This window comes from Pseudophryne corroboree (assembly GCF_028390025.1).
Source record: "Pseudophryne corroboree isolate aPseCor3 chromosome 3 unlocalized genomic scaffold, aPseCor3.hap2 SUPER_3_unloc_16, whole genome shotgun sequence".
Classification (NCBI taxonomy): domain Eukaryota; kingdom Metazoa; phylum Chordata; class Amphibia; order Anura; family Myobatrachidae; genus Pseudophryne; species Pseudophryne corroboree.
Genome location: NW_026967504.1, coordinates 92,000 through 164,088, shown reverse-complemented (window position 1 = coordinate 164,088; position 72,089 = coordinate 92,000). Strand labels below are relative to the sequence as shown.

Sequence of the window (72,089 nt, the reverse complement as noted above, 5' to 3'; positions counted from 1 at the left end):
TGTGTGTGTGTCAGGTGCTGCCTGCGTGTGTGTGTGTGTGTCAAGTGCTGCATATTTGTGTGTGTGTGTGTCAAGTGCTGCATATTTGTGTGTGTGTGTGTCAAGTGCTGCATATTTGTGTGTGTGTGTGTGTGTCAGGTGCTGCATGTCTGCGTGTGTGTGTCAAGCGCTGCATGTCTGCGTGTGTGTTTCAGGCGCTGCATGTCTGAATGTCAGGTGCTGTGTGTGTGTGTGTGTCAGGTGCTGCGTATGTGTCAGGTGCTGGCGTGTCAAGTGCTGCGTGTCTGCGTGTCAAATGCTGCGTGTCTGTGTGTGTCAGGTGCTGCATGTGTGTGTGTGTGTGTGTGTGTCAGGTGCTGCGTGTCTGCGTCAGGTGCTGTGTGTCTGCGTGTGTGTCAGGTGCTGCGTGTGAGTGCGTCAGGCGCTGCGCGTCTGTGTGCGTCAGGCGCTGCGCGTCTGTGTGTGCGTGTGTGTCAGGTCCGTGTGAGTGTCAGGTGCTGCGTCTGGGGACGGCGGGGAGGGATGGACGGACACACGGCGGGGAGGGCGGGGGGGATGGACGGACACACGGCGGGGAGGGGTGGATGGAGACAGGGCGGGGGGATGGACGGACACACGGCGGGGAGGGCGAGGGGGGATGGATGGACACACGGCGGGGAGGGCGGGGGGGGATGGATGGACACACGGCGGGGAGGGATGGACGGACACACGGCGGGGAGGGGATGGACGGACACACGCAGGGAGGGCGGGAGGGGGGGATGGACGACACAGCAGGGAGGGCGGGGGGATGGACGGACACAGCAGGGAGGGCGTTGGGGATGGACGGACACAGCAGGGAGGGCGGGGGGGGATGGACGGACACAGCAGGGAGGGCGGGGGGGGGGATGGACGGACACAGCAGGGAGGGCGGGGGGGGGATGGACGGACACAGCAGGGAGGGCAGGGGGGGATGGACGGACACAGCAGGGAGGGCGGGGGGATGGACGGACACAGCAGGGAGGGCGGGAATGGACGGACACAGCAGGGAGGGCGGGGGGGGATGGACGGACAAAGCAGGAAGGGCGGGGGGGGATGGACGGACACAGCAGGGAGGGCGGGATGGACGGACACAGCAGGGAGGGCGGGGGGGACGGACGGACGGACACAGCAGGGAGGGCGGGGGGACACAGCAGGGAGGGCGGGGGGGGACGGACACATCAGGGAGGCGGGGGGGGGGCGGACACAGCAGGGACGGCGGGGGGGACACAGCAGGGAGGGCGGGGGGGGGGGGGGATGGACGGACACAGCAGGGAGGGCGGGGGGGGATGGACGGGACACAGCCGGGAGGCGGGGGGGATGGACGGACACAGCCGGGAGGGCGGGGGGGGGATGGACGGACACAGCAGGGAGGGCGGGGGGGGATGGACGGACACAGCAGGGAGGGCGGGGGGGATGGACGGACACAGCAGGGAGGGCGGGGGGATGACGGACACAGCAGGGAGGGCGGGGGGGGGATGGACGGACACAGCAGGGAGGGCGGGGGGATGGACGGACACAGCAGGGAGGGCGGGGGGGATGGACGGACACAGCAGGGAGGGCGGGGGGGATGGACGGACACAGCAGGGAGGGCGGGGGGGATGGACGGACACAGCAGGGAGGGCGGGATGGACGGACACAGCAGGAGGGCGGGGGGGGGGGGACGACACAGCAGGGAGGGCGGGGGGACACAGCAGGGAGGGCGGGGGGGGGACGGACACAGCAGGGAGGGCAGGGGGGGGACGGACACAGCAGGGAGGGCAGGGGGGGACGGACACAGCAGGGAGGGCGGGGGGGGGGGGGACACATGCAGGGAGGGCGGGGGGGATGGACGGACACAGCAGGGAGGGCGGGGGGATGGACGGACACAGCAGGAGGGCGGGGGGGATGGACGGACACAGCAGGGAGGGCGGGGGGGGGATGGACGGACACAGCAGGGAGGGCGGGGGGGATGGACGGACACAGCAGGGAGGGCGGGGGGGATGGACGGACACAGCAGGGAGGGCGGGGGGGATGGACGGACACAGCAGGGAGGGCGGGGGGGATGGACGGACACAGCAGGGAGGGCGGGATGGACGGACACAGCAGGGAGGGCGGGGGGGGGGGGGACGACACAGCAGGGAGGGCGGGGGGACACAGCAGGGAGGGCGGGGGGGGGACGACACAGCAGGGAGGCAGGGGGGGGACGGACACAGCAGGGAGGGCAGGGGGGGGACGGACACAGCAGGGAGGGCGGGGGGGGGGGGGACACAGCAGGGAGGGCGGGGGGGATGGACGGACACAGCAGGGAGGGCGGGGGGGATGGACGGACACAGCAGGAGGGCGGGAGGGGGGATGGACGGACACAGCAGGGAGGGCGGGAGGGGGGATGGACGGACACAGCAGGGAGGGCGGGGGGATGGTCGGACACAGCATGGAGGGCGGGGGGAGATGGACGGACACAGCAGGGAGGACGGGGGGGATGGACGGACACAGCAGGGAGGGCGGGGGGGATGGACGGACACAGCAGGGAGGGCGAGGGGGATGGACGGACACAGCAGGGAGGGCGGGGGGGATGGACGAACACAGCAGGGAGGGCGGGGGGGATGGACGGACACAGCAGGGAGGGCGGGATGGACGGACACAGCAGGGAGGGCGGGGGGGGGGGGGGACACAGCAGGGAGGGCGGGGGGGGGACGGACACAGCAGGGAGGGCGGGGGGACACAGCAGGGAGGGCGGGGGGGGATGGACGGACACAGCAGGGAGGGCGGGGGGGATGGACGGACACAGCAGGGAGGGCGGGGGGGGATGGACGACACAGCAGGGAGGGCGGGAGGGGGGGATGGACGGACACAGCAGGGAGGGCGGGAGGGGGGGATGGACGGACACAGCAGGGAGGGCGGGAGGGGGGATGGACGGAGACAGCAGAGAGGGCGGGGGGGATGGACGGACACAGCAGGGAGGGCGTGGGGGGATGGACGGACACAGCAGGGAGGGCGGGGGGGGATGGACGGACACAGCAGGGAGGGCGGGGGGGATGGACGGACACAGCAGGGAGGGCGGGGGGGGGATGGACGGACACAGCAGGGAGGGCGGGGGGGGATGGACGGACACAGCAGGGAGGGCAGGGGGGGGGATGGACGGACACAGCAGGGAGGGCGGGGGGGATGGACGGACACAGCAGGGAGGGCGGGGATGGACGGACACAGCAGGGAGGGCGGGGGGGGATGGACGGACACAGCAGGGAGGGCGGGGGGGGATGGACGGACACAGCAGGGAGGGCGGGATGGACGGACACAGCAGGGAGGGCGGGGGGACGGACGGACGGACACAGCAGGGAGGGCGGGGGGACACAGCAGGGAGGGCGGGGGGGACGGGACACATCAGGGAGGGCGGGGGGGGGGGGGGGACACAGCAGGGAGGGCGGGGGGGGACACAGCAGGGAGGGCGGGGGGGGATGGACGGACACAGCCGGGAGGGCGGGGGGGGATGGACGGACACAGCCGGGAGGGCGGGGGGGGGGATGGACGGACACAGCAGGGAGGGCGGGGGGGGGATGGACGGACACAGCAGGGAGGGCGGGGGGGGATGGACGGACACAGCAGGGAGGGCGGGGGGGATGGACGGACACAGCAGGGAGGGCGGGGGGGGGATGGACGGACACAGCAGGGAGGGCGGGGGGGGATGGACGGACACAGCAGGGAGGGCGGGGGGGATGGACGGACACAGCAGGGAGTGCGGGGGGGGATGGACGGACACAGCAGGGAGGGCGGGGGGGATGGACGGACACAGCAGGGAGGGCGGGATGGACGGACACAGCAGGGAGGGCGGGGGGGGGACGGACACAGCAGGGAGGGCGGGGGGGGGGACGGACACAGCAGGGAGGGCGGGGGGGGACGGACACAGAAGGGAGGGCGGGGGGGGGACACAGCAGGGAGGGCGGGGGGGGGATGGACGGACACAGCAGGGAGGGCGGGGGGGGATGGACGGACACAGCAGGGAGGGCGGGGGAGGATGGACGGACACAGCAGGGAGGGCGGGGGGGATGGACGGACACAGCAGGAAGGGCGGGGGGGGATGGACGGACACAGCAGGGAGGGCGGGAGGGGGGGATGGACGGACACAGCAGGGAGGGCGGGAGGGGGGGGATGGACGGACACAGCAGGGAGGGCGGGAGGGGGGGATGGACGGAGACAGCAGGGAGGGCGGGGGGGATGGACGGACACAGCAGGGAGGGCGTGGGGGGATGGACGGACACAGGGGGATGGACGGACACAGCAGGGAGGGCGGGGGGGGGTGGACGGACACAGCAGGGAGGGCGGGGGGGGATGGACGGACACAGCAGGGAGGGCGGGGGGGGATGGACGGACACAGCAGGGAGGGCGGGGGGGATGGACGGACACAGCAGGGAGGGCGGGAGGGGGGGATGGACGGACACAGCAGGGAGGGCGGGAGGGGGGATGGACGGAGACAGCAGGGAGGGCGGGGGGGGATGGACGGACACAGCAGGGAGGGCGGGGGGGGATGGACGGACACAGCAGGGAGGGCGGGATGGACGGACACAGCAGGGAGGGCGGGGGGGACGGACGGACGGACACAGCAGGGAGGGCGGGGGGACACAGCAGGGAGGGCGGGGGGGGGGGGGACACATCAGGGAGGGCGGGGGGGGGGGACGGACACAGCAGGGAGGGCGGGGGGGACACAGCAGGGAGGGCGGGGGGGGATGGACGGACACAGCAGGGAGGGCGGGGGGGGATGGACGGACACAGCCGGGAGGGCGGGGGGGGATGGACGGACACAGCCGGGAGGGCGGGGGGGGGATGGACGGACACAGCCGGGAGGGCGGGGGGGGGGATGGACGGACACAGCAGGGAGGGCGGGGGGGGATGGACGGACACAGCAGGGAGGGCGGGGGGGGATGGACGGACACAGCAGGGAGGGCGGGGGGGATGGACGGACACAGCAGGGAGGGCGGGGGGGGGATGGACGGACACAGCAGGGAGGGCGGGGGGGGGGGATGGACGGACACAGCAGGGAGGGCGGGGGATGGACGGACACAGCAGGGAGGGCGGGGGGGGGACGGACACAGCAGGGAGGGCGGGGGGGACACAGCAGGGAGGGCGGGGGGGGGGACGGACACAGCAGGGAGGGCGGGGGGGGGACGGACACAGCAGGGAGGGCGGGGGGGGACACAGCAGGGAGGGCGGGGGGGGGATGGATGGACACAGCAGGGAGGGCGGGGGGGATGGACGGACACAGCAGGGAGGGCGGGGGGGGGATGGACGGACACAGCAGGGAGGGCGGGGGGGGATGGACGGAAACAGCAGGGAGGGCGGGGGGGATGGACGGACACAGCAGGGAGGGCGGGGGGGGGGATGGACGGACACAGCAGGGAGGGCGGGAGGGGGGGATGGACGGACACAGCAGGGAGGGCGGGAGGGGGGGATGGACGGACACAGCAGGGAGGGCGGGATGGACGGAGACAGCAGGGAGGGCGGGGGGGATGGACGGACACAGCAGGGAGGGCGTGGGGGGATGGACGGACACAGCAGGGAGGGCGGGGGGGGATGGACGGACACAGCAGGGAGGGCGGGGGGGGATGGACGGACACAGCAGGGAGGGCGGGGGGGGGATGGACGGACACAGCAGGGAGGGCAGGGGGGGGATGGACGGACACAGCAGGGAGGGCGGGGGGGATGGACGGACACAGCAGGGAGGGCGGGGGATGGACGGACACAGCAGGGAGGGCGGGGGGGATGGACGGACACAGCAGGGAGGGCGGGGGGGGATGGACGGACACAGCAGGGAGGGCGGGATGGACGGACACAGCAGGGAGGGCGGGGGGGACGGACGGACGGACACAGCAGGGAGGGCGGGGGGGACACAGCAGGGAGGGCGGGGGGGGGGGACACATCAGGGAGGGCGGGGGGGGGACGGACACAGCAGGGAGGGCGGGGGGGACACAGCAGGGAGGGCGGGGGGGGATGGACGGACACAGCAGGGAGGGCGGGGGGGGATGGACGGACACAGCCGGGAGGGCGGGGGGGGATGGACGGACACAGCAGGGAGGGCGGGGATGGACGGACACAGCAGGGAGGGCGGGGGGATGGACGGACACAGCAGGGAGTGCGGGGGGGGATGGACGGACACAGCAGGGAGGGCGGGGGGGATGGACGGACACAGCAGGGAGGGCGGGATGGACGGACACAGCAGGGAGGGCGGGGGGGGGACGGACACAGCAGGGAGGGCGGGGGGACACAGCAGGGAGGGCGGGGGGGGGACGGACACAGCAGGGAGGGCGGGGGGGACGGACACAGCAGGGAGGGCGGGGGGGGACACAGCAGGGAGGGCGGGGGGGGGATGGACGGACACAGCAGGGAGGGCGGGGGGGATGGACGGACACAGCAGGGAGGGCGGGGGGGGGGATGGACGGACACAGCAGGGAGGGCGGGGGGGGATGGACGGACACAGCAGGGAGGGCGGGGGGGATGGACGGACACAGCAGGGAGGGCGGGGGTGGGGTGGACGGACACAGCAGGGAGGGCGGTGGGGGGATTGGACGGACACAGCAGGGAGGGCGGTGGGGGGATGGACGGACACAGCAGGGAGGGCGGGGGGGTGGACGGACACAGCAGGGAGGGCGGGGGGGGATGGACGGACACAGCAGGAAGGGCGGGATGGACGGACACAGCAGGGAGGGCGGGGGGACGGACGGACGGACACAGCAGGGAGGGCGGGGGGACACAGCAGGGAGGGCGGGGGGGGGGACACATCAGGGAGGGCGGGGGGGGGACGGACACAGCAGGGAGGGCGGGGGGGACACAGCAGGGAGGGCGGGGGGGATGGACGGACACAGCAGGGAGGGCGGGGGGGGGATGGACGGACACAGCCGGGAGGGCGGGGGGGGATGGACGGACACAGCCGGGAGGGCGGGGGGGGATGGACGGACACAGCAGGGAGGGCGGGGGGGGATGGACGGACACAGCAGGGAGGGCGGGGGGGGATGGACGGACACAGCAGGGAGGGCGGGGGGGGATGGACGGACACAGCAGGGAGGGCGGGGGGGGGATGGACGGACACAGCAGGGAGGGCGGGGGGGGGATGGACGGACACAGCAGGGAGGGCGGGGGGATGGACGGACACAGCAGGGAGTGCGGGGGGGGATGGACGGACACAGCAGGGAGGGCGGGGGGGATGGACGGACACAGCAGGGAGGGCGGGATGGACGGACACAGCAGGGAGGGCGGGGGGGGGGACGGACACAGCAGGGAGGGCGGGGGGACACAGCAGGGAGGGCGGGGGGGGGGGACGGACACAGCAGGGAGGGCGGGGGGGGGACGGACACAGCAGGGAGGGCGGGGGGGGGGACACAGCAGGGAGGGCGGGGGGGGGATGGACGGACACAGCAGGGAGGGCGGGGGGGATGGACGGACACAGCAGGGAGGGCGGGGGGGGATGGATGGACACAGCAGGGAGGGCGGGGGGGGATGGACGGACACAGCAGGGAGGGCGGGGGGGATGGACGGACACAGCAGGGAGGGCGGGGGGGGATGGACGGACACAGCAGGGAGGGCGGGAGGGGGGGATGGACGGACACAGCAGGGAGGGCGGGAGGGGAGGATGGACGGACACAGCAGGGAGGGCGGGAGGGGGGGATGGACGGAGACAGCAGGGAGGGCGGGGGGGATGGACGGACACAGCAGGGAGTGCGTGGGGGGATGGACGGACACAGCAGGGAGGGCGGGGGGGATGGACGGACACAGCAGGGAGGGCGGGGGGGGATGGACGGACACAGCAGGGAGGGCGGGGGGGGATGGACGAACACAGCAGGGAGGGCAGGGGGGGGATGGACGGACACAGCAGGGAGGGCGGGGGGGATGGACGGACACAGCAGGGAGGGCGGGGATGGACGGACACAGCAGGGAGGGCGGGGGGGGATGGACGGACACAGCAGGGAGGGCGGGGGGGGGATGGACGGACACAGCAGGGAGGGCGGGATGGACGGACACAGCAGGGAGGGCGGGGGGACGGACGGACGGACACAGCAGGGAGGGCGGGGGGACACAGCAGGGAGGGCGGGGGGGGGGACACATCAGGGAGGGCGGGGGGGGGGACGGACACAGCAGGGAGGGCGGGGGGGGGGGACAGCAGGGAGGGCGGGGGGGGATGGACGGACACAGCAGGGAGGGCGGGGGGGATGGACGGACACAGCCGGGCGGGCGGGGGGGGGATGGACGGACACAGCCGGGAGGGCGGGGGGGGATGGACGGACACAGCAGGGAGGGCGGGGGGGGGATGGACGGACACAGCAGGGAGGGCGGGGGGGGATGGACGGACACAGCAGGGAGGGCGGGGGGGATGGACGGACACAGCAGGGAGGGCGGGGGTGGGATGGACGGACAGCAGGGAGGGCGGGGATGGACGGACACAGCAGGGAGGGCGGGGGGGATGGACGGACACAGCAGGGAGTGCGGGGGGGGATGGACGGACACAGCAGGGAGGGCGGGGGGGATGGACGGACACAGCAGGGAGGGCGGGATGGACGGACACAGCAGGGAGGGCGGGGGGGGGACGGACACAGCAGGGAGGGCGGGGGGACACAGCAGGGAGGGCGGGGGGGGGGACGGACACAGCAGGGAGGGCGGGGGGGGACAGACACAGCAGGGAGGGCGGGGGGGGACACAGCAGGGAGTGCGGGGGGGGATGGACGGACACAGCAGGGAGGGCGGGGGGGATGGACGGACACAGCAGGGAGGGCGGGGGGGGGATGGACGGACACAGCAGGGAGGGCAGGGGGGGATGGACGGACACAGCAGGGAGGGCGGGGGGGATGGACGGACACAGCAGGGAGGGCGGGGGTGGGGTGGACGGACACAGCAGGGAGGGCGGTGGGGGGATTGGACGGACACAGCAGGGAGGGCGGTGGGGGGATGGACGGACACAGCAGGGAGGGCGGGGGGGGTGGACGGACACAGCAGGGAGGGCGGGGGGGTGGACGGACACAGCAGGGAGGGCGGGGGGGACACAGCAGGGAGGGCGGGGGGGACACAGCAGGGAGGGCCACAGCAGGGGGGGCCACATCAGGGGGGGCCACAGCAGGGGGGGGCCACAGCAGGGAGGGCCACAGCAGGGGGGGCCACAGCAGGGAGGGCCACAGCAGGGAGGGCCACAGCAGGGGGGGGGCCACAGCAGGGGGGGCCACAGCAGGGGGGGCCACAGCAGGGAGGGCGGCGGGGGCAGGGAGGGCGGCGGGCGCAGGACGGACTCAACAGGGCGGGCGGGGCGCAGGACGGACACAACAGGGCGGGGGACAGACACAGCAGTGCGGGCGGGCGGGGGACAGACACAGCAGGTCGGGCGGGCGGGGGACAGACACGGCAGTGCGGGCGGACGGGCGGGGGACAGACACAGCAGTGCGGGCGGGTGGGCGGGGGACAGACACAGCAGTGCGGGCGGGCGGACGGGCGACGGACACAGCAGTGCGGGCGGGCGGGCGGGGGGACGGACACGGGCGGGTGGGAGAAGTAGAAGATAAATAAATTATAGCTTACATCCTGCCGACGCTCCCGCTGAAGTAAATGGACCCGGCTTCCTCCGAGCTGCGGCTATCTCCTCCCGCTGACACTCCTGAAGGGGACCCGGCTTCCTCCGGTTCTCTCTGTGTGACTGTGTGACTGCTCCGTCGTTCTCCTCCCCCAGTAAGGCTCCCTCCGTCGCTCACGTCCCGCGATCTCCTCCGGGTCTTGTAGACGCTCCCTCCTTCTCGTCCTCCCGCCGCCTGCAGCTGTCCTCGTCATGCACGAGACACTGCTTCCCGCGCTCTCCTTGTGCACAACTGCCAGTACACAGCGCGTGAGGCTACTAGAGCCATTATGCCAATGACAAGCTCATCTATGTTCACCCCCTGCTGGCGGCCACTGCGCAGGCGCAACAAATTGAAAAGCCCTATCTTTAAAATGGGGCATATTTTACTTAATTAAAAAAAAACTATAACTTTCTGAAAAACCACAACCCCAAAAGGCACTACACTGGGACATACTCTGTCTAATTAAACAAACCCCAAGTCTTAATTCGTCCCCTATCCTGAGTTATGCCTTCCCAAAAAAATCCTCATTCACTCTATAGGAAAACGGTGTCAAAAAGCCACAGAGGGAGTGGCAGAAAAAAACTGTCAGTTGGAACTTTAGCTTACTCCCAATGCCTTATTTTTTATTATTTTGCCCTGAAATTTGGCATGCAGCAGCGGGTGACGATTCTACGCGTCCATGCCAAATTTCAGCTCGGTATGTCCAATCAGTTTTGAGGTGTAGCCCCTCAAACATCATGCCCCCATCTCAGAAGTTCCCTATGGGAGAATTCCGTTTGTTCGATTCAGCCTTAATATAAGGGCACGACCGTGCCCTTATAATCCTGCCATTCTTTGCAAGCATAATGGCGTATGCATGAAGAAATATCCAAAGGACAGCTCTTGCGGTGAGAGCTATTCTTTGCCATGATACAGTAGAACTTCCCGGTGTATGATCCGGAGTCCTATCTGTGCATGCGTGGGCTGATGCGCCCCACTAGGGGGTGCTGGGAGGGGTCCAATGGGAAATGTGATAGAAGCCCATCTAAAGATGGTGTTGCCCACCGCATCCAAGCCCTGGGGTCTAGGCTTGGTGGATAAGTAGTAAGCCGCCAAACCTCTGAAAACTGCATTTTTGGAGGTTTGGCTGCATTTTTAACCTTGTGCTAATGATACATCCCAGCAGACCAGTGCCAGTTTAGGGTCCACATGGGCCTGGAGCTGAAAGTGAGTCTATTATGTGACCGATACTGCGGGAGGGGAGGCAATCATTTTGCTGGCTGTCGGGATTCCTAGTGGTCAGGATACCGACACCAGAATACCGTCTCACAGGTCTTATTCCCATTCGTGGGTGTCCACAACACCAATAGAGTGGGATGGGAACCACCGAGACCACTGCGTTGCGAGCGCAACAAGCAAGGGCCTTCATTGCGCACGCCCCCTGCCAGAATTCTGACGGACGGGATGCTGCTGTCAGGATGCTGACAGACGGCATCCCGTCTGTCGGTAAAACATATGTATTCCCTGCGGGAGGACAATTAATTATGGGAGGAAGATGGGGAGGGATGGTCGCGGGCGGGCAGAAGGACTTGGCAAATGGGGGGGGGGGGGCAGATGGAGTAACAGTGCCAGGTATATGCCCCCCAGTGCCAGGTCTTCCCCCACAGTGCCAGGTATATGCCCCCCAGTGCCAGGTCTCTCCCCCCCCCCAGTGCCAGGTATATGCCCCCCAGTGCCAGGTCTTCCCCCTCCAGTGCCAGGTATATGCCCCACAGTGCCAGGTATATGCCCCCCAGTGCCAGGTCTCCCCCCCCAGTGCCATGTATATGCCCCCCAGTGCCAGGTATATGCCCCCAGTGACTGCTCCCCCCCTTGTGTTGGAGGGACACGGAGCGCATACAGCGTCTCTCCTGTGTCCCTCCCTGGCTCTCTCCCCCCGGCCGGTCTAATACAGGAAGTGCCGGTTCGTGAGCCAATCAAAGCTCACGAACGGCACTTCCTTAGACCGGCCGGGGGAGAGAGCCAGGGAGTGACACAGGAGAGACGCTCTATGCGCTCCGTGTCCCTCCAACACAGCAGGGAGGGAGACCGCAGATTGACATGCGGACGCTCGTCCGCATGTCAATCTGTGTAAAGTCAGAGGCGCCACTGCGAGGCGCCCTCTGCAGGTTAGGAGCCCGGCGGCAGCCGACTCCGCTGCCTCCCGGAGTTCCGCCCCTGGTCAGCGAGACGTTATGGAGCCAATGTATTATTTAATATTTGCTGCTAATTCCCCCAATACAACCGGACCTCCCAAATGTAAGTAGAAGGGACTGCAGCAGGTATCTCCCATACCTTCATACATGGACATTTCCAGGCCAGGGTCAGGTAAATTCATTTTAAATACAACAATCCTAATGCCCGTACAATTAAAAAAAACCAAAAAACTCAACCTTTCAACAGACATAAATAATAATAATTATATATATATATATATATATATATATATATATATATATATCTACATACTGATAATGTCGATATTATCTTAAACCATAAAGCTATACCTTTAAACACACCTTTACCATGGAGCTGCTGCGGTCGCTAGCTCACGCTACGTACTTCGTACGCTATTTTGCGTACAGAGTCCTGTACCGTGTACGCACTCAGCGTACAAACGCCGCACTGTGGGTACAAAGCACACACAGCGTGCGCACACAATTAATACACCTTAAAACCTTATACAGTTATACAATGCAATGATACAATTACACCTTAAACCTTATGCAGCAAAGCTCTGCAATGATGTTACACCTTAAACCTTGTGCAGCAAAGCTCTGCAATGATGTTACACCTTAAACCTTGTGCAGCAAAGCTCTGCAATGATGTTACACCTTAAACCTTATGCAGCAAAGCACTGCAATGATGTTACACCTTAAACCTTATGCAGCAAAGCTCTGCAATGATGTTACACCTTAAACCTTATGCAGCAAAGCTCTGCAATGATGTTACACCTTAAACCTTATGCAGCAAAGCTCTGCAATGATGTTACACCTTAAACCTTATGCAGCAAAGCTCTGCAATGATGTTACACCTTAAACCTCATGCAGCAAAGCACTGCAATGATGTTACACCTTAAACCTCATGCAGCAAAGCACTGCAATGATGTTACACCTTAAACCTCATGCAGCAAAGCACTGCAATGATGTTACACCTTAAACCTCATGCAGCAAAGCACTGCAATGATGTTACACCTTAAACCTTATGCAGCAAAGCACTGCAATGATGTTACACCTTAAACCTTATGCAGCAAAGCTCTGCAATGATGTTACACCTTAAACCTTATGCAGCAAAGCTCTGCAATGATGTTACACCTTAAACCTTATGCAGCAGAGCTTTGCAATGATGTTACACCTTAAACCTTATGCAGCAAAGCTCTGCAATGATGTTACACCTTAAACCTTATGCAGCAAAGCACTGCAATGATGTTACACCTTAAACCTTATGCAGCAAAGCACTGCAATGATGTTACACCTTAAACCCATACTTGCCTACTTTTGAAAAAGCATTTCAGGGAGATTGTGAAAGTAACACCTATCAGTGCAGGCGAGTACTACTACATCGGGGAGGCGTGTCATGAAAATGACTTACATCCAAATGTAAATGAGCCCCAAAGTTACAAAGATCTATTTGTTGAAGAAAAGACACGGATATTTTGCAGGATTTGTTTATGTATTGTGTCTTACAAGAGGTTCAATATACTGTAAGTGGCCATAGGGATCCATTGTGCCTTATAACCAATGCAGGGAAATGGCACTAAGGATCCTATTTGAATGTATGTATCTCTGATTTATTTTACCCCCAAGAATGAGGGAGATTGATGGACTTTTCAGGGAGTGAGGGAGATTGCTGCTATTTCAGGGAGTCTCCTGCAGAATGAGGGAGGGTAGGCAACTATGCTTAAACCTTATGCAGCAAAGCACTGTAATGATGTTACACCTTAAACCTTATGCAGCAAAGCTCTGCAATGATGTTACACCTTAAACCTTATGCAGCAAAGCTCTGCAATGATGTTACACCTTAAACCTTATGCAGCAAAGCTCTGCAATGATGTTACACCTTAAACCTTATGCAGCAAAGCACTGCAATGATGTTACACCTTAAACCTTATGCAGCAAAGCACTGCAATGATGTTACACCTTAAACCTCATGCAGCAAAGCACTGCAATGATGTTACACCTTAAACCTTATGCAGCAAAGCACTGCAATGATGTTACACCTTAAACCTCATGCAGCAAAGCACTGCAATGATGTTACACCTTAAACCTTATGCAGCAAAGCACTGCAATGATGTTACACCTTAAACCTTATGCAGCAAAGCACTGCAATGATGTTACACCTTAAACCTTATGCAGCAAAGCACTGCAATGATGTTACACCTTAAACCTTATGCAGCAAAGCACTGCAATGATGTTACACCTTAAACCTTATGCAGCAAAGCACTGCAATGATGTTACAACCTTAAACCTTATGCAGCAAAGCACTGCAATGATGTTACACCTTAAACCTTATGCAGCAAAGCACTGCAATGATGTTACACCTCAAACCTTATGCAGCAAAGCACTGCAATGATGTTACACCTTAAACCTTATGCAGCAAAGCACTGCAATGATGTTACACCTTAAACCTTATGCAGCAAAGCTCTGCAATGATGTTACACCTTAAACCTTATGCAGCAAAGCACTGCAATGATGTTACACCTTTAAACCTTAAGTAGCGCTGGCGATACAAAGTACCCGCAGTGCGTACACCTTATCAATGCCTATACACCTTATACAGATAAATACACTTTAAACTCCTTGCAGGAAATTGAAGACACCACACTGATTTGTAGTTGCAACCACAGGGTTCTAAGGCCTCAGTGGATTAAAACAATACAAATCATACACTACAGGCTAACAAGTAAATCTAAACAGAATAATGGCTACAGAGAATGTACATACGTGAGAATGTTCGCAAGCGCAACCCGAGCCGGTCCTCCGCTGGTCATACAGATAGCGTTCAGAGTCTTGTGTGTCCAAGCCTGCTGCAAGCTCTCTTTATTCACTTCATCCAAAACAATACAATAGTCACTGTAATCCCTTTGTCTATTGGACACAGAGATGTACCTTTTCATTACGGGAGAGGTCATAGGTTGATTTGAAAAGGTGGGCTATGTCTTTCTCAACTGCTCTTATGGGTGGCCTCCTCTGGATTCCCCCCGCATACATAATATACAGTAAATACAGTTTAAACCTATATTCTGCTTCTGCATCTAACTATCCTCAGGAACATGCGATTTTCCTCAAACCAACACCAGAATGTTTCCCTTAAAATACCCTACAGCTGGATACCAAACACCACCTTGTAACCTTGTTCTGTCCCCTCCTACCCTGTAAAGGTGAATCCCTTTGTTCTGTTATCATTTTAAACAGCTATTTCTTTCTGATGTGGTGCAGGGGGCTATGTGTACAATGAGCACTATTTGGGTTAAATATGTAATGTACTAATAACCCTCTACGCGCTCACAAACTCCGCCGTAAATACCCATATCACGCGCATGATCGCCGGAGCGATCCTACGCAAATTGCGGATATGTGCACGAACGGAGGACTGAGTGCACAAGCAGCGGGCATGTGCATGAGGTTAGTACAAGGCATATGTATTACAATATTTTTCGACTTTGACAATACATACATACATATACACACACAGCAGAAGGGAATTTGGAAACCAGAGGAAGTCACATGATGTAATTGCAGCTTCCTGCCAGGCCACTGCCCCCACTCCACATTAATGCACTGATATAAAATGTCTGCCACTATTAGTTACACAGAGAGACCCCCCCCCCCCCTGTAATGTCACCCACTATTCACATGAGCTGTCACAATCACACATAGCCACAATCACAAGTACATACAGTAACTATTGGTGGTTCTGGCCTCCGGACAGTTCAAGGGAAATCAAACAGTCACAATGGCAGCGTGTGTACCCACCTTTACACACCAGACAGGATATTTATACACAGCGACACTGATACTATGTGGACACAAAAGTAACAACACAAATGACACATTAACAGGAAATTGTTTCTGTCACCATAGCGACAATTATCCTGAAATTAGATAATACACAGACACATAAAAAGACTCAACGGAAATCTTTTGTTTTTAAACAGCTTTATTTCATATCTTTAATACGCAGATTTTTGTCTATAGTTTAAACTTCAAAAATACTTTACTCTGCACAACAGCCTATGGGGGTCATTCAGACCCAGCCGCAATAGCGGCACGCAGCAGTTTGCTGGTGTTGGAAAAATACACATGCACATCGGCCGCACAGACACACACATTGTGGCCGCATCTCTGAGGGGCGAACGCGGGTGGGCCGGTACAATTTTCTGGGGGGCTGCGTGATGTCACATCTGCGATCATCTCTGATTAACCCCCTATAAGCTTCCAGAGTGCACCTCCTATCTCATCTTTTCCAAGTTACTACAAATGATATGAGATCGGTAGCAGCACTACTTTCAGGATTATTACACAGAACACACATAAAGGCTGACACAGCAAACAACAGTAACACATACAAGGGATTAATTAGAAATAAGGAAGCATAATCATCATTAAGTCTGATTATCAACTGATTCTGTGCGGAACCCATACACCTCTTTACTGCCTCCGGCAGCCCCTGGTACTGCACTTTGACCATCCGCCCTGACCCCCCCCCCCCCCCCACTACTGCCACCCACCCGGTCTCTCCCCACTACTGCCACCCGCCCTGTCTCCCTCTACTACTGTCTCCCCCCCACTGCCACCCACCCTGTCTTCCCCACTACTGCCACCTGCCCTGTCTCCCCCCACCCAGTCTCCCCCCACTACTACCACCACCCTGCCTCCCACTCTGTCTCTGCCCTCTACTGCCACCTGCCCTGTCTCCCCCCTACTGCTACCCAGCCTGTCTTTCCCCACTACTGCCTCCGCCCTGTCTCCCACTACTGCCATCGCTCTGTCTCCTCCACTATGTCACAAACCGGTCTCTCACCTTTGCGGGTTCTGGGGTTCATCCGTTGCCAGTGCGGTTGCTCGTGGTGCTGTGCGCCCGTGTGGGGACACGGCGGGATCAATGGCACAGGTAATGCAGAGTCTGGGAACTGTGAGTGCGGGGACCAAATGGCCTAAGGCACTGCGGTGTGTCTGCTGTATAGGAGGTGGCCATGTTGGAGACCAAATAGCTAATACAGAGCACTTGTGAAAACACCTGTGGGCAGGTGTAAGCCAATCCCGTGCTTGTGCTGCCTTTAAGTAGGCTGGGATTATGTTACTCTGGGCCAGTGCTTTGTTGTATCAACGCTGTGCTCTAGCTCTGAGCTCTCTCCGTGCATTCCTGTGTGATTCCCGTGGTCCAGATATCGCCTTCGTTCCCAGAGGTCCGTCTGCAGCCTTCACTGCTGAAAGATCCACCGGCTCTCCGCTGTGCTGTCAGTTAATTGCTCACCTACTGGAAACAGTTGAATTCCCAGAGTCTTGCATGAGGTTACCTAGTCTGTCTGCCTATCCTACAAAGTCTGGAGGATCTCATTTCCCTCAGCTGTTCGTTTGTTCAACTCTGCATTTAACCCATTCATCACCTTGTCATCTACTACAGTTTCACAGTGATCTCCGGAACCCGCAAGTAACCCAATTCAGTACTTTTATTTGCTATGTTGTCATAACAAGGATAATTCTTCACAGTCTCTCAGTTAACTCTCAAAACTCCATTGCAAATCCTTACAGTTATCTCTTCATGTCTGCATTATCCAGTTAATCACATTCTGCAGTTCAGTATCAAAGCTTGTTTATATTTGGACAATCCAACATTTATTCATCAGCTTGTTTTGCATATGTTTCCATGAACATTTCTTTTATTTATTTTTGAGTTTTCTCTTGCATATTATCTTCAGTATAATATGATGATTAACAACTTGTCAGTTAACTCTTTACTGAATTGTTATTTTGAATAAATATATGAAGCGGAACTTTCTTCATCCTCCCTGCTTTCTTCATAGCCCAGCACCTACACCTGTGGTTGGTCCCGGGTTAACGGATTCACAAAACACCCGGACCTGACACACTACTGCTACCCACCATCTCCCCCACACTACTGCCAACTGCCCTGCATCCCTACACTACTGCCACCGCCCTGTCTCCCCCCACTAATGCCATTTGCCCTGCCTCCCCCACACTACTACTACCCACCCTCCCCCCAGTACTGCCACCACCGTCTTCCCCCACTACTGCTACCTGCCCTGTCTCCTTCCACTACTGCCACTCACCCTGTCTGCCCCCACTACTGCCACCACCGTCTCTCCCCACTACTGCCACCCTCCCTGTCTCAGCCCACTACTGCCACTGCCCTGTCTTCTTCCGCTTCTGCCACCACCTTGTCTCCTCCTCTGACACCTTAACTCTGCTTGAGGACAAGAGTCTCACAGACACTGCCTCCTGCAGTCCCCACTACTGCCAGCCACCCTGAGTACCCCCTCAGCTCTGCTTGGGGATATTACCCAGACAGTGCCACTGATACAGCAATAGTGCCACCCACCCTGTCTACCCCTGACATCTCAGCACTGCTTGGGGTTTCTTGGTACTGCTGGTAACAGACCTTCATCTGCAGATGGAAGTAAGAAAGCAGGGCAGTAAGGAGTTAGAAGCTGCTTCTGGTACCTGTGACCCTGGTCATGTAGGGCTGGGAGAGTCAGTAAGATTATGTAATAGTTACCATCTTACAGGCAGCCGGTGAAGGGAACAGAGAATGGGTGTTATGTGGCAAGTCTGATTGGTAGTAAAGCTGAGCTGTTGCCCTGCCCTTCTATCATAAGGACCTGTTTCACCAGGACTGAGTTACAGCCAACTGGCATCACCCACACCTGGAGCTCAGCTAGACAACCATTTAGGATTGGTACTGGGTTCTCAGTACCCGGAGCAAGAGACAGGTCATCTGCATAGCAGTGGTAGATGAGGGCATGACATATGATTATTTCACCCAGTGGTAACATGTATATTGCAAAAAGCATAGGAGATAGGATAAGAACCTTGAAGAACAACGTATGGCAATAATAAGTATACTCCAGAAAATGAAATGGTTCCTCACCTGATGAAGTCTAATATGTACAACAAGAGATGATTTATTTCTCAGAGCATGGAAATGGCCTCTCATCTGTGTGACTTCTCTGATATGTAACAAGTTGTGATTTCTGTGTAAAACATTTCCCACATTCAGAGCAAGAAAATGGCTTCTCACCTGTGTGACTTCTCTCATGGTTTCTAAGATCTGATTTGTGTGCAGAACATTTCCCACACTCAGAACATGGAAATGTATTCTCACCTGTGCGAGTTCTCCGATGTCTAACAAGTTGTGATTTCCGTGTAAAACATTTCCCACACTCAGAGCAAGAAAATGGCTTCTCACCTGTGTGACTTCGCTGATGTGTAACAAGTGGTGATTTCTGGGAAAAACATTTACCGCACTCAGAGCAAGAAAATGGCTTCTCACCTGTGTGACTTCTCTGATGTATAACAAGATGTGATTTATTTAAACAATGTTTTCCACACTCAGAGCAAGAAAATGGCTTCTCACCTGTGTGACTTCTGTGATGTGTAACAAGTTGTGTTTTCCATCTAAAACATTTCCCACACTCAGAGCAAGAAAATGGCTTCTCACCTGTGTGACTTCTCTGATGTGTAACAAGTTGTGATTTCTGGGAAAAACATTTCCCACACTCAGAACAAGAAAACGGCTTCTCACCTGTGTGACTTCGCTGATGTGTAACAAGTTGTGATTTCCATATAAAACATTTCCCACACTCAGAGCAAGAAAATGGCTTCTCACCTGTGTGACTTCTCTGATGTATAACAAGATTTGATTTCCGTGCAAAACATTTCCCACACTCAGAACATGGAAATGGCCTCTCACCTTCCTTAGCTGGCTGATGGGTAATACGTTTTGTGTTCTGTGTAAAACATTTGGCATCTATAGAACAGGGAAACACTGTATCTACTCTCAGAGCTGTAACAGATGCACCAATATCAGAGTTATCAGCAGAACATTTCCCAGGATCAGAGGGACCAGCTGATAGAGCTGGATGTATAATTGGGGTAATGGGATTAGCTCCTGGAGAATCCTGTCTACTGTCATTATCTTTTATGTCACAATCCGGGGATAACATTAGATGTCCTTCTGAGATGTTCCTGCTTGTGTGTCCATCTGCTGGAAATAAAATACATTATGGAAATGTGACATTTTCTGTAACAATATTAATCTTGTAAACAATAGGAGAAGACGACTCTCTGGGACACTTAATTGTAAATGTGTGTGTATAATAAAACATAATTTTTAATGAAGGCTTTATAATATTGTGTCTCAGACTATCATTATGTCCACCCTCCTGAGAACACTCACAATAACAAATGTAATATTATAATAAGACTTAGATATATCTCTCTCTTGTACTGGTAACTAACCATGAAGTATAAATGGAGATGTAGTCACTCGCCAAGTCCTATGTCAGCACCAATGTAAAACAATGGATGGGGAACATATCGTATGAATTGGAGATTCTAGATGAACAATAACATCAGTCATATGAGCTGATGGATCAGAGAAATGTCTCCTAACGTTACTCCTGGAAGCATTGGTAAGGAAGCATTCCTTTATGTGTGTGCTCATACGCTGGTAAGCCTGTACATGTGTTACTCCCCCTCATATAAGGTATATTGCTACAGCAGAGTAGGTGTGGAACAATGTATTTTACATGCAATACACCATATTATACACTGCAATCATCATCATCATCTGCTGGGTTATAATCCACTCTTACACCCCCATCATCAGTGTCTTACCTCTATATTCACAATAGTAATAAGGATGATGGTGTGCACAGTAAGTATGATATAGAGAATGACATATCAGAATCTATACAGCTGCCGCCATACTTCTGCTTCTCATACGTGTGCTACTGGCAGCAGTGAACATCTAAGAGTGCAGGGAAGACAGAGTCTGATGAGAAAGAGACTGGATCTGCCTTTGCAGGGAGGTACCACACCTGTCACCCCTGTTAGTATATAAAATAATAAATAAGAGGAGTGTGGTCCATGCAGACCTGCTTTCTGGAGCTCTCCTCAGTAAGTGGCTTCTTATTTACCCTACCTGATAGCTCTCAGCCCCCGCTGGGACCAAGACCCAATCTATTTTGTCCCCCACTACCCTAAAGCCGCTTGCTCTACTCACTCCGGGCACTGTTCACTGCCGCAGCCTAGTGACGCCGCTGAAGCCATGGGCTGTATTCTGGGGCTATGTGCGCCCAGTCTTTCCTGCACGCTCTAGACACCTGACTTGGAGGTGCTTTTGGCTGCAGGGGTGGGATGGTTAGGGTTAGGCTGTGGGTAGGTGGGGGGGTTAGAGTTAGGCATCCCCAGAGAGGGATAGGGTTAGGCTGCTAGGGTGGGAGGGCTAGGCTGTGGGGGACAGAGGGTTAGGCTGCAGGGAGAAGGGTTAGGCTTAGCACCACTGGGGAGGTTTAGGGAAAGACTGTGGGGGAGGGATGGTTAGGCTGTGGGTAGGGGGGGTTAGGCTGTGCGTAGGGGGGTTAGGAATCCCATGGCGAGGGTTAGGTTGTGTGGGATAGAGGGTTAGGCATCCCCCGGGAAAGGTTACGCTGTGGGGGATGGAGGGTTAGGCTGCTAGGGTGGGAGGGTTAGGCATCCACTGGGAAGGGTTAGGCTATGGGGGAGGGAGGATTAAGCTGTGGGGGAGGGAGGGTTAAGCTGTGGGGGAGGGAGGGTTAGGCTGCAGGTAGTGGGGCCTAAGGCATCCCCCGAGGAGGGTTAGGCTGCAGGTAGGGAGGGTTACGCATCCCCCAGGAACGGTTAGGCTGTGGGGGAGGAAAGGTTAGGCTGCTAGGGTGGGAGGATTAGGCTGCGGGTAGGGGGGGGTTAGGCATCCTCCTGGGAGGGTTAGGTTGTCGGTAGGGGGGTTATGCATCCCCCGAGGGGGTTAACACCACTAGGGTAGGAGGGTTAGGCTGTGGGTAGGGGGGGGCTAAGGCATCCCACGTGGAGTGTTAGGTTGTGGGGGAGGGGGGGTTAGGCTGTGTGTAGGGGGGGTTAGGCTGTGGGGGAGGGAGGGTTAGGCTGTGTATAGGGGGGGGGGGGGGTTAGGCATCTCCCGGGGGAATTAGCAGCACTGGGGAGGGATAGGGACAGGCTGTGGGAAAGGCTGGTTAGTGTGAGGGGAGAATCAGGTTTAGATTAGGTTTTGGGGGGACTGTGGGGATTTTCACCTCTGGAATGCTGCTGTCGGCATAATGACAGCGGGTAGCCTGGGCTTTGGGATATATGTATTCCGTTTTCACCATAGCGTTAGCAGCACAAATGAAAGGACCAGAGGCAGGAACAACAAAGTTCTAGAAATTGCAGCAACCATCACCATGACTGGATACATGAAGAGATGCAGCGTTACATAAGACACACACACACTACCTTATTAATAACATCCAGCTCACCCACATAAGTCACCCCACCAGGCAGCCATCACGGAGCTGAGGCTGAGCTCCTGCTTCTCTATCAGTGCACAGATGATAACAGTGGGCGGTCTGAGGCAGACACCGGCCGCACTTCATTCCCTGCGGACCACCCCTCCTTTCCTACAGCCAGCATGGCCAGACACGGAGCCCCTGCTGGCTGGTAAGCTGCGGGGCGGACGCTGCAGCCCGGACCAGGATACAATAGAAGCGGTGGGACTGGGGATATCCGGCCTGTGAGCAGAGAGGGAGGGGGTGGTGCATTGGTGCGCCACGCTGCACATCAGCTTATCATTGAGCACATGCGCAGAAGCTGTCACCTAGCACTGACTGATCTGAGCTCCAATCACTGCAGATGGCCCACTGTGTGAAGGAGACTGGACATCAAGGGGACAACTGGACCAGCCTAAGGGGCTCTGGCCCAGCGTCCTGGTGGACCAATCCGCCCCTGGCTGCGCAGCTCCCGCTACTGCTGGGGACAGAACGGGCTGCCCACAGTCACCGGAGCCCGGTGGTGATATTGGGAAGTGAGGTGGCTGCCATTTTGGATTGAAGCATTTGCCTGAAGGTGAAACTACCTTCTATTTATATGGTACCACTATAATCTACTTCCTCTCAGTCTACATGCAGAGCCCAGTATCAAGTATCGTCTGAGTACAGCTCATTACACTCTGATTACAACCTCACAGTATATTATTTTGTGGATTTAGCCACTGAATATATTTTGCCATTTGTGTCTCTCTGTGCTGAGTACTTCACGTCTGTGATCACGCTGACCTCTAGTGGAATTTCTCGGTCATTACTGTGTTATTTGAGTTGCATTACATCATGTTTACTTGAAATTTTGGCTCGGATTACCCCGTCACCCCGACTAAGAATGTCATTTTGAACGGAGTCATCTTGATGTAACCTCCTGACAGCGTACTACTGCTCCTTTTATTTATAGATCGTTTGTATTTTCCTATCTCTGAGAGGTCAGTCTCTTTGTAGCCGGCTTACCATGCCTCCAAAAAAGCTTAAAAAGGTACCAAATCGGCCCCACCTGTCCATCTCTTTGGTATCTCAAATTCAAGTGGTCCTTCTGAGACCGCTACAACATCATCTGCTTCTTCTTGTCAGATGCACAGCCCAGCTGTAATGGCTGAAGACGCCTTAAGACACTCTAGAGCAGGGCTGGCCAAACCAGTCCTCGAGATCTACCAACAGTACACATTTTCCAGACCACCTAGCTGGTGCACAGGTGTAGTCATTACTAATTAAGATGTGCTGCATTCATTCCTAACTGACAATTCTACAGATCTCCAGGAGGCCTGGAAAACATGAACTGTTGGTAGATCTCGAGGACCGGTTTGGCCAGCCCTGCTCTAGAGGATCCTGTTACTCTACGCTCTATACATTCTATGTTATTTACATTTAAGGACTGAACTAACTTCAGAACTTAACTCTAATATTCAAGCTTTGAGGTCTGATATCAGTGAGATTGGCACTCGTACAGACTGAGATGAAAGAGATTGTTGTGTCTCACAAAGATCTGATTTCAGCACATGACACCCTTCAGGAAGACATGGGGGTATATTTACTAACATTCGTAATTCTCCCGATTTGGTTGGAGATTAATTACGAATGACATCGAAAGTGTAAAACTGCAACTTTTTTAATTGATTACGACTAATTTACTAAGCTGTCGTATTCTGCATTTTCGTGTTTTCCGATGTCGATGTCATTCGTAATTTTTTACAGTGTATTACGGGAGTGATTAGCAAAACACTGCCGACTTTAACACAATGAATCACGGACGAATCTGTGAGATTCGTGCTGGGGTTCATTGTGCACCTTTTTATATTTTATAAAGTAGTTTAAAATGTGAAAAAAAATTGCGTGGGGTCCCCCTCCTAAGCCAAACCAGCCTCGGGCTCTTTGAGCCGATCCTGGTTGCAGAAATATGGGAAAAAAATGGACAGGGGTTCCCCCATATTTAAACAACCAGCATCGGGCTCTGCGCCTGGTCCTGGTTCCAAAAATATAGGTGACAAAAAGGAGTAGGGGTCCCCCGTATTTTTGCAACCAGCACCGGGCTCCACTAGCTGGACAGATAATGCCACAGCCGGGGGTCACTTTTATACAGTGCCCTGCGGCCGTGGCATTAAATATCCAACTAGTCACCCCTGGCCGGGGTACCCTGGGGGAGTGGGGACCCCTTGAATAAAGGGGTCCCCCCCCCAGCCACCCAAGGGCCAGGGGTGAAGCCCGAGGCTGTCCCCCCCATCCAAGGGCTGCGGATGGGGGGCTGATAGCCTTTGTTAAAAGTGTTTGATATTGTTTTTAGTAGCAGTACTACAAGGCCCAGCAAGCCTCCTCCGCAAGCTGTACTTGGAGAACCACAAGTACCAGCATGCGGCGGAAAAACGGGCCCGCTGGTACCTGTAGTACTAGTACTAAAAAAATACCCCAATAGAGACATCACACACACACCTTGAAAGTATAACTTTAATACATACATGCATACCACCATATACACATACTTACCTTATGTTCACACGAGGGTCGGTCCTCTTCTCCAGTAGAATCCATGGTGTACCTGTTGATAAAATTATACTCACCAAATCCAGTGTAGAAGGCTCCTCGGCTTGTAATCCTTTTGTAATCCACGTACTTGTAAAAATTAAAAAACGGATACCCGACCACGAACTGAAAGGGGCCCCATGTTTTCACATGGGACCCCTTTCCCCGAATGCCTGGAACCAACTCTGACTTAAGTCCAAGAAGGTTCCATCAGCCAATCAGGGAGCGCCACGTTTGGCACCCTCCTGATTGGCTGTGTGCTCCTGTACTGTATGACAGGCAGCACCCGGCAGTGTTACAATGTAGCGCCTATGCGCTCCATTGTAACCAATGGTGGGAACTTTGTGGTCAGCGGTGAGGTTACTCTCGGTTACTCTGGGCATGGATCTATTTTTGGCCCATATTTATTTGCTCTTGGGTATAAAACGTGTATTTTTATCTTTATTTCCTGTGCTATATAATTGCTATATGGTCTGATATTCTTTCCACTGTTACGTTTCATAATACCTTTCTAGAATGTTTGGGTGTTCAGGTAAAGCATTACTGATCCGTCTAACATCCTGTTGCCCTTATAACGGTGTTGGTAGAACCTACATTGGATATCAGGCCATGTTCTTGGCCTTTACCTCCTTTGGTTACATTGAGATTTGATATTTCTTTGTACAATTGTTACTATGATGACTAGATTTTGCACTTTCGTATGGCTATTTGGGGTAGTTCGCAGGTCCCCCTTTTAGGCCCGACCGCCACCTTTTTCTACCTTTCTGTCCCAGTACCCTAGTGACGGAATCTCTAGCTCCTTTATGGATGCTATTTCTGGCTCCCATTTTTTCTTTCCTTTTCTATCTGTTATTGGATAGATTGAAGTATGCACATGACCTACAGACTCTACTGGACTTTACACAGATGATCCTAGATGTTTCATACCATGATCTGATCTCTCTCTATCACGGTGAAGTTTTTAAGTCTTAATGTAAAAGGTCTTAATTCTCCTCATAAGAGACGTCTTGCAATAAAATATTTCGCTGACCAGAAGGCGGCGGTGGTAGCCATTCAGGAATCACATGATCCATTGCACTCTCCCCCTCAGTTTACCAATAACGACCCCAACATGCTATATCTCCTGTGGTGTAGCCATCCTTTCCCATAGATCCTGCCCCTTTCACCTGGACAGCAAGTGGGTGGATTGCAATGGTAGATATTGGATTCTAGTTGTGAAAATTCATTATAAATATGTCACCCTCACTTCTCTCTATGCCCCTCATGCCAGACAGACCCGATTTCTTAAATCGTTTTTTCAAACGCTACAAGAAATAGGATTTTAATACCTACCGGTAAATCCTTTTCTCTTAGTCCGTAGAGGATGCTGGGGTCACCATTAGAACCATGGGGCATAGACCGGATCCGCAGGAGACATGGGCACTTTAAGACTTTCAAAGGATGTGAACTGGCTCCTCCCTCTATGCCCCTCCTCCAGACTCCAGTTATAGGAACTGTGCCCAGGGAGATGGACATTTCGAGGAAAGGATTTATTGTTAAACTAAGGTGAGATACATACCAGCTCATACCTCAAACACGCCACGCAACATGTCATTCCATAGAACACAAGCCAACGGCATGAACAACGTCAGCAACATGCCGACTATAACTGTAACACAACATGTGTGTAACCACAATGAATAACTGCAGATACAGTACGCACTGGGATGGGCGCCCAGCATCCTCTACGGACTAAGAGAAAAGGATTTACCGGTAGGTATTAAAATCCTATTTTCTCATACGTCCTAGAGCAGGGGTGGGGAACCTGTGGCCCTCCAGCTGTTGTTGAAATACACATCCCAGCATGCCCTGCAACAGTTTTAGCATGGCCAAATAGCAAAATTGTAGCAAGGCATGCTTTTATGTGTAGTTCAACAACAGCTGGAGGGCCAAAGGTTCCCCACCCCTGTCCTAGAGGATGCTGGGGTCACCATTAGAACCATGGGGTTATACCAAAGCTCTAGTACCGGCGGGAGAGTGCGGATGTCTCTGCAGCACTGATTGACCAAACTGGAGGTCATCATCGGCCAAGGTATCAAACTTGTAAAACTTAGCAAAAGTGTTTGACCCTGATCAAGTAGCTGCTCGGCAAAGTTGTAATGCCAAGACTCCCCGGGCAGCCGCCCAGGATGAGCCCACCTTCCTAGTCAAATGGGCTTTTACCGATTTTGGTAACGGCAATCCCGCCGTAGAATGAGCCTGCTGAATCGTATTACAGATCCAGCCTGCAATAGTCTGCCTGGAAGTAGGACACCCAATCTTGTTGGGAGCATACAGGACAAACAGAGCCTCCGTTTTCCTGATTTGAGCCGTTCTGGCGACATAAATTTTCAAAGCTCTGACCACATCCAGATACTTTGACTCATAAGGCGTCAGTAGCCACTGGCACCACAATAGCTTGGTTCATGTGGAAAGATGAAACCACTTTCGGCAGAAATTGTTGACGAGTTCTCAACTCTGCTCTATCTTCATGAAAGATCAAATAAGGGCTCTTGTGAGACAAGGCCGCTCAGACACCCGCCTCGCGGATGCCAAGGCCAACAGGATGACCACTTTCCAAGTGAGGAATTTCAATTCCACCTTACGTAAAGGTTCAAAGCAATGTTATTGAAGGAACTGCAACACCACATTAAGATCCCACGGTGCCACTGGGGGCACAAATGGAGGTTGGATGTGCAACACACCCTTCACGAAGGTCTGAACTTCTGGAAGGGAGGCCAATTGTTTCTGAAAGAAAACCGATAAGGCTGAAATCGGTACCTTTACTGAGCCCAATTTTAGGCCCGCATCCACGCCTGCGTGTAGAAAATGGAGAAAACATACTAGCTGAAATCCCTCTGTAGGAGCTTTCTTGGATTCACACCAAGAAACATATTTTCTCCAAATACGGTGGTAATGTTTAGACGTTACTCCTTTTCTGGCCTGAATAAGTGTGGGAATGACTTCACTGGGAATATCCTTTCGGGCTAGGATTTTGCGTTCAACCACCATGCCGTCAAACGTAGCCGCAGTAAGTCTTGATACACGCATGGCCCTTGCCGTAACAGGTCCTCGCGGAGAGGAAGAGGCCAGGGATCTTCTACGAGTAATTCCTGAAGATCTGGATACCAAGCCCTCCTTGGCCAGCCTAGGACAATGAGGATCGCTTGAATCTTTGTACTTCTTATGATCTTTAGAACTTTTGGAATGAGAGGAAGTTGAGGGAATACATATTCCAACTGAAACACCCACGGTGTCACCAGTGCATCCACTGCCATTGCTTGAGGGTCCCTCGACCTGAAACAATATCTCTGTAGCTTCTTATTGCGACGAGACGCCATCATGTCTATTTGAGGAACTCCCCAAAGACTTGTCACTTCTGTGAAGACCTCCTGATGGAGGCTCCACTCTCCTGGATGGAGATCATGCCTGCTGAGGAAGTCTGTTTCCCAGTTGTCCACTCCTGGTATGAAGACTGCCAACCGAGCAACTGTATGTTTTTCCGCCTAGCGGAGAATCTTTGTAGCTTCTGCCATTGCCGCTCTGCTCTTTGTTCCGCCTTGGCAGTATACGTATGCTACTGCTGTTATATTGTCCGACTTGATCAGTACAGGCAGATTGTGACAAAGACGTTCCGTTTGTAGAAGGCCGTTGTAAATAGCCCTTAACTCCAGAACGTTTATGTGAAGACAAGTCTCCTGACTTGACTATCTTCCTTGGAAGTTTTCCCCCTGTGTCACTGCTCCCCAGCCTCGGAGGCTTGCATCTGTGGTTACTAGGATCCAGTCCTGGATCCCGAACCTGTGCCCCTCTAGGAGGTGAGAGCTGTGCAGCCACCACAGGAAAGAGATTCTGGTCTTGGAAGACAGGATTATCCTCCGGTGCATGTGTAGGTGGGATCCGAACCACTTGTCCAACAGGTCCCACTGGGACACTCTGGCATGGAATCTGCCAAACTGAATGGCCTTGTAAGCCGCAACCATCTTCCCCAGCAAGCGAGTGCATTGATGGATTGACACTCTGGCTGTTTTCAGAATTTGTTTGACCAGACCCTGAATTTCCTGAGCCTTCTCCACTGGAAGAAAAACTCTGTAGTTCTGTGTCCAGTATCATTCCCAAAAACGTCAGCCAGGTCGTCGGAATCAACTGTGATTTTGGCAACTTTAGGAGCCAACCATGTTGTTGAAGAACTGTCAGGGAGAGTGCAATGTTTTGCACCAACTGGTCCCTGGATCTCGCCTTTATCAGAAGATCATCCAAGTACGGGATAATCGTTACTCTTTGCTTGCGAAGGAGAACCATAATTTCCGCTATTACCTTGGTAAAAAAACTCGGAGCCATGGAAAGACCAAACGGCAACATCTGAAATTGGTAATGACAATCCTGAATTGCAAACCTCAGGTAAGCCTGATGCGGAGGATAAATGGGAACATGTAAGTAGGCATCCTTTATGTCCACCAACACCATAAAATCCCCTCCCTCCAGACTGGAACTCACTGCTCGGAGCGACTCCATCTTGAATTTGAACTTTTTTAGATAGAAATTGAGGGACTGCAGGTTTAGGATCGGTCTGACCGAGCCATCCGGCTTCGGGACCACGAAGTGGCTCGAATAAAAGCCTTCTCCCTGTTGTGACGGGGGGGCCGTGACAATGACCTGGTTGCGTTTTTGGAGGGTCTTTCTCTTTTTAGGAGGGATAGGGCTACCAAAAGGGGAGGAGGGATATGTCTCTTCGGTAAACCATCTCTTAAACCATGCGTAATAGATACTATCTGCAAGGGGATTGGAGATAATGTGGAGTCGCTATGGGTTGATATCACAAGTGAGGGCACTGAGGCAAAGAAACTAGTCATTGACACGTTGCAAGCAACCGGATATCAGCATACATGATGAGGAACAACTCCTACAGCAAATAGAAAAAGCAGCAGGAATGGGGGACATCCTAGTGTTAGGAGACTTTAACTATCCTGATATAAATTGGAGGAACGATTCATGTTTAAAAACTAGGAGCAACAGGTTTTTAAATACATTGAAGGATCAATTCCTGAATCAATTAGAGGTAAAACTATTCTGGACCTAGTTATTACCAATAACGTGGACATTATATCAAACATTAAAGTTGGGGAGACCTTGGGAAACAGCGATCATTATATGATCACTTTTGACATCAGTTTCAAGAAAAATAGCTATAAGGGAGCAACCAAAACATTAAACTTCAGAAAAGCTAACTTTAATATGCCGAGACGGGCACTAAACAGCATTGACTGGGATGAGTTGTTTCATGGCAAGGACACTTCGGAAATGTGGGATACTTTAAAAGGGTTGCTTGAAAGCAATAGTCACAAATTCATTCCAATGAGCAGTAAACGCAGGAGTATTAAGCACAAACCAATGTGGCTTAATAAGGAGGTCAAAGAAGCAATGGCTAATAAGAGGCGTGCTTTTAAAACATTTAAATCTAATGGTGGGGAGGAGTCATTCCAGTTTTACAAGGAATGCAATAAAATATGCAAAAAAGTAATAAGAGCAGCTAAAATTGCTAATGAAAAGCAAATCGCTATAGAGTCAAATCAATCCTAAAAAGTTTTATAAATATATAAACAGTAAAAGGTTGAAGAAGGAGAACGTGGGCCCATTAGAGGATGAATTGGGATCCTTGACAAACGATGACAAATTAAAAGCTGAAATATTGAACAATTTTTTTCGTCAGTATTCACCATGGAGGATGCACAGGTGACAGTATTGCTTAACGACAGTGAATGTAATGACTCTTGGCTAGATACCTGTTTAAGTGAGGAAGTAGTCCTGGAGAGAATAAGCAAAATAAAGATTAATAAATCACCAGGCCCAGACGGTTTGCATCCGAGGCTTATTATGGAGCTTAGGACACAGCTAGCTAAACCCCTATACCCGATTTTCAATAGTTCGATTAGATCAGGCATGGTACCAAAGGATTGGCGCATAGCTGAGGTAGTGCCTTTATTTAAAAAGGGAACTAAAAATAATCCTGGAAACTATAGACCAGTTAGTTTAACCTCTATAGTGGGTAAAATATTAGAAGGCATTTTGAGGGATAGCATAGAGGAGCACCTACATGCAACTAAGTTTATTACTAAAAGTCAACATGGGTTTGTAAGGAACAGGTCATGTCAAACCAACTTAATTAGCTTCTATGAGGAAGTGAGCGAGAATCTGGACCCTGGAAAAGCAGTGGACGTGGTTTACTTAGATTTTGCAAAAGCCTTCGATACAGTGCCACATAGGAGACTGGTCCACAAATTAAGGGAACTTGGCCTAGGAAATATTATTTGTACTTGAATAGGTAATTGGTTGGACAACAGGGAACAACAAGTAGTGGTCAATGGGATGTTCTCCAGCTGGGCATCAGTAGTCAGTGGAATACCACAAGGGTCTGTTCTTGGCCCACTGATGTTCATTATATTTATCAATGATCTAGGAATAGGCCTGGAAAACACAGTGTCAATCTTTGCAGACGACACGAAGCTGTGTAAGGTAATTAACTCAGAAACCAACACTTTTAGAAATCTCTCTCTCTCTGCACATGTTATATCTGACTCCCCTGCAGTGCACATGGTTTTGCCCAACTGCTAACAAAATTCCAGCTGCGATCAACTCAAAATTACCCCTAAGGTCTGAACTTCTGGCAACACTGTAAACTTCTTCTGAAAGAACATTGAGAGAGCTGAAATATGCACCTTAATGGAACCCAGACATAAGCCTTTATTCACTCCAGTCTGCAGGAAACACAAGAATTCTGCAGGTGGATACGTGCGTTCCTCATACCAAAAGATATCTCCTCCAGATATGATGATAGTGTTTTGACGTCACAGGCTTTCTGGCCTGAACCATGGTTGCAATAATCTTTTTGGAAAAGCCTTTGTGAGCTAGGATGTTCCGCTCAACCTCCATGCCGTCAAACAAAGTTGCCGTAAGATCGGGTAGATGAACGGTCCTTGTTGCAGAAGATCTCTTCTCATTGGCAGAGGCCAAGAGTCTGCGACGGACATGTTCAGAAGATCTGCTTACCATGTCCTCCGAGGCCAATCCAGGGCAATCAGAATTGCCTGGACTCCTTGATTTCTGAATCGCTTTAGCACCCTCGGGAGCAATGGAATCGAGGAAACAGGTAGACCAGCCAGTAAGGCCAAGGGGACGTCGGCGAATCTATTGCCCTCGCCTGAGGGTTCCTGGTTCTTGAGCAATACCAGCGAAGCTTCTTGTTGAGTCGAGAAGCCATTATGTCTATCTGTGGGCAGCCCCACAGGTCAATTATGTCACGTCTAGCAAAGTTTGAGGATCCGGCAGCTGAGATTTGCCCGAGAAGGTAGCAGGCTGTGAATGAACCAGATGAGGGGGCTGGATATAGTTTCTTCGCATGGGACACGGAGCAATGAAGAACGTAGGCGGGGTTTGAGAGTCAATGGAAAGTATTTATTATGTACAGGGCTGAGGTAAAGAACAGCGGCTGGTGCACAATGGTTAAAGACATGGCTGGGGGCGAAGAACTGTGGACTGTGATTTGAAAGACGAGACTGTAGATGATGAACTGTGGAACTGTGGATGGTGGTTGAAGCCGTGGCTGGAGACAAGGATTGTGGACTGTGGTTTGGAAAACGAGGCTGAAGGTAAATGTTATGCACACCAGTGCCTGCAGGAAAGTACTGGTGTCAGAACTGTTATGCACTCCAGTGCCTGCAGGAATGTACTGGTGTTTGAACTGTTATGCAAAACAAATGGACTCACAGACAGACTGGGGAATATGACATAACGTACACAGAAGGTGATAGGGTAACAAATACACACAAAGTGAACAGAGAAGCCCAGAGGCTAAGGAACTGGGTATCTCCCTTGTATTAGAACTGCTCAGATGGGAAAAGCAAGATGTTGTGTTTTAATACGTAGAGAACCCGAAATGCTGTTGCTAAGGGCAACAGTAAACCCTAAAGGGTTACCAACGGGTGTAGCAGTAAACTCCTTGGTCAGAGATGGAATGATAGACACAAGGAGAGTCTCCACAATCCTAATTCTCACTTGCAGTGCACAGGTTCAGCTTACTGCCACTAAACTGACCCCTGACACCTAGCACAGTGAGACAGGATTAGACAGGCAAGTCTTAGAATACAGCCGCAAACTTGCTAAGTTCACAGAGTAGTAACAGAACCCCAGCAAGCTAAACGACTGACTCCAGTCTTACTGCTAGGTCTGGATTGGCAGAGTGTAATACCAAATCCCCAGGCCTATTTGCAGTAAGCAACAAACAAATACAAAGCTACATAGTACTGGCTAACTTTCATGAACTGACTAACCAACAAAGATTCAGCAGCATCTGCTTACCCTGAGAAGAGGCCTTATAAAGCAGGTGCTGTCCACGCCCCACTCAGACCTCACAGACTGTGAGCACAAAAACCAGCACCGGATCCCCTGCCGTACACAGAGCCTATAACCACTGCACAGCAAAAGACCCGAACCGGAGTATCAGCTGCGCTCAGGTTACTCCGCTAGCACTTGTCTCCCGGTTGCCATGACGACGTGGCAGCACAGGGCAGGAGACCCTAACAGGTAATCTGCAGGCTATAGTCGGTGGTACAAAGGCGTGGCTGGTGAAAGAGATCTGTGGAGTGTGGCTTGAAAGATGAGGCAGAAGATCCGGGGCCGACTGTGCCCAAAGAGTCTTACTGGACCGGGTTTTCCAGGAGCGCTTCCACAGGCAGTAGCAGGCTAGAAACGGCAGGGCTGCAGCAGCAACAGAGAACCGACCAAGCAGGATCAGGAGTAACCAGAATACAGCAGGAATCCTGGGAGGACAGGCTAAAGCACCTACAACAGAGTTGTAACTTGAAGCACTGGCGTCCCTGTCCTAAATCAGCCCCCTTTTATAGGGAGAGCTTCCCCTGGATTGGCTGGAAGAAACAGGAAACAGGAACTATGCTTAAAACTTGGTCTCCAACATGGCAGCCCCCAGTAATGCACACCTTTTTGCAAAGCCACATTGCTCACTGCCCCTGGTCTCCTAGCAACGGCTCAGCAAGGGCATCCCGCCGCCACGAGCGGACCCCCTCACCGCCGCTACTGCTGCCCACGGATCCGGCGCAGCAGCCCACCTCCGCTGCTGCCCGCACAAGGCCAAGGAAGCCAGCCCCGCGGCCCCAGCGTACCGGTAAGATTCCGGACGCTGACAAATTATCTGTTAAAACACCTGTTGATGGAACCACCCTGGGAGGGGTGGAGATCATGACGACTCATGAAGTCCGCTTCCCTGTAGTCCACCCCCAGATTGAAGATGACGGACATTGCATTTCTTTCTTCCCAGAGGAGTATCTTTGACACTTCTCGCATGCAGGCTCTGCTTTTTGTCCCTCCATGGCGATTTATGTAAGCCACCGCCATGGCGTTGTCCGACTGAACCTGGATCGCTCGATTCCTAAGCAGAGGAGAGGCCAGAAGCTGTAGATCACCCGACGTTCCATAATGTTGATTAGAAGTAGGGCTTCGTGGGCTGATCACTTGCCCTGGAACTGAGCCCCTTGGGTGACAGCTCCCCATCCTCTCAGACTCATCTGTCATGAGGAGAATCCAATCCTGAGTCCCAAAACTTCAACCTTCCAGCAGGTTTGAGGACTGTAGCCACCACAAGAGGGAGATCCTGGCCTGAGGTGACAGACGTATTATCCAATGCATCTGAAGATGTGATCCGGATCACTTGCTCAGGAGATCCAATTGAAATGTTCTGGCATGGAACTTTCCGTACTGGATGGCCACAGTATCCAGAAACATTCCCAGGAATAGAAGCCACTGAGTAAGCTCCAGGTGGGACATCTGTAAATTGAGGATCCATACATGTTATAGCAGAAGCTGAATAGTGCGGTCTATATTGAGTACTAGAAGTTCCCTGGATGTCACTTTTATCAAGAGATCATCCAGGTAAGGGACAATATTGACACCCTGGATTCGGAGTGGAACATCATCTCCACCATTACTTCGTGAAGACCCTCGGAGCTGTGGACAGGCCGAAGGGTAGTGCCTGGAACTGGTAGTGATCGTTCAGCAGGGCAAACCGCAGGTAGGCCCGATGAGGTGGCCAAATCAGGATATGGAGATAATTGACCTTTATATCCAGCAAGACCATGAACTCCCATTCTTCCAGACCCGCAATCACTGCTTGCAAGGATTCCATCTTGAACTTGAAAACCTTTAGGTAAGAGTTCAAGGATTTTAGATTCAGAATGGGCCTTACCGAACCGTCCGGTTTTGGTACCACAAACAGGATGGAGTAGTAACCCTTTCCTTGTTGTTGTAGTGGCACTGGAACAATGACTTGGGACTGGACCAACTTTAGGATGGCCTGTTGCAGCGTAACTCATGTATCCTCCAAAACTGGTAAGCTTGATTTGAAAAATTGTTGGGGAGGAGCGCTGCTGAACTCCAGCTTGTAGCCCTGAGAAATGAGGTCCTGTACCCAGGTATCCTGGTAGGAGCTTTCCCAGTTGCGGCTGAAGTGACGCAGTCGAGCTCCCACATCGAGATCCCCTCGATGTGTGTGTGTGGGGGGGTGGGGGGGGGGTCATGCTGAGGCCTTCGTGGAAGCTGAACTGGTGCTTTGTTCCTGAGAACATGCAGCGGCTGGTTTTCTTGCCTTACTTCTGGTGCTTCTCGCTGCAGTGCAGGCACCTCTGATTCTTGATCTAAACCTTGTTGTCCAAAAGGACTGGTTAGACGTCCCCAGAAAAGAGAAATGCGGATTTTCCTGCAGTAACCTTAGAAATCCATGTATCCAACTCCCCTAAGGAAGAGACTCCACACTGTGCTTGGAATCTGCATCCACTATCCAGTGACGCAGCCACAAAGCTCTGCGCGCTGACACTGCCATGCAGTAGTCCTAGTATTAATAGCGCCTATCTCCTTGAGAGAGTCACACAGGATGCCTGCAGTGTCTTGAATGTGTTTTATGAGAGTCACCGTAGTGACCAGGGACATATCCCCCGCAAGGCCCTCTTGAATTTGAGTTGCCCATGTATGACTGGCATGTGTCATCCAGGAACCCACAAGCACGGGTCTTTGTGATACACCAGCCGCTGTGTAAGTAGACTTTAGTGTAGTCTCTATTTTCCTATCCCCAGGGTTCTATAATGTAAAGGAGCCAGATGCTGGTAGTACCACCTTTTTTAAGAAACGGGAGACTGATATGTCTACAGCTGGGGGTTCTTCCCAATTCTTCCTACCTTCAGGTGTAAATGGGGAAGTGTGCAAAAACCATTTTGTAACCTGATATTTTTTATTTTTATCAGGGTTTTTCCAGGCTTTCTTAAATATGTCATCTAGTTCCGGAGAATCAGGGAAGGTGACACTGAGCTTTTTCTGAGTATTAGCAGTAAGCTGAGATGACATGTCTGCCATCATAGTCTTTATGGCACCGAGCCAGGATGACGCCTGACTTCCTCACTAACTTGGGAAGACTGACTGTATTGTTCACATGATAGGGAACCATCTATAGAGGGAGAGAATCTGTTGCAACATACACTGCATAATTGGTGTTTTACCATGTTTAGAGTAGACAACACTCAGACACACACACACACACACACACACACACACACACACACACGTTATTACATAGCAAGCCTGCCCTTACTGTATGTGAGGAGACAGAGAGTGAGAGGGACAGCACACCCAAGCCTGTCAGCCTCAGTAAGATTGCAGGCTGTGTTTATATCACGGTGAACACCGGAGTTCTTGTCCTTTTCAGGACTCTAATTGTGTAATAATAGCGGCTCTCCCCCATATTTACACCCCTGTACAGGTTTCCTGCATATCCTGCAGTGTCTGGAGGAACTGTGTGTCCTTGCTGCTGCAGCAGTGAGCAGAGGAAGGCGCCAAAACGCAGCTGGTCCCGCTCTGGGGTAGCTCCGAACTGTGTAATGGCGCCGGAGCTGTGTAGATATTTATACTGGCAAAGTCTCCTTATAAGTGTGAAACATCACATTGATTTCACCACCGCTGCCAGTGTACACAGGGGGGCTATAGCGGGTCCCTCTAAGGGAGGGTCCCGTATGCCGCCCCTGCCATAGCACCGCACCGAGAACCAGGGGACCCCCCTAGCAGGGCCCCCAGTTTGTACTCACCACTCTTCTGACCTTCAGGCTACGTTAGGGGTGTGCGGCATGCTGCAATTGCGACCAACGAGGCGCAATGCCCCGCGGTACCAACAACCTCTCAGGACCCCCCCTCCCCCCACTCACACGGTGCAGGTATACTGACGCCCAAACAGCATCCCGAAAATAAAGTTCAAAATAAAACTGAAGAAAATCCTCTGGAGCTCCAGAGTGGCATCCTCTCCTGAGGGCACATGTTTCTAAACTGCCTGTATTAGGGGGCACAGAGAGGAGCCGCCAGCACACCCAGTGGAAGAAATGTAAAGTGCACTGGCTCCTTTGGACCCCATCTATACCCCATCGTACTAATTCCCCAATATCCCTTAATGGATATTAGAGAGAGTATTTTTTCAGCCTTTCTGATCTGTAGGATGTAGAGAAGACTTATTCAGTCGACAACCGTGCATAGACTTTAACTCTAATCTAGGAATGATGGAGTCCTGTATAAAGAACACATTCGAAAGGGCTTTCTACGTAGTCTCCTATTGAACTGTCTTGCTAGCCTACAGTTTCTTAGGTCTTTAAATTGCGGACGTTACAGATAATGAGAATATACAGTCATTTTCACCTGAGAATTTTAGTATCATTTCATTTTTCTCCAGGAGAAAGATCCGCTATAAGTGGGAGATTAACTAGGCTTTTTTAGTGATCACCTGCTGTCCAGGGGCCTGACCGGACCGTTCTTCTAGCCAGGGGCAAAACCGGACTGTTCCTCTAGCCAAGGGCAAAACCGGACCGATACTCTAGCGCAGGGGCAATACCGGACCGATCCTCTAGCCCAGGGGCAAAACCGGACCGATCCTCTAGCCAAGGGGCATAACCAGACCGTTCTTCTATCAAGGTGTCTATCCCTCTTTACATGATCTCCACTCTGTATAACAGAGATTGTCTAGATACCTTCTCCAGGACATCTGTACAGAATATCACTCCCCATAATCAATCTGTTTGCTCATGAAGGATGAACTTTTCTATGAGGTCTCTACTAGCAGACATACTAGGAATGGAGTACCTATATTAAGGAATGAAGACCATCCTGTCACATACACTTCCCATTACTCTGCTTTAGAATAAGAACTATTAAGAGATTCCAATTCTTAATTAAAGCATGGTCCACTGAATCCAGTGACCTCCTATTATGCATTACTCATCCGTGTGCTGAAGACCAATGTCACGGCCTACTCGAAAAAGGAGACTGGCGTTCTAGCTCAGTTCTCAGCTTGCCTTCTTATTGCTGAGACTCAACACCATGTTAGTTACAGAAAACAAATCCTACCTGACCTCAGTGACATGATAAGAAAACCATGGGATTAATATGGGCTGATGGCTCCTGATGTATGAGATATACCAAAGAGTGTGGGGAGGAGACTGGTCAGATATCTGGGCTAGTAACACAGTGAAATAATGTGAGGGAGAGAGCAGGAGTATAATAGGGGATGATGGCTCCTGATGTATGAGATACACCAGAGAGTGTGGGGAGGAGACTGGTCAGATCTCTGGGCTGGTAACACACAGTGACATGATGAGAGAGGGAGAGCAGGAGTATAATAGTGGCTGATGGCTCCTGGTGTATGAGATACACCAGAGAGTGTGGGGAGGAGACTGGTCAGATCTCTGGGCTGGTAACACACAGTGACATGATGTGAGGGGGAAAGCAGGAGTATAATAGGGGCTGATGGCTCCTGATGTATGAGATACACCAGAGAGTGTGGGGAGGAGAATGGTCAGATCTCCGGGCTGGTAACACAGTGACATGATGTGAACGGGAGAGCAGGAGTATAATAGGGGCTGATGGCTCCTGATGTATAAGATAAACCAGAGAATGTGGGGAGGAGACTGGTCAGATCATTGGGCTGGTACCACACAGTGACATGATGTGAGGGAAAGAGCAGGAGTATAATAGGGGCTGGTGGCTCCTGACGTACAATATACCCCAGAGAGTGTGGGCAAGAGACTGGTCAGCTCTCTGGGATGGTAACACACAGTGACATGATGTGAGGGTGAGAGCAGGAGTATAATAGAGGTGATGGCTCTAAACTCCACACTGGGAAAAAAAAATTCCTCATTAGTTTGTACTGACAGAGGAGGGTGTAGGATAAGAGATTGCTGTAGTGACTGAGCAAGGAGAATATGTGACTCTGTTCTGTAATAAGTGTTTATTACTCACCTGTGCTGATATCTGTAGGGATCTCCTCCTCCTTATACTGCTGATCACCCCTCACATACGTCTCTTCTTCTCCATCTATATCTTCTGCCTTCATATCAGTCACATACGTCTCTTCTTCTCCATCTATATCTTCTGCCTTTATATCAGTCACATACGTCTCTTCTTCTCCATCTATATCTTCTGCCTTCATATCAGTCACATACGTCTCTTCTTCTCCCTCTGTATCTTCTGCCTTCATATCAGTCACATACGTCTCTTCTTCTCCCTCTATATCTTCTGTCTTTATATCATTCACATACGTCTCTTCTTCTCCCTCTGTATCTTCTGCCTTTATATCAGTCACATACATCTCTTCTTCTCCCTCTGTATCTTTGATTTTAATATTATTTAATTGGGCTTCATCCTATTTTAACAAGACAAATATAGTGACACACAGCTCCTCTACACAACATATAGTGACAGTCACTTTGGTTTATTGGGGAGACCCTACATCCCACCTACCTGATCCTCCTGTGGGATCCTGTGATTCTCCTCTGTACAATCCTGGGAATACAGAGGACGGGGACATCTCTCTGGGGTATCTCTGTTACTGTGCCCATCTGTAGGAGACACACAGTGACTGAGTACAGTGTATATATGTGATTATCAGGTGATGTGTGTATATAGGGGCCCCCATACCTGCTCTCCCCTGTACAATACATGACAGTCTCCTCTTACCCAGTGATGTGAGGGGCCAGTGATTCTCCATCATCACGTCCTTGTACAGACCCCTGTGTTCCTCTATATACTCCTCCTCCTGCATGGAGACATAGACAGTGACATCCTGACACCTTATAGGAACCTGACACACACAGTGATACAGTCATCACCCAGACACATCCCCTGGTGTTACTGTATAATGTCCCATTCCCAGCAGTCACCTCTCCAGTCATCACCCAGACATGTCCCCTGGTGTTACTGTATAATGTCCCATTCCCAGCAGTCACCTCTCCAGTCATCACCCAGACACGTCCCCTGGTGTTACTGTATAATGTCCCATTCCCAGCAGTCACCACTCCAGTCATCACCCAGACACATCCCCTGGTGTTACTGTATAATGCCCCATTCCCAGCAGTCACCTCTACAGTCACCACCCAGACACATCCCCCGGTGTTACTGTATAATGCCCCATTCCCAGCAGTCACCTCTCCAATCATCACCCAGACACATCTCCTGGTGTTACTGTATAATGCCCCATTCCCGGCAGTCACCTCTCCAGTCATCACCCAGACACATCCCCTGGTGTTACTGTATAATGTCCCATTCCCAGCAGTCACCTCTCCAGTCATCTCCCAGACACGTCCCCTGGTGTTACTGTATAATGTCCCATTCCCAGCAGTCACCTCTCCAGTCATCACCCAGACACGTCCCCTGGTGTTACTGTATAATGTCCCATTCCCAGCAGTCACCTCTCCAGTCATCTCCCAGACACGTCCCCTGGTGTTACTGTATAATGCCCCATTCCCAGCAGTCACCTCTCCAGTCATCACCCAGACACACCCCCTGGTGTTACTGTATAATGCCCCATTCCCAGCAGTCACCTCTCCAATCATCACCCAGACACATCCCCTGGTGTTACTGTATAATGCCCCATTCCCAGCAGTCACCTCTCCAGTCACCACCCAGACACGTCCCCTGATGTTACTGTATAATGTCCCATTCCCAGCGGTCACCTCTCCAGTCATCACCCATACACATCCCCCGGTGTTACTGTATAATGTCCCATTCCCAGCAGTCACCTCTCCAGTCATCACCCAGACACATCCCCCGGTGCTACTGTATAATGTCCCATTCCCAGTAGTCACCTCTCCAGTCATCACCCAGACACATCCCCTGGTGTTAATGTATAATGCCCCATTCCCAGCAGTCACCTCTCCAGTCATCACCCAGACACATCCCCCGTTGTTACTGTATAATGCCCCATTCCCAGCAGTCACCTCTCCAGTCATCACCCAGACACGTCCCCCGGTGTTACTGTATAATGTCCCATTCCCAGTAGTAATCTCTCCAGTCATCACTCAGAGACATCCCCTGGTGTTACTGTATAATGCCCCATTCCAAGCAGTCACCTCTCCAGTCATCACCCAGACACGTCCCCTGGTGTTACTGTATAATGCCCCATTCCCAGCAGTCACCTCTCCAGTTATCACCCAAACACATCCCCTGGTGTTACTGTATAATGCCCCATTCCCAGCAATCACCTCTCTAGTCATCACCCAGGCACGTCCCCTGGTGTTACTGTGTAATGCCCCATTCCCAGCAGTCACCTCTCCAGTCAGCAGCTGAATGATCTTGTTGGTGAGTTCCAGGATCTTTTGGTCATTGAGTCTCTCATGTATTAGTGAGTGAGGTGGAGGCACTGGGATGGGTCTCTGGGTTCTACTCAGTCCTCCAGACACACGGGGACGGCTGTTGAATATCTCACACTCATTGGAGGTCTTCTTCACTACTGTGTAATCCTGAGTAATGGAGGAGACATCAAATATCAATATATACACTCCCAGACACCCCCCCCTCACCTCCCCAGTCATGTCCCTTTATTATTACTATAGATATAAGTGACTTCACAGTGACGCTTCTAAATCATCTCACCTCCCCAGTCATGTCCCTGTATTATTTCTATAGATATGAGTGACGTCACTATGAAGCTCCAAAATCCCTTCACCTCCCCAGTCAGGTCCCTGTATTATTACTATAGATATGTGCGGTCACTGTGACGTTCCGATTCCCTCACCTCCCCAGTCATGTCCCTGTATTATGACTATAGATATTAGTGACGTCACTGTAATGCTCTCGGATCCCCTCACCTTCTCAGTCATATCTTTGTATTACTACTAAAGTAATGTCACTGTATAGCTCCCAGATCCGCTAACCTCCCCAGTCATGACCCTGTATTATTACTATAGATATGTGATGTCACATTGACGCTCCCAGATCCCCTCACCTCCCCAGTCATGTCCCTGTATTATTTCTATTGATATAAGTGACATCACTGTGACGCTTCCAGATCTCCTCACCTCCCCAGTCACGTCTCTGTATTATTACTATAGACATAAGTGACGTCACTGTGAAACTCCCAGATTCCCTCACCTCCCCAGTCATGTCCTTGTATTATTACTATAGATATGTGACATCATTGTGCCTCTCCCAGATCCCCTCACCTCCCCAGTCATGTTCTCGTATTATCACAATAGATATAAGTGATGTCACAGTGACAATCCCAGATCCCCTCAACTCCCCAGTCATGTCCCTGTATTATTACTAAAAATAAGTAATGTTACAGTTATGCTACCATACTCTCTCACCTCTCTGTTCATATCCCTGTATTATTACTATAGATATAAGTTAGGTCACTGTGACGCTCCCAGATTCCCTCACCTCCCCAGTCATGTCCCTGTATTATTACTTTAGATATAAGTTATAAGTGATGTCACTGTGATGCTCCCAGATCCCCTCACCTCGTCACGTCCCTGAATTATTACTATAAATATGCTATGTCAAAGTGACGCTCCCAGATCCCCTCACCTCCCCAGTCATGTCCCTGTTTTATTACTATAGATATAAGTTACATCACAGGGACGCTTCCAGATTCCCTCACCTCCCCAGTCATGTTTCTGTATTATTACTATAGATATAAGTGATGTCACTGTGATGCTGTCAGATTACCTCACCTCCCCAGTAATATACCTGTATTATTACTATAGATATAAGTGATGTCACAGTGAGGCTCCCAGATCCCCTCATTTCCCCAGTCAGGTTCCTGTATTATTACTATAGATAGGTGATGTCACTGTGACACTCCCAGATCCCCTCACCTCCAGTCATATCCCTGTATTATTACTATAGATATAAGTGATGTCACAGTGAGGCTCCCAGATCCCCTCACCTCCCCAGTCAGGTCCCTGTATTATTACTATAGATATAAGTGATGTCACTGTGACACTCCAAGATCACCTCAACTCTCCAGTTATGTCCCTGTGTATTTCTATAGCTATATGTGACATTATTGTGACATTCCTAGATTGCATCACCTCCCCATTCATCTCCCTGTATTATTACTATAGATATAAGTGATGTCACTGTGACACTCTCAGATCCCCTCACCTCCCCAGTCATGTCCCTGTATTATTTCTTTAGATATAAGTGATGTCACTGTGAGCTGCCAGATCCCCTCACCTCGTCACGTCCCTGAATTATTACTATAAATATGATATGTCAAAGTGACGCTCCCAGATCCCCTCACCTCCCCAGTCATATCCCTGTATTATTATTATAGATATAAGTAATGTCACTGTGACACTCTCAGATCCCCTCACCTCCCCAGTCATGTCCCTGCATTATTATTATTATTATAGATATAAGTGAAGTCACTGTGATGCTCCCAGATCACCACACCTCCCCGGTCATGTCCCTGTATTATTATTACTATTATAGATATTAGTGAAGTCACTGTAGTGCTCCCAGAACCCCTCAACTCCCGTCATGTCCCTGTATTATTACCATAGATATGTGATGTCACTGTGCCACTCCCTGATCCCCTCACCTCCCCAGTCATGTCCCTTGTATTAGTACGAGAGAGATATTATGTCACAATGACGCTTCCAGATCTCCTAACCTCCCCAGTCATGTCCCTGTATCATTACTATAGATATATGTGACATCACAGGGACGCCTCCATATCCCCTCACCTCCACAGTCATGTCCACGTATTATTATAGATATAAGTTAGGTTACTGTGACGCTATCAGATTCCATCACCTCCCCAGTCACGTCCCTGTATTATTACTATAGATATGTTAGGTCACTGTGACGCTCCCAGATTCCCTCGCCTCCCATTTCATGTCCCTCTATTATGACTATAGATATTAGTGAACTCACTGTGAGGCTGCCAAATCCCCTCACCTCCCAAGTCAGGTTCCTGTATTATTACCATAGATATAAGTGATGTCTCTGTGATGCTGCCAGATCCCATCACCTCCCCAGTTATGTCCCTGTATTATTACTATATATGTGACGTCACTGTGCCTTTCCTAGATCCCCTCACCTCCCCAGTCATGTCCCTGTATTGCTATAGATATTAGTGATGTCACTGTGACACTCCCAGATCCCCTCACCTCTCCAGTCATATACGCATTATTAATATAGATATAAGGTCACAGTGGCGCTCCAAGATTCACTCACCCCCAGTCATGTCCCTTTATTATTACTATAGATATAAGTGATGTCACTGTGAGCTGCCAGATCCCCTCACCTCGTCACGTCCCTGAATTATTACTATAAATATGCTATGTCAAAGTGACGCTCCCAGATCCCCTCACCTCCCCAGTCATATCCCTGTATTATTATTATAGATATAAGTAATGTCACTGTGACACTCCCAGATCCTCTTACCTCCCCAGTCATGTCCCTGTATTATTACTATAGATATAAGGTCACAATGATGCTCCCAGATCCTCTCAGCTACCCAGTCATGTCCCGGTATTATTACTAGAAATATAAGGTCACAGTGATGCTCCCAGATCCTCTCACCTCCCCAGTCATGTCCCTGTATTATTACTATAGATATAAGGTCACTGTGAAGCTCCCAGATCCACTCACCTCCCCAGTCAGCAGGTAGATGATCTCCAGGGTGATATTTATTATCCTCTCAGTCCTATGACTCCTGTTCTTGTCCATCCTCGGTAAATCAGAGAGAATACAGAACGTGTGATGTGTAATAAAGACTCCGTTCTCACAGCTGGAGTTCCTGGAATAAATATAATACATAAAACATATTGCACATGTAACATAGTAAATGTGGAATAGAGCGAGTTAAGTCTCCTATTTGGAATCACCTACTAACGTTCTAAATGTATACACAACCACCCCCACACCACCGTGTGTGGACTGGTGTGTATACCCCTGGGCGCTGGTTCCTACCAGAAAGATGGAGATCAAATATCAATGCGGACTGCTGCTCCTAATAAAGGATAATTGCAATCCTCACAAAAACCAAAAGAAAACACACTGACTACAGGGGTGTGACACCCTGTAGAAAATCAAGAGCGCTGTCCGCACTGATAAAGGAGACTATTTACTATACAATTAAAATATTTGACAATAACAAATTGTTAACAATTTTTATTAAAAATGAATAAAATTAATGAAGTAGTACAACCTGACTGGCCTTCAATCAGCCTATATAATGCGTACTTAATATCATGATATAGACAATTCATATACAACCATTATTATGGCTATGTGTTACTGAAATTATGAGGCTTAGAATTTGATGCAACTAAAATTCATAATGTCCACTTGTTGGAAGATGAAAAGGCTATAAATGGCGTTCCAAACACTGAGTGTGTTTGGAGGTCCTCAGTTCTTTAAATGTTCCAATTTGAACATGTGTGCACACATATAGCAATTTAATGAATAGTTACCATCCACGGATATTATGGGTTCACCTCCAGGATAATGAATTAATGCTGTGACAGTCCCGAATTCAGAAACTCCCTCTGCTGGTGCTTGACCGTCAATTGTAGAATATCTATGTAGTATATTCGAATAGATCCACACTCTCAGCTGGTCTTTATCAAGACATCAAGTCTCCTATTTCCCCACAGCCATAGGGTCCTGATCAGTGTCTCCGAGGTTCCTGTGACCCAGCCCCATAAGGCTGTACTGTATAGTGTTCCTGATCTAGATTGTAGCGCTATTGTGGGTGGAGTCACAATGAGCTTATGTTCAGTACACTGTGAAGGGACAGGGTCTCCTGGAAAGGCGGCAGGAGACAGGCAGGGGGAAGGCTGCAGGAGCCAGGCAGGGGAAAGGTTGCAGGAGAACGGCAGGGGAAAGGCAGACGGAGACAGGCAAGGGAATGGCGGCCGGAGACAGGCAAGGGGTGGCAGGAGACAGGCAGGGGGAAGGCGGCTGGAGACAGGCAGGGGGAAGGCGGCAGGAGACATGCAGGGGGAAGGTGGCTGGAGACAAGCAGGGGTGCGGCAGGGTGGGGGTGGCAGTAAACTGGCATGAGGCTGTAGGGTGGCAGGATACATGCAGGGGAAACACGACAGGCAGAAGAAATGAGGCAGGAGACAGGCAAGGAAATGTGGCAGGAGACAGGCAAGGGGTGGCAGGAGACAGGCAGGGGAAAGGCGGCAGGAGACAGGCAGGGGAAAGGCGGGCGGAGACAGACAGGGGAAAGATGGCAGGAGACATGCAGGGGAAAGACGGCAGGAGACAGGCAGGGGAAAGGCGGCAGAAGACAGGCAGGGGAAAGGCGGCAGGAGACAGGCAGGAGAAAGGCGGCAGGAGACAGACAGTGGAAAGGCGGCAGGAGACAGACAGTGGAAAGGCGGCAGGAGACAGACAGTGGAAAGGCGGCAGGAGACAGGCAGGGGAAAGGTGGCAGGAGACAGGCAGGGGAAAGGTGGCAGGAGACAGGCAGGGATAAGGCGGCAGGAGACAGACAGGGGAAAGGCGGCAGGAGACAGGCAGGGGAAAGGCGGCAGGAGACAGGCAGGGGAAATGCGGCAGGAGACATGCAGGGGAAAGGCGGCAGGAGACAAACAAGGGAAAGGCGGCAGGAGACAGACAGGGGAAAGGCGGCAGGAGACAGACAGGGGAAGGGCGGCAAGTGACAGACAGGGGAAGGGCGGCAAGTGACAGACAGGGGAAAGGCGGCAGGAGACAGACAGGGGAAAGACGGCAGGAGACAGACAGGGGAAAGGCGGCAGGAGACAGGCAGGGGAAAGGCGGCAGGAGACAGACAGGGGAAAGACGGCAGGAGACAGACAGGGGAAAGGCGGCAGGAGACAGACAGGGGAAGGGCGGCAAGTGACAGACAGGGGAAGGGCGGCAAGTGACAGACAGGGGAAAGGCGGCAGGAGACAGACAGGGGAAAGACGGCAGGAGACAGACAGGGGAAAGACGGCAGGAGACAGACAGGGGAAAGACGGCAGGAGACAGACAGGGGAAAGACGGCAGGAGACAGACAGGGGAAAGGCGGCAGGAGACAGACAGGGGAAAGGCGGCAGGAGACAGACAGGGGAGCAGCTGCATGGAGTAACATGAGATGGGGCTCGGACGGGGTCACCAGCAGCGGGGTACAGTGCCAGCTGCCTGCAGGCTATAACCTGGCCCTCCCATACTAGAGGCTCCTGCCATGCTAGACCCGCAGCACTCTGCCTCCTACCCACACCCTCTGCAGCCTATGAAGGAAGAGCAGCTGGGAGCCCCTTGAGGCGGGTGAGCGAGGAAGCCCCAGGAGGAGAAAGTGCCGCTCTCTCTGTGCCTGCTTCTAGATGCTGCCCTCCCCTATTTGCTGCATGGGTGCAGATGTTGGCATCGCACAGAGCATGAAAAAAATAAGAATTTACTCACCGGTAATTCTATTTCTCGTAGTCCGTAGTGGATGCTGGGGACTCCGTAAGGACCATGGGGAATAGACGGGCTCCGCAGGAGACTGGGCACTCTAAGAAAGATTTAGGACTACCTGGTGTGCACTGGCTCCTCCCCGCCTGACCCTCATCCAAGCCTCAGTTAGGACACTGTGCCCGGAAGAGCTGACACAATAAGGAAGGATTTTGAATCCCGGGTAAGACTCATACCAGCCACACCAATCACACCATATAACTCGTGATCTGAACCCAGTTAACAGTATGATAACAACGGAGCCTCTGAACAGATGGCTCGCAATAACAACCCGATTTGTGTAACAATAACTATTTACAAGTATTGCAGACAATCCGCACTTGGGATGGGCGCCCAGCATTCACTACGGACTATGAGAAATAGAATTACCGGTGAGTAAATTCTTATTTTCTCTGACGTCCTAGTGGATGCTGGGGACTCCGTAAGGACCATGGGGATTATACCAAAGCTCCCAAACGGGCGGGAGAGTGCGGATGACTCTGCAGCACCGAATGAAAGAACTCCAGGTCCTCCTCAGCCAGGGTATCAAATTTGTAGAATTTTGCAAATGTGTTTGTCCCTGACCAAGTAGCAGCTCGGCAAAGTTGTAAAGCCGAGACCCCTCGGGAAGCCGCCCAAGCTGAATGGGCTTTTACAGATTTACCTTCCTCGTGGAATGGGCTTTTACAGATTTAGGCTGCGGTAGTCCCACCGCAGAATGCGCAAGCTGAATCGTGCTACAAATCCAGCGCGCGATAGTTTGCTTAGAAGCAGGAGCACCCAGCTTGTTGGGTGCATACAGGATAAACAGCGAGTCAGTTTTTCTGACTCCAGCCGTCCTGGAAACATACATTTTCAGGGTCCTGACTACGTCTAGTAACTTGGAATCTTCCAAGTCCCTAGTAGCCGCAGGCACCACAATAGGTTGGTTCAAGTGAAAAGCTGATACCACCTTCGGGAGAAACTTAGGACGAGTCCTCAGTTCTGCCCTATCCATATGGAAAATCAGATAAGGGCTTTTACAGGACAAAGCCGCCAATTCTGACATACGCAAGCCCGAAGCCAGGGCCAACAGCATGACCACTTTCCACGTTAGATATTTCAAATCCACAGTCTTAAGTGGCTCAAACCAATGTGATTTCAGGAACTCCAAAACCACATTGAGATCCCAAGGTGCCACTGGGGGCACAAAAAGAGGCTGAATATGCAGAACTCCTTTGACAAAAAAGTCTGAACTTCAGGCAGTGAAGCCAGTTCTTTCTGGAAGAAAATCGGCAGAGACAAAATTTGGACCTTAATGGACCCCAATTTGAGACCCAACGTCACCCCTGCTTGCAGGAAATGCAGGAATCGACCCAGTTGAAATTCCTCCGTTGGGGCCTTCCTGGCCTCACACCACGCAACATATTTTCGTCAAATGCGGTGATAATGTTTTGCACTGACATCCTTCCTAGCTTTAATCAGCGTAGGAATGACTTCCTCCGGAATGCCCTTTTCCTTTAGGATCCGGCGTTCAACCGCCATGCCATCAAACGCAGCCGCGGTAAGTCTTGGAACAGGCAGGGCCCCTGCTGCAGCAGGTCCCGCCTGAGTGGTAGAGGCCATGGGTCCTCTGAAAGCATCTCTTGAAGTTCTGGGTACCAAGCTCTTCTTGGCCAATCCGGAACCACGAGAATAGTTTTCACTCCTCGCCTTCTTATTATTCGCAGTACCTTGGGAATGAGAGGCAGAGGAGGAAACACATAAACCGACTGGTACACCCACGGTGTTACTAGAGCGTCCACAGCAATCGCCTGAGGGTCCCTTGACCTGGCGCAATATCTTTTTAGCTTTTTGTTGAGGCGGGACGCCATCATGTCCACCTGTGGTCTTTCCCAACGGTTTACCAACAGTTGGAAGACTTCTGGATGAAGTCCCCATTCTCCCGGGTGGAGGTCGTGCCTACTGAGGAAGTCTGCTTCCCAGTTGTCCACTCCCGGAATGAACACTGCTGTCCGTGCTAACACATGATTTTCCGCCCATCGGAGAATCCTTGTGGCTTCTGCCATTGCCCTCCTGCTTCTTGTGCCGCCCTGTCTGTTTACATGGGCGACCGCCGTGATGTTGTCTGATTGGATCAGTACCGGCTGGTTCTGAAGCAGGGGCCTTGCTTGGCTTAGGGCATTGTAAATGGCCCTTAGCTCCAGAATATTTATGTGAAGCGAAATCTCCTGATTTGACTACAGTCCTTGGAAATTTCTTCCCTGTGTGACTGCACCCCAGCCCCGAAGGCTGGCATCCGTGGTCACCAGGACCCAGTCCTGTATTCCAAATCTGCGGCCCTCTAGTAGATGAGCCCTCTGCAGCCACCACAGCAGCGACACCCTGGTCCTTGCCGACAGGGTTATCCGCTGTTGCATCTGGAGATGGGAACCGGACCATTTGTCCAACAGGTCCCACTGGAAAGTCCTTGCGTGGAACCTTCCGAATGGAATTGCTTCGTACGAAGCTACCATTTTCTCCAGGACTCTTGTGCATTGATGTACCAACACCTGTCCCAGTTTTAGGAGGTCTCTGACTAGAGATGACAACTCCTCTGCTTTTTCCACTGGAAGAAACACTTTTTTCTGGTCTGTGTCCAGAATCTATCCCAGGAACAGAAGACGTGTCGTCGGGACCAGCTGTGACTTTGAAATATTGAGAATCCAGCCGTGCTGTTGCAGCACTTCCCGAGAAAGTGCTACCCCCACTACCAACTGTTCCTTGGACCTCGCCTTTATTAGGAGATCGTCCAAGTACGGGATAATTAAAACTCCCTTCTTGCGAAGGAGTATCATAATTTCGGCCATTACCTTGGTAAAGACCCTCGGTGCCGTGGATAACCCAAATGGCAGCGTTTGGAACTGATAGTGACAGTCCTGTACCACAAATCTGAGGTACTCCTGGTGAGGAGGGTAAATGGGGACATGCAGGTACGCATCCTTGATGTCCAGGGAGACCATGTAATCCCCCTCGTCCAGGCTCGCAATAACCGCCCTAAGCGATTCCATCTTGAACTTGAACCTTTTGATATAAGTGTTCAAGGATTTTAAATTTAAGATGGGTCTCACTGAACCGTCCGGTTTCGGTACCACAAACATTGTGGAATAGTAACCCTTTCCTTGCTGAAGGAGGGGTACCTTGACAATCGCTTGCTGTGAATACAGTTTTTGAATAGCCACCAACACTGCCTCCCTGGCAGAGGGAGTTGCCGGTAAGGCAGATTTTAGGAAACGGCGGGGGGGGGGGGGGGGGGGGGGGGACACGTCTCGAATTCCAGCCTATACCCCTGAGATACTACTTGAAGGACCCAGGGATCCACCTGTGAGAGAGCCCACTGTGCGCTGAAATTTCTGAGACGGGCCCCCACCGTACCCGGGTCCGCCTGAGCAGCCCCAGCGTCATGCTGTGGACTTACCGGACGCAGGGGAGGACTTCTGCTCTTGGGAACTAGCTGTGTGCTGCAGCTTTTTCCCCCTACCTTTGCCTCTCGGCAGAAAGGATGAGCCTCTAGCCCTCTTGCCTTTCTGGGGCCGAAAGGACTGTACCTGATAATACGGTGCTTTCTTTTGCTGTGGGGTAGCCTGTGGCAAAAAGGTCGATTTCCCAGCAGTAGCTGTGGAAACGAGGTCCGAAAGACCCTCCCCAAACAGTTCCACCCCCTTATAGGGCAAAACTTCCATGTGCCGTTTCGAGTCGGCATCGCCTGACCCCTGTCGTGTCCATAACCCTCTTCTGGCAGAAATGGACAGCGCACTTACTCTTGATGCCAGTCGGCAAATATCCCACTGTGCATCACGCATATATAGAAATGCATCTTTTAAATGCTCTATAGGCAATAATATACTGTCCCTATCTAGGGTATCAATATTTTCAGTCAGGGAATCCGACCAAGCCACCCCAGCACTGCACATCCAGGCTGAGGCGATTGCTGGTCGCAGTATAACACCAGTATGTGTGTAAATACATTTTAGGATACCCTCCTGCTTTCTATCAGCAGGATCCTTAAGGGCGGCCGTCTCAGGAGAGGGTAGAGCCACCTGTTTTGATAAGCGTGTGAGCGCTTTATCCACCCTAGGGGGTGTTTCCCAACGCACCCTGACCTCTGGCGGGAAAGGATATAATGCCAATAATTTTTTAGAAATTATCAGTTTCTTATCGGGGGAAACCCACGCTTCATCACACACCTCATTTAATTCCTCAGATTCAGGAAAAACTACAGGTAGTTTTTTCTCACTGAACATAATACCCCTTTTAGTAGTAGTGGTATTATCAGAAATATGTAAAACATTTTTCATTGCCTCAATCATATAACGTGTGGCCCTACTGGAAGTCAAGTTTGTTTCTTCCCCGTCGACACTGGAGTCAGTATCCATGTCGGCGTCTGTATCTGCCATCTGAGGTAACGGGCGTTTTAGAGCCCCTGATGGCTTTTGAGACGTCTGGACAGGCACAAGCTGAGTAGCCGGCTGTCTCATGTCGTCAACTGTCTTTTGCAAAGAGCTGACACTGTCACGTAATTCCTTCCAGCATCTCATCCACTCAGGTGTCGACTCCCTAGGGGGTGACATCTCTATTATAGGCAATTGTTCCGCCTCCACATAATTTTCCTCCTCATACATGTCGACACAACGTACCGACACACAGCACACACACAAGGAATGCTCTGACAGAGGACAGGATCCCACTAGCCCTTTGGGGAGTCAGAGGGAGAGTATTCCAGCACACACCAGAGCGCTATATAAATATACAGGGATAACCCTATATAAGAGTTTTTCCCCTTTATAGCTGCTATATGTTAGTATTACGCCAATTAGTGCCCCCCTCTCCTTTTTACCCTGTTTCTGTAGTGCAGGACTGCAGGGGAGAGTCAGGGAGACGTCCTTCCAGCGGAGCTGTGAGGGAAAATGGCTCCTGTGTGCTGAGGAGATAGGCTCCGCCCCCTTCTCGGCGGCCTTTTCTCACGCTTTTATGTAGAATCTGGCAGGGGTTAAAATTCATCCATATAGCCCTGGGGGCTATATGTGATGTATTTTTGCCAGCCAAGGTGTTTTTTATTGCTGCTCAGGGTGCCCCCCCTAGTGCCCTGCACCCTCAGTGACCGAAGTGTGAAGTGTGCTGAGGAGCAATGGCGCACAGCTGCAGTGCTGTGCGCTACCTTGGTGAAGACAGGATGTCTTCTGCCGCCGATTTTCCGGACCTCTTCTTGCTTCTGGCTCTGTAAGGGGGCCGGCGGTGCGGCTCCGGGACCGGACTCCGAGGCTGGGCCTGTGTTCGATCCCTCTGGAGCTAATGGTGTCCAGTAGCCTAAGAAGCCTAATCCACTCTGCAAGCAGGTGAGTTCTCTTCTTCTCCCCTTAGTCCCTCGATGCAGTGAGCCTGTTGCCAGCAGGTCTCACTGAAAATAAAAAACCTAAAACTAAACTTTTCACTAAGCAGCTCAGGAGAGCCCCTAGTGTGCACCCTTCTCGTTCGGGCACAAAAATCTAACTGAGGCTTGGAGGAGGGTCATAGGGGGAGGAGCCAGTGCACACCAGGTAGTACTAAAGCTTTTTATTTGTGCCCAGTCTCCTGCGGAGCCGCTATTCCCCATGGTCCTTACGGAGTTCCCAGCATCCACTAGGACGTCAGAGAAACAATATAAACTATAATATAGACCAAAACATATACTAATGGGTGTTATCCTGAGGTGTATGATATCTCTGGTATATATAATATACACAATGAGTATACACAAAGGTATCACTGATAAAATGAATGTAAAAGGAAAACGCTGATCCTTCTACATAGGAGACTCTCAGAGGATTTGTCAGTCTCTTATAGTAAATGAGCAGCGCACAGTGTGAGTGAGAAGAAATCCTCCAGCTGATATGGTTCATACAGGAATGTGTCCTGAACCAGAATGACCTTTATATGGTAATTGTCCATCCGCTTAGTTCCGGTGTAACAACAAAGTGAGTTACATGTGTATAGATGTAATGGTGGTCAGTAGTCACTGCACCAGTGTTGGTAGTCCTTGCGGCACAAAGTTGATACTGCAGACCCGCTCCGTATCGCCCTTTGCCCGGGTGAAGAAGCTGCGGGCGGCGCGGTCTGCTATAAGCTGTTCCCTGTCGTGCGGTGCAATGTGGATGCGCAGAGCCGCTGTCTCGTACTCCCAGCACGGGTAAGGTTTGTATCAGCAGCACAGTGTCTGGACTTACCCGGAATAGGGAGGAACATATGGTGCAGTCTCTCCATGATGTTCATTTCACATTTGCCGGCAATTGGTGAATCATCAGCTACTGGAGGTTGTATCTTCTTCTGTGAGCACTACAGGTATCAGCAATCCCTCTCTCTGTGCCCTCAACGCGTTTCTCCGCACACCGGGCAGCTTTCCAAGAGCTGGAGGATTTCTTCTCACTCACACTGTGCGCTGCTCATTTACTATAAGAGACTGACAAATCCTCTGAGAGTCTCCTATGTAGAAGGATCAGCGTTTTCCTTTTACATTGATTTTATCAGTGATACCTTTGTGTATACTCATTGTGTATATTATATATACCAGAGATATCATATACCTCAGGGTAACACCCATTAGTATATGTTTTGCTCTATATTACTGTTTATATTGGTTTTATGTTTTGTTGCATCATTTGGATAGAGCGCCTCCCTGGTATTCCCCACATTTGCACACAGCACGGGGCACAGTAACAGGCCGGCTGCCGGCACGTATACAAAATAATAGGTTGCCTATAGAATAATAGTAAACGCCAGGCACAGCTGCTGCAGAAACTCTTGTTACATACATGACGTCAGTCTCTTCTGATACTGGCATTATATAATACAACCCGGTGTCTCTACAGCAGATGGCCGTCGTTATACGTGTGGCGCCTCCTAGCGGGAATGTCACATGTTACACCATTATAGTGACGTGACTGCTGGGGGGGGGGGGGGGGCGGCAATGAGGGGCTCAGCCTGCAGCTGTCACACTGCCAGTGGTGTAGTAATGCTCTGCAGCTGTCACACTGCCAGTGGTGTAGTAATGCTCTGCAGCTGTCACACTGCCAGTGGTGTAGTAATGCTCTGCAGCTGTCACACTACCAGTGGTGTAGTAATGCTCTGCAGCTGTCACACTGCCAGTGGTGTAGTAATGCTCTGCAGCTGACATAATAATAATAATAATAATAATAATAATAATAATAACAGGACACCACAGGCTGCTCCCCCTGTATAGTAATAATAACAGGGCACCACAGGCTGCTCCCCCTGTATAGTAAGACGCCATTACCTGATCTCCACGGACACTGGGAGGCTGCAGCAGTCGATGAAAACTCACTTCCTGTATGTGGAACGCACAGTACGGAAATAAGGCGGAAGTAAAGAGTGATTGGCACAAGCTGATTCCTAGTGACTGGTTCCTCAACCTCCTACACCCCGCCCTCTGTAATGACTATTACCACACATGTCCTCAGTGCAGGAGGCCGGCGGCCATTTTCTTGTAGACCAGTCCGGCAGCAGCAATAGGTTCCCTGGCCGTGTAGTGACGTCAGGAGCGGCGGCCATTTTCCCCTGGTCTGAGCTCCGCCTTCCTTCTATCATTCCCACAAGGCAGCAGGAGCAGAGAGCAGCCATTGCTGTGTCTGGCAGCAGGTAATGATATTATTATTATTATTCTATAGGCTGAGCAGCTCTGGTGTCAGGTTCTGTACTACAGGGGGAGCAGCCTCTGGTGCCTTGTTATAGTGCAGCTGGAGCAGCCTCTGGTGCTGCATTATCCCTGTGCAGGTGGCTGACACTCTAGTGTCCTATTACTGTAATACATGTGGCGCAGACCCCGCCGTTACCGTAATACAGGTGGCGCAGACCCCGCCATTACCGTAATACAGGTGGCGCAGACCCCGCCATTACTGTAATACAGGTGGAGCAGACCCCGCCGTTACCGTAATACAGCTGGTGCAGATCCCGCCGTTACCGTAGTACATGTGGCGCAGACCCCGCCGTTATCGTAATACAGGTGGTGCAGACCCCGCTGTTACCGTAATACAGAGGGCCCAGACCCCGCCGTTACTGTGATACAGGTGGCGCAGTCCCCACCCTTACCGTAATACAGGTGGCGCAAGACCCCGCCGTTACTGTAATACAGGGCTCAGTCCCCACCCTTACCATAATACAGAGGGCGCACACCCGTCGTTACCGTGATACAGGTGGCGCAGACCCCGCCGTTACTGTAATTCTATAAACGGGACATTACAGGTGTTGTGTCCTGTGGCATTGTACTATACAGGTGGAGCGGCATATGTTGTATTAATATTCAGGGGAGCTGTATTAAAATACAGGGGAGTGGCATGTGTTGTCCTACTGTACAGGGGGAGCGACCTGGGGCATCCTCCTATACAGGGGTAGTGGATTATGACATCCTACTATACAGGGGGAGCAGCCTGTGTTGCCCTTTTATACAGGGTAAGTGGCCTGTGGTGTCTTGTTACTTTTATTATATAGGGTGAGCGACATGTATTGTCTTTCTATACAGAAGGAGTGGCCTGTGTTGTCATATTACAGGGGTAGCATCCTGTACTGTCATAGTATACAGGGGGAGCGGCCTGTGTTGTCATAATATACAAGTGGAGGGACCTGTGGTGTCTTGTTACTTGTATTATATAGGGTGAGCGACATGTATTGTCTTTCTATACAGAAGGCGTGGCCTGTGTTGTCATAATATACAGGGGTAGCTTCCTGTGCTGTCATAGTATACAGGGGGAGCAGCATGTGTTGTCATAATATACAGGGGCAGTGGCCTGTGTTGTCATAATATACAGGGGTAGCTTCCTGTGCTGTCATAATATACAGGGGGAGCAGCATATGTTGTCATAATATACAGGGGCAGTGGCCTGTGTTGTCATAATATACAGGGGTAGCTTCCTGTGCTGTCATAGTATACAGGGGGAGCAGCATGTGTTGTCATAATATACAGGGGCAGTGGCCTGTGTTGTCATAATATACAGGGGTAGCTTCCTGTCCTGTCATAGTATACAGGGGGAGCAGCATATGTTGTCATAATATACAGGGGTAGCTTTCTGTGCTGTCATAGTATGCAGGGGGAGCGGCCTGTGTTGTATTTATTATTTATTAGCAGTTTCTTATATAGCGCAGCATATTCAGTTGCGCTTTACAATTAGAACAACAGTAATAGAACAAAACAGGGTAAAAACAGACAGACATAGAGGTAGGAAGGCCCTGCTCGCAAGGTTACAATCTATGGGGGAATAGGCATTGATACAGAAGGATTGATGCTACCTGTTGCATAATGGTCCACCAGATTGCTAGGTTCTTAATGGGTTGTATGATATGATCACCCAGCGATGAGATGAGGTATAGATTGAGAACAGCAGAGGACTTGCGGTACTCCAACTGATAGAGGTAGAGAAGAAGAGGTAGAATCAGAGAAGTGAATACTGAAAGAGCGATTAGATAGGTAGGATGAGAACCAGGAGAGGACCGTGTCCTGAAGACCTAGAGATTGTAGTATTTGTTTGAGAAGAGAGTGGTCAATGATGTCATAAGCAGCAGAGAGATCTAGAAGAATGAGTAGTGTGTAATGGCCTTTAGATCTAGCAGTGACTAGATCAGGCCTGGCCAACCTGTGGCTCTCCAGCTGTTGTAAAACTACAAGTCCCATCATGCTTTGCAACAGTTTTGCTATTAGAGAATGCTAAAACTGTGGAAGGGCATGCTGGGATGTGTAGTTTCCCAACATCTGGAGAGCCACAGGTTGGCCAGGCCTGGACTAGATCATTCACTACTTTGGTCAGTGCAGTGTCTGTGGAGTGTTGGGCATGAAAGCCTGACTGAAGTGGGTCCAATAAGTTGTGGGAGTTAAGAAAGTGTGTAAGGCGAGTGTAGGCAAGTCTCTCAAGTAGCTTGGAGGGACCTGGTAGCTGAGAAATGGGACGGTAGTTAGAGAGTGTGTTTGGGTCAGAGTTGTGTTTGTTTAGACTGGGAGTAATCACTGCATGCTTAAACAGAGAAGGAAAGATACCAGTAGAGAGAGAGATTACAGATGTTAGTTAAGGTTGGGATAAGCACAGGAGACAAAGTTTTACTGACCTGTGAGGGTATAGGATCAAGAGGAGAGGTAGTGGAGTAGGAGGATGGAAAGACTGATGATACTTCATCTTCACTTGTGGGATCAAATGAAGAGAAAGGGCCAGAGGGTTCAGGTAGGGAATTGAGCAGGTCACTGGCTGAGGAAGAGCGTACCATTTCATCTCAGATTTTATCAATGTTATCCTTGAAGTAGGAGGCAAGTTCTTGTGCACTGATACACAAAACACTATTATTTGCAGCGCCTGCATCAATTAAATAAAATCAGCAAAAATATTTAAAAAAAATGAAATGGTGGGGACAATGCTTGGTATACGTTCACCAATATATAGGAGTTGTGTATTGCTCCTATTAGGAATAACTAGACAAAAGAAATATGATAGGGGCGCTCATATATCAAAACACTGTACCCAACAAGATAACAGCCATGGAGTCCCAATAGTTATTAAAATTACTTTATTATAAATAAGAAATACTTTTGTATCTGTATATATTGCTATTAAATATTAACTATTCTTGTACAATTGTGTAGCAATTTCATAACACTTGTATAATTAATTAACAGTACTTACAGAGTCATATAAAAAGCAGCTAGAAACCAAATACATATATTAATGTAATTGTTCTGTGGCAATATGACCAATATATCCAACCGGGCGTCCCCGGAAAGAAAATATTCGTTGTGGCTTAAAAACAACTGCTGGAAGATAAAAAAACGTTTATATGCCAAGCCCAGGTGGGTGCCGGCGCGGAATTGATGAGAAGAGAACCGTCAAGTCCATTGGTGGAAAATCCGTTATGCGCTTGATGTATATTCTCCTCCAGGATTAAATCACCTCTTCCACTATAGCTGGATTGTATGGGTAACGGTCCCAAGATGTTATCACTGTTGATAGAAGCGGCGTGTGGACCGTGTCCACAGCGGGGATGGTATTGCCGCTAAATAGTGAAGATCCCGTGGTGGATATATAAACCACAGTCAATTTTTCAGACTGGGGGCAGTTTGGATTCCCGTCTCTTATACTGGACTTGAGGTGACTCGTACCTTGTTTGTGCTGCCACTACAGCTTTATCATTGGGCTGATTGTCCCTGGGATATGGGCGCTGTTGGTAATGTCGGCATGTGAACCGCTGTTGCGGCGAGATCGATAAGGCCGCTGTATAAGGCCGTATGGTGAGAGTCCCGTGGTGGATGATATAAGCTGCAGGGGGATTAGCTTCCTGACTCCCATGCGGGGCTTGAGATGGTTTGTTTGGTAACGTTCAAACAGGGCCGGTATATGGAGTAACCACCTTGACTGGTTTGTGCTGTTGTAGGCACTGATAGTATCTAGTGGGGGAGGTGAGGGAGGGTAAAGAAGTGATTTAAATGCATTAAAAAGTTGCTTGGGGTTGGTGGCATGAGAAGAGATGAGAGATTGGAAGTATGTTTGTTTGGCAGTGTCCAGAGCCTGATGATAGGAGTGGTAGGTGCTCTTATATCTGAGGATTCTGAGATTTACGCCACTGACGTTCTACTTTACGTGACAGTTTTTGTAGGTGTCTTGTTGATTTAGAGTGCCATGGTTGGCATCTAAGCCTATGTAGAGTGTGATGGGTAGCTGGAGCCACTTCATCAAGAGTGTGATGGGTAGCTGGAGCCTCTCTAGGGTCTTGTGCAGGTGGAATACAGCAGTGTCAGGTGTGGTAAATGTAGAGATTGGTGAGAGCAGTTGTTGCAGCGAAGTGGAAAGTTGTTGAAAATGTATATTGTTAGTATTTCTGCGGGTTAGAGGAGGCTTGCTAGGTTTTAGTGTCATAGAAGTTAGAGTAATAGAAGAGATTGTGAAGGTGATCAGGTTGTGATCAGAGAAAGGGAAAGGAGTGTTAATGAATTCAGAAACTGAGCAGAGTCTGGTGAACACAAGATCAAAGCAGTGGCCCTTCTGATGAGTAGAGGAGTCAGACCATTTGGTCAGGCCAAGAGAGGAGGTTAGAGAGAGGAGTTTGGAGGCATGAACAGATTGTGGACTTGTCAAGAGCTATATTGAAATCGCCCATAATGATGTTGTTCGAGTTGCCCAGGAGGGCGATAGATAACTGCAACACGCAGAGAGAAGAGGTGAAAATCCTGATAGAGTGAACTTCAAATGATGTGAATGCGACTGATGGAACCTGAGGTAGAACAGTGTATGTGAAAAATTGGAACAGTAAGATTCCAACCCCACCACCTTTACTATTACCAGGCCTGGGGGTGTGTGTGAAGTGGAAACCACCGTGTGACAGTGCTGCAGGGGAGGCCGTGTCTGATTGTGTGAGCCATGTTTCTGTTATAGCCAGCAGATTAAAGTTGTGAGATATGAAGAGGTTATGGATGGATGGTAATTTGTTACAAACAGAGTGTGCATTCCATAAGCCACATTTTAGTGACCTGGAGGGGGATGGGAGACACATGATATTTATGAGGTTAGATGGAGTTCTATGTTGTTTTGAGATAGCTGTGTGTGAGAGGGACAGATGGTTGGGGCCTGGATTTGGTGATATGACAATAAAAGCAGAAGAGTGAGATAAATATTGGTGGATGTTTGCGAGTGTTTATTCTGGTGGCCAATTGTGGTTGTCAAAGTACTTGCAGAGAAGTAAGTATAAAGCTCATGAGTGGTTAGAAGAGGGGAGTGGAGAATAGAAGCTGTAATGTGCACAGAGGGGTGAGTTTTAGGGTGAGTGTAGAATGTGTTACATTTGGTGAGAATTCCATGAATTGAAATAAGAAACAGTAGTTTGATGAACATGCTGTGGTCGTTTGTGAGATCATTTTGGGTTAAGTGGTGTAGGAATAAGTTGTTTAAGTAAGTTACCTTTCCTTGATGGTGCTCAATGTTTGTTCAACTGTTTATTTAACTGTTCAGATAACACACTTCTTACTTCCACGCTTATTACATTCGACGCAAGCTACCCCCAGAAAGCTGACCCCTTGACATTATACAGTAACACCAGGGGATGTGTCTGGGGGATGACTGGAGAGGTGACTGCTGGGAATGGGACATTATACAGTAAGACCAGGGGACGTGTCTGGGTGATGACTGGAGAGGTGACTGCTGGGAATGGGGCATTATACAGTAACACCGGGGAATGTGTCTGGGTGATGACTGGAGAGGTGACTGCTGGGAATGGGGCATTATACAGTAACACCGGGGGATGTGTCTGGGTGATGACTGGAGAGGTGACTACTGGGAATGGGACATTATACAGTAACACCAGGGACGTGTCTGGGTGATGACTGGAGAGGTGACTTCTGGGAATGGGACATTATACAGTAACACCAGGGGATGTGTCTGGGTGATGACTGGTGAGGTGACTGCTGGGAATGGGACATTATACAGTAACACCAGGGGATGTGTCTGGGTGATAACTGGAGAGGTGACTGCTGGGAATGGGACATTATACAGTAACACCAGGGGATGTGTCTGGGTGATGACTGGAGAGGTGACTGCTGGTAATGGAGCATTATACAGTAACACCAGGGGACGTGTCTGGGTGATGACTGGAGAGGTGACTGCTGGGAATGGGGCATTATACAGTAACACCAGGGGACGTGTCTGGGTGATGACTGGAGAGGTGACTGCTGGGAATGGGACATTATACAGTAACACCAGGGGATGTGTCTGGGTGATGACTGGAGAGGTGACTGCTGGAAATGGGACATTATACAGTAACACCAGGGGACGTGTCTGGGTGATGACTGGAGAGGTGAATGCTGGGAATGGGGCATTATACAGTAACACCAGGGGATGTGTCTGGGTGATGACTGGAGAGGTGACTGCTGGGAATGGGACATTATACAGTAACACCAGGGGATGTGTCTGGGTGATGACTGGAGAGGTGACTGCTGGGAATGGGACATTATACAGTATCACTAGGGGACGTGTCTGGGTGATGACTGGAGAGGTGACTTCTGGGAATGGGGCATTATACAGTAACACCAGGGGATGTGTCTGGGTGATGACTGGAGAGGTGACTGCTGGGAATGGGACATTATACAGTAACACCAGGGGATGTGTCTGGGTGATGACTGGAGAGGTGACTGCTGGAAATGGGACATGATACAGTAACACCAGGGGACGTGTCTGGGTGATGACTGGAGAGGTGAATGCTGGGAATGGGGCATTATACAGTAACACCAGGGGATGTGTCTGGGTGATGACTGGAGAGGTGACTGCTGGGAATGGGACATTATACAGTAACACCTGGGGATGTGTCTGGGTGATGACTGGAGAGGTGACTGCTGGGAATGGGACATTATACAGTATCACTAGGGGACGTGTCTGGGTGGTGACTTCTGGGAATGGGGCATTATACAGTAACACCAGGGGATGTGTCTGGGTGATGACTGGAGAGGTGACTGCTGGGAATGGGACATTATACAGTAACACCAGGGGATGCGTCTGGGTGATGACTGGAGAGGTGACTGCTGGGAATGGGACATTATACAGTAACACCAGGGAATGCGTCTGGGTGATGACTGGAGAGGTGACTGCTGGGAATGGGACATTATACAGTAACACCAGGGGATGCGTCTGGGTGATGACTGGAGAGGTGACTGCTGGGAATGGGGCATTATACAGTAACACCAGGGGATGTATCTGGGTGATGACTGGAGAGGTGACTTCTGGGAATGAGGCATTATACAGTAACACCAGGGGATGTGTCTGGGTGATGACTGGAGAGGTGACTGCTGGTAATGGAGCATTATACAGTAACACCAGGGGACGTGTCTGGGTGATGACTGGAGAGGTGACTGCTGGGAATGGGGCATTATACAGTAACACCAGGGGATGTGTCTGGGTGATGACTGGAGATGTGACTGCTGGGAATGGGACATTATACAGTAACACCGGGGAATGTGTCTGGGTGATGACTGGAGAGGTGACTGCTGGGAATGGGACATTATACAGTAACACCAGGGGATGTGTCTGGGTAATGACTGGAGAGGTGACTGCTGGAAATGGGACATTATACAGTAACACCAGGGGACGTGTCTGGGTGATGACTGGAGAGGTGAATGCTGGGAATGGGGCATTATACAGTAACACCAGGGGATGTGTCTGGGTGATGACTGGAGAGGTGACTGCTGGGAATGGGACATTATACAGTAACACCAGGGGATGTGTCTGGGTGATGACTGGATAGGTGACTGCTGGGAATGGGACATTATACAGTAACACCAGGGGACATGTCTGGGTGATGACTGGAGAGGTGACTGCTGGGAATGGGACATTATACAGTAACACCATGGGATGTGTTTGGGTTATGACTGGAGAGGTGACTGCTGGGAATGGGGCATTATACAGTAACACCAGGGGACGTGTCTGGGTGATGACTGTATCACTGTGTGTGTGTCAGGTTTCTATAAGGTGTCAGGATGTCACTGTCTATGTCTCCATGCAGGAGGGGGAGTATATAGAGGAACACAGGGATCTGTACAAGGATGTAATGATGGAGAATCACCGGCCCCTCACATCACTGGGTAAGAGGACACTGTCATGTATTGTACAGGGGAGAGCAGGTATGGGGGCCCCTATATACACACATCACCTGATTATCACATATATACACTGTACTCAGTCACTGTGTGTCTCCTACAGATGTGCCCAGTAACAGAGATACCCCAGAGAGAAGACCCCGTCCTCTGTATTCCCAGGATTGTACAGAGGAGAATCACAGGATCCCACAGGAGGATCAGGTAGGTGGGATTTAGGGTCTCCCCAATATACCAAAGTGTCTGTCACTATATGATCTGTAGAGGAGCTGTGTGTATTATACACTGATATTATACTGTTTCACCCTTAGTTTAAGCTAACACTATGCAAATACCATTGTATTATTTTCTCATACGTCCAAGAGGATGCTGGGGTCACATCAAGAACCTTGGGGTATAGACGGGATCCACAGGAAACATGGGCACTTTAAGACTTTCAAAGGTGTGTGAACTGGCTCTGCCCCTCCTCCAGACTCCAGTTTAGAATCTGTGCCCAGGCAGACTGGATGCACACTGAGGAGCTCTACTGAGTTTCCCCGAAAATACTTTGTTAGGTTTATTATTTTCAGGGAGGACTGCTGGCAACAGTCTCCCTGCTTCGTGGGACTTACGGGAGAGAAGTCAGACCTACTTCTGTGAGTTTCAAGGCTCTGCTTCTTTGGCTACAGGACACCATTAGCTCCTGAGGGTCTGATCGCTAGGTACGCCTAGATGCTCGTTCCCAGAGCCCGCCGTCACCCCCCTTGCAGAGCCAGAAGTCAGAAGACAGGCGAGTAGAAGAAGGTCAGAAGACTTCAGTGACGGCTTTGAGGTACAGCACAGCGGCCACGCTGCACACCATGCTCCCACACTCAGAGGCACTACAGGGTGCAGGGAGCGGGGGGGGGGGGGGGCAGCAATTTAACCACAAAATAACTGACTGGCAAGAGCGGACATAGTGCCAGGGCACTGTCCGGACCCCCACCAGTATAAAAAAGTTTAAAAAAGAGCGGGTCTGAAGCGCGCCATTATGGTGGAGGGGCTTAGCCCTCACAGCACACAGCCCGGCGCCATTTTCTATACACAGGCTGCAGAGACGCTGGTCCATCCTCACACTGCTGTACAAGTAACAGGGTGCAAAATGGGGGGGGGTGGGGGCACAGTGATTTTGGTGCATTGTATGTAATTTATAAAAGCGCTGCAGGTCTGAGACATTTTCTGTAGTGTTTTCAGACCGAGTTTGGGCGCTGAGGTGTGAGTTGGCAATATCTCCCTCTGTGGCTCTCTGACAGGCTTTACTGTGGGTCTGTCCCCTATAGGCCCAGTGTATCTGCGTGTGGTGGGTGCACGTGTGTCGGCATGTCTGAGGCGGAGTGCTCTTCCCAGGAGGAGACTATGTTAGGGACACAAACGGCTGTGGGAGTGACCCTATCGGCACCGCCGACACCTGATGGGGTGAATGTTTTGAGTTCTTTGAATGATAAATAAAAGATTGGATAAATCTGAGTCTCAGAACCAGGCTTGGAAGAAATCCGTAGAGGATGTGTTGTTTCAAATCCAGACCCCCTCGGGGTCACAAAAACGTTCATTTGCCCAGCTGACAGACAGGGATACCGACACGGACACTGATTCAAGTGTCGACTATAGTGATGCCAGATTAGAACCAAAACTGGCAAAGAGCATTCAGTACATGATTGTGGCAATAAAAGACGTGTTACATATCACTGAGGACCCTACTGTTCCTGATGCTAGGGTCTGTATGTATAAAGGAAAGAAACCTGAGGTAACATTTCCTCCCTCTCATGAACTGAACACGCTTTGTGAAAAGGTTTGGAAAAGTCCTGACAGAAAGTTTCAGATTCGCAAAAGGATTGTAATGGCGTATCCGTTTCCCTCTGGGGATAGGGAAAAATGGGAGTCACCCCCCATTGTGGACAAAGCTCTGTCACGGCTGTCCAAAAAGGTGGCTCTCCCGTCCCCTGACACGGCAGCCCTAAAGGATCCTGCGGATCGTAGGCAGGAAAATACATTGAAATCCATTTATGTCACCACGGGTACGCTACTCAGACCAGCCATTGCATCTGCGTGGGTGAGCAGTGCTATCGAAAAATGGGCAGATAACCTGTCGTCTGAATTGGATACCCTAGATAGGAATAGCATTCTTTTGACACTAGGTCATATCAGGGACGCTGCAGTCTACCTAAAAGAAGCTGCGAGAGATATTGGCCTCTTGGGATCACGAGCCAATGCCATGGCAGTCTCAGCTAGGAGAACATTGTGGATTTATCAATGGAATGCTGATGCTGACTCTAAGAAAGCTATGGAGTCTCCACCGTATAATGGTGGTGTGTTGTTTGGTGACGGCTTTGCTGATTTCGTATCTACTGCTACCGCGGGTAAATCATAATTTTTACCTTATGTGCCTGCACCACAAAAGAAAGCACACCACTATCACATGCAGTCCTTTCGGCCCAATAAATACAGAAAAGGCAAACGATCACCGGCCGTGGCCAGTTCCCAGGAGCAGAAGTCCTCCCCGGCTTCTGCCAAGTCCACCACATGACGCTGGGACTCCTCTGCGGAAGTCTGCACCAGTGGAAGCATGTCTCAGGCTCTTCAGTCAGTTCTGGGCTCATGGGTTTTGGAAATAGTGTCCTAAGGGTACAAACTGGAGTTTCAAGACGTCCCCCCTCACCGATTTTTCAAATCAGCCTTACCAGCTTCTCTTCTAGACAGGGAGGTGGTATGCGCCGCAATACAAAAATTGTGTCACAATCAAGTCATAGTCAGGGTTCCTCCGTCGCAACAGAGAGAAGGCTTTTATTCGAGCCTGTTCGTGGTCCCTAAGCCAGATGGCTCAGTCAGACCAATCCTGAACCTCAAATCCCTCAATTTCTACCTAAAAAAATTAAAATTCAAGATGGAATCTCTCCGGCCAGTGATCTCCAGTCTGGAGGAAGGGGATTTTATTGTGTTGGTAGACCTAAAGGATGCCTACTTGCATGTTCCCATTTATTTCCCACATCAGGCTTACCTGAGGTTCGCAGTTCGGGATTGTCATTACCAATTTCAGACGTTGCCATTTGGTCTGTCCACGGCTCCGAGGGTTTTCACCAAAGTAATGGCCGAAATTATGGTTCTCCTAAGCAAACAAGGAGTCACGATTATCCCGTACTTGGACGATCTCCTGATAAAGGCGAGATCCAGGGACCAATTGGTGCAGAACATTATTCTCTCCCTGACAATTCTGCAGCAACATGGTTGGCTCCTAAACGTGCCAAAATCACAGTTGGTTCCGACGAGACGGCTGTCGTTTTTGGGAATGATTCTGGACACAGAATTACAGAGAGTCTTTCTTCCAGTGGAAAAGGCTCTGGAACTTCAATGTCTGGTCAAACAATTGCTGAAACCAGCAAGAGTATTGATGCACTCGGTTGCTGGGAAAGATGGTGGCAACCTACGAGGCCATTCAGTTTGGCAGATTCCATGCCAGAGTGTTACAGTGGGACCTGTTGGACAAGTGGTCCGGGTCCCATCTGCACATGCACTGAAGGATAACCCTGCCTTCCAAGACCAGAATCTCACTCCTGTGGTGGCTGCACAGCTCTCACCCCCTAGAGGTACGCAGGTTCGGGATCCAGGACTGGATCTTGGTGACCACGGATGCGAGTCTCCGAGGCTGGGGAGCAGTCACGCAGGGGGAAAGCTTCCAGGGAAGATGGTCAAGCCAGGAAATGTGTCTACACATAAACGTTCTGGAGTTAAGGGCGATTCACAATGGCCTTCTGCAAGCGAACATCTTCGTAATCGGCCCGTCTTGATTCAGTCGGACAACATAACAGCAGTAGCGTACATAAACCACCAGGACGGAACAAAGTGCAGAGCGGCAATAGCAGAGGCCACAAAAGTGCTCCGTTGGGCGGAAAGGCATACAAGCGCTCTGTCAGCGATCTTCATTCCAGGAGTGGACAACTGGGAAGCAGACTTCCTCAGCAGACACAGTCTCCATCCAGGAGAGTGGGGTCTTCATCAAGAGGTCTTTGCAGAAGTGACAAGTCTTTAAGGGAATTCCTCAAATAGACATGATGGCGTCTCGCCTCAACAAGAAACTTCAGAGATATTTTTCCAGGTCAAGAGACCCTCAAGCAATAGCAGTGGATGCCCTAGTGACACCGTGGGTGTTTTTAGTTGGTGTACGTGTTTCTTCCGCTTCCACTCATTCCAAAAGTGATAAAGAGCATAAGAAGAACAAAGGTTCGAGCGATCCTCATTGTTCCAGACTGGCCAAGAAGGGTTTGGTATCCGGATCTTCTGGAATTACTCGTAGGAGATCCCTGGCCTCTTCCTCTGGGGGAGGATCAGTTACCGCAGGTGCGTGTTCCAAGACTTACCGCAACTTCGTTTGACGGCTTGGAGGTTGAACGCCGGATCCTAGCCCGGAAGGGTATTCCCGAGGAACTTATCCCCACTCTTATTCAGGCCAGAAAGGGAGTAACGTCTAAACATTACCACCGTATTTGGAGAAAATACGTGTCTTGGTGTGAATCCAGGAAGGTTCCTACGGAAGACTTTCAGCTAGTACGTTTTCTCCATTTTCTACAAGTCGGTATGGATGCGGGCCTTAAGTGGGCTCAATTAAAGTTCAAATTTCAGCCTTATAGGTTTTCTTCCAAAAACAATTGGCCTCTCTTCCAGAAGTTCAGACCTTCGTGAAAGGAGTGTTGCACATCCAACCTCCCTTTGTGCCCCCTGTGGCACCGTGGGATCTTAACGTGGTGTTCTTACTTGGAAACTGGTCATGCTGTTGGCCTTGGCATCCGCAAGGTGGGTGTCTGAATTGGCGGCCTTGTCTCACAAGACCCCTTATTTGATCTTTCATGAAGATAGAGCAGCATTGAGGACTCGACAGCAGTTTCTGCCGAAAGTGGTTTCGACGTTACACTTGAGCCAACCTATTTTGGTGCCAGTGGCTACTGACGCCTTGCTGGAATCAAAGTTTCTCGATGTAGTAAGAGCTTTGAAAATATATGTCGCCAGAATGGCTCAGTTTAGGAAAACGGAGGCTCTGTTTGTCCTGTATGCTCACAATAAAATTGGGGCTCCTGCTTCCAAGCAGACTATTGCGCGCTGGATCTGTCCTACGATTCAGCAGGCTCATTCTATGGCTGGATTGCCGTTACCGAAATCGGTAAAGGCCCATTCTACCAGAAAGGTGGGCTCGTCCTGGGCGGCTGCCCGGGGGGTCTCGGCATTGCAACTTTGCTGAGCAGCTACTTGGTCGGGTTCAAACACCTTTGCGAAGTTCTACAAGTTTGATACCCTGGCTAATGAGGACCTCATGTTTGGTCATTCGGTGCTGCAGAGTCATCCTCACTCTCCCGCCCGTTCTAGTGCTTTGGTATAACCCCATGGTTCTTGATGTGACCCCAGCATCCTCTAGGACGTATGAGAAAATAGGATTTTAATACCTACCGGTAAATCCTTTTCTCTTAGTCCGTAGAGGATGCTGGGCGCCGGTCCCAGTGCGTACTGTATCTGCAGTTTTTAGTTGTGGTTACACACATGTTGTGTTACGTTTATAGTCGGTCTGTTGCTGATGATGTTCATGCCGTTGACTTGCGTTGTGTTAAATGCCATGTTGCACGGCGTGCTTGAGGTGTGAGCTGGTATGTATCTCACATTAGTTTAACAATAAATCCTTTTCCTTGAAATGTTAGTCTCTCTGGGCACAGTTCCTATAACTGGAGTCTGGAGGAGGGGCATAGAGAGATGAGTCCGTTCACACCCCTTTGAAAGTCTTAAATTGCCCATGTCTCCTGTGGATCCCATCTATACCCCATGGTTCTTGATGTGACCCCAGCATCCTCTACGGACTAAGAGAAAAGGATTTACCGGTAGGTATTAAAATCCTATTTTTTGGGTAATTTAGGAAGAACGTCTGTCTGATATAAAGGCAGAAGATATAGAGGGAGAAGAAAATACGTATGTGACTGATATAAAGGCAGAAGATACAGAGGGAGAAGAAGAGACGTATGTGACTGATATAAAGGCAGAAGATATAGAGGGAGAAGAAGAGACGTATATGACTGATATGAAGGCAGAAGATACAGAGGGAGAAGATGAGACGTATGTGACTGATATGAAGGCAGAAGATATAGAGGGAAAAGAAGAGACGTATGTGAGGGGTGATCAGCAGTGTAAGGAGGAGGAGATCCCTACAGATATCAGCACAGGTGAGTAATAAACACTTATTACAGAAGTCACATATTCTCATTGCTCAGTCACTACAGCAATCTCTTATTCTACACCCTCCTCCGCCATCAGCCCTGTTCTCAGTTGGGAGACTCTAACACAAGGCTATCCATGACAAACATCACATGTAGAGAGTTATTACACACAACACTATAATGTTATGAAAAGTAACAAGCAGAAGTTTATTATTAGTGATTATATATAAATGTGTATATAAGTGTGTATATAATATAATTAGTATTGTTTTTTGTGGAGTGCCTAATTTATGTGCATTTTGTTAGATGATGCAGGTATGAAATATTTCCTGCTATACAGTAGACCTGAGCTCACCAAATACAATTCGTATAAGATTCAGAAATAAAATGAAATTTGAATCTAGAACTTCAAGTAAAACAGAGTAAAAGCTTATCACAAGTACATATCTGTATAATCATAAGACAAGCATTTTGCACTTGTTGTCACCCTTGCATGGGCGGGCTTGTTCTTATCCACTCCAATTCACTCTAAATCACCCAACGCGTTTCTTCAATAGTGACTTCTTCAGGGGTGTTTTCTGTTAAAGGCTTTATCCTCAAATATCAGTTGCGTAGACCTGAAATAATTGTGTAACCTTCAGAAGTAATTGTGGACTTGTTCATAATGAACACATTCCTAATTACTTGTGAATAATAGTTCCTGCTCTGTGCAGTTCTGAGGTTATGACTTTAGGGAATGTAATGGCCAGATCCAATATTGCTCCATCTAAGGTCTCCCAGTAGCCTTACTACATACATAAATGTGTCCTGCACTCACTATATTAACTAACAATAATAAACAGTGGAGTTTTAGTTCATGTATTGCTCAGTGCATTTAAGCCTGCAGCTCCCGACAAGGGACCCCACTATACTGCAGGTCCTACTCTATTGCCCAAAATAATTACCATAAAAACAGCTATAGCATTAGTGTTAACCTTTAGGTATGCGCTCAGCGGTGGAACAGTGACCGAAGGCTTGGATTGGTTTTAAGAGCACCAGTCTGACGTGCCACCACATCTCTCGTGGCCCTCCAATTCACCAGATCTGGGACTGTGGGACTGTTTGGCTGGGTCCGGCATTGTACTGTTGGTGCAGTTCCTGGTGCGTTTGGAACGATTGGTGGTTGCTAGGTGCTCTAAATGCCTGTGGTCCCGATTTGTCATGATCTACTTTCGCCCACTGGGAATTCCAATTATCCTCGTCCAGCTGGAGACTGTTTAAAAAAAAAAAGGCAGGTGGTTCCCAAAGTAGATTCGCAGGTCTTAGATTGGTGCGAAAATCTGCATTACTTTTGTTTTCAACATCAATAAATGATGTCACGGATAGAAGAGTTGATGGTTTTCTAAAGACCATTTTTTCTTTTGTCTTGTACAATCGTTAGACCAGCCATGGCTTGGGCTGATGCATCGAAGGAGGATATTTTAGTGGCATCTAGAGAGCAAAGGTCCCATATTGCACATATCAAACAGGCAGCGATAAGTGGACCTGGATATGGGTACAATGGCCTCTCAGACAGCAGCGGGTTGGCTATGTACATGGTAAGCTGACTCAGAATCCAGGAAGATTCTGGGGTCTTATCTTTGCTTACTGGAGATATTTTTTTGGTAAGGAATTAACAGTATATTGGAGTCAGAATCAGACTCTAAGAAAGTGTCCTTTCACACAAAATTTCAAACCTAGTTTCCAGCTTTCCGGTCCTTTCCGAATCAAGGAAAGGGTAAAGGCAAACAGTCCCAATCCAACAGGTCTGGAAAAACTAAATGGTATTGGGCTACCAGACCGGTTTTCAAATCTGAAGATAAGCCATCAGCCTGATGGTGCAGGCCTCCTCCTGGGGGGACCCGGGGTGGGAGGCTGACTTCTTCAGTTTGCACAAATCTGGCAGCAGTCTACTACAACCAATAGGTCATCAGTATAAATCAGGCAGTGTGCCACGTCAGACCGAAGACCATTTTGGTAAAAAAAAAATGCTATTTCTGTAGATGCCATGAAAGTACAGTAGCGCAACATATCCCCATCTAGTTCCTGCTCTGATCTTGGGTTATCAGCCTCTGATACACGTGTCCTTTCTAAACCACAAGGTACAGACCAGCACTCAGATTTCAGCTCCTCACTCTCTAAATTGCTAAGTGGGAACAATAATTCAGAATTGTCTTGTCAGCTGAATATGCTGGTCAGCCTGGGGCATGATGTCACCCTCCACTGGTGGTCAGGAAGTAGGACAATAATACCCCATCCATGGTTATCGCCTCTTGGACACAGTCCTCATAGATCCCCTGCCAGCTGGTTAATAGGTGTCCATCTTCCATATCAGCAAATGGGAAGGTGTAGTTGTGCAATACCCACTGCTTGCCACCAAATGTGAAGGTCCTAGGTCTATGTATGTGCCAAACTGGCACCCTGGTTCCTTCTCCAAGTCCTACAGATCACACAGGACACACAATAGCAAAGATACAAATGATACCTCTATTTCTCTTACGTCCTAGAGGATGCTGGGGACTCCGTAAGGACCATGGGGTATAGACGGGCTCCGCAGAAGACATGGGCTCTATAAAGAACTTTAGATGGGTGTGCACTGGCTCCTCCCTCTATGCCCCTCCTCCAGACCTCAGTTAGATCCTGTGCCCAGAGGAGAATGGGTGCATTACAGGGGAGCTCTCCTGAGTTTCTCTGAAAAAGACTTTTGTTAGGTTTTTTATTTTCAGGGAGCACTGCTGGCAACAGGCTTCCTGCTACGAGGG

At 51.0% G+C, this 72,089-nt stretch overlaps 2 protein-coding genes across 2 annotated transcripts in view; one reads left to right on the top strand and one right to left on the bottom strand.

Annotated features, from left to right (window-relative positions):
- Window positions 1–18,706: 18,706 nt before the first annotated feature.
- On the bottom strand, window positions 18,707–41,478 carry LOC134983469 (oocyte zinc finger protein XlCOF8.4-like). Its single transcript, XM_063949141.1, has 6 exons — window positions 41,358–41,478; window positions 39,769–39,847; window positions 39,553–39,650; window positions 39,058–39,454; window positions 18,909–19,028; window positions 18,707–18,720 (listed from the first exon to the last, which is right to left on the bottom strand). Exons 2-6 carry the CDS (start codon window positions 39,800–39,802, stop codon window positions 18,707–18,709), a joined length of 663 nt encoding a protein of 220 aa, XP_063805211.1. The 5' UTR covers window positions 39,803–39,847; window positions 41,358–41,478.
- A 29,258-nt stretch (window positions 41,479–70,736) lies between these two features.
- The window catches only part of LOC134983468 (gastrula zinc finger protein XlCGF17.1-like), a 17,883-nt gene continuing 16,530 nt past the window's right edge, over window positions 70,737–72,089 (top strand). The window contains exon 1 of the mRNA XM_063949140.1: window positions 70,737–70,879. Within this exon, the coding sequence (XP_063805210.1) occupies window positions 70,737–70,879 (143 nt within the window). The remainder of the gene's footprint in view (window positions 70,880–72,089) is intronic.

Bases quoted from the DNA above. Each gene is read 5' to 3' on its own strand.
- LOC134983469 (XM_063949141.1), bottom strand. From the start codon at position 39,802: ATGATGGAGAATCACTGGCCCCTCACATCACTGG. The intron at 39,651-39,768 runs GTAAGAGGAGAC...TGTCTCCTACAG, and splicing joins CTGGCCCCTCACATCACTGG to ATGGGCACAGTAACAGAGAT. The intron at 19,029-39,057 runs GCACAGGTGAGT...GAAGTCACACAG, and splicing joins GGAGATCCCTACAGATATCA to GTGAGAAGCCATTTTCTTGC.